The following is a 72,089-nucleotide window of genomic DNA, read 5'->3' as shown; positions in this document are numbered from 1 at the left end:
AGCAGTTGTCAGATGCTATGAGCTACAGTAAGCCAGAGCAGGGGTCAGTGAAGAGGGCGCTGCAGGAGGGTCTACCCAGGACAGGTGCAGGTGGTGACAAGGTGCATGGGCTCCCTAGCCAGGCTGCCTGCGGTTGGATCCTGGAGTTAGTGCTCTCCAGTCCCGGGCTTTGGGCTAATGCCTTACCTTCTCTCTTTCTCCACCCCATGGGGAGGTTACTGATCCTCTACCTCCATACTTGTCCTCAGCCTTCAGAATGGTTCATGGCACAGACTCAAGCACTTTTATTTATTATTATCATTTTTGCATATTTTCTTTGTATTTCAATAGATTGTAACTTTTTTTTTTTTTTGACAGGCAGAGTGGACAGTGAGAAAGAGAGAGACAGAGAGAAAGGTCTTCCTTTGCCATTGGTTCACCCTCCAATGGCTGCTCGCTGATCTGATGGCAGGAGCCAGGTACTTATCCTGGTCTCCCATGGGGTGCAGGGCCCAAGGACTTGGGCCATCCTCCACTGCACTCCCTGGCCACAGCAGAGAGCTGGCCTGGAAGAGGGGCAACCGGGACAGAATCCGGTACCCCGACCAGGACTAGAACCCGGTGTGCCGGCACCGCAAGGCGGAGGATTAGCCTAGTGAGCCGCTGCGCTGGCCATCGATAGATTGTGACTTTTAAAAAATGTTATTTTTTTAATGAATTGTAAAGGTGCAGAGACAGAGACAGAGGCGGGTCGCCCTTTCCTGGGTTTAATTCCTAAATGCCAACAATGGTGAGGGCTGGCTGGGCAAGGCTGAATCCAGGAGCCAGGAACTCAATCCAAGTCTTCCATGAGGGCTGCAGGGGCTCAAGTACTTGAGCCACCATCTGTTGCCTGTGCATCAGCAGGAAGCTAGAATGGGGAGCAGAGCCAGGACCCAGACCAAGCACTCTGATATGAGATGTGGGCACCCCATGTGGGACCCTAATCACTACACCAAATGCCTGCCCCTCAACTACTTTTAAAATGCCAGCTGTTACCAGGAGGCAGAATTACTAGGGCTCGGTGGCCGTTCGAAGTGGGGGAGGGGGGGCTCCTCGGTGCTTCCAGTGCTACTGTTACCGCCCATCATCTCCCTCTAGTGACTGGCGCACGGTGAGTGTTCACTAGGGCTATTAAATCTTATTCGTATTATTACTCGATTAAAGTTGCAACTACACGGGGAGAAGCAATATTAGATGATAATGGAGGGAAATACAGTTTGGTCCAGGATACGCAGGAGGCAGGTGGATGGAGGGCGGAGACCTCAGCAGAGGCAGAGGGGGAGCCCCTGTAGGAGGAGGCCCCAGTGAAGGTCTGATCAACCTCTCGTTAAAGTTTCACTGAAGCCCACTTAGGAGAAAGGAAACGAACAAGGAAGGGAAGTTCCTGAAAGCGCTTTGTCCTGGATGAATATAAATTACAATATTGATATCTGAAAATGTAAATCCCAGCTGGGTCAAGCGTAAGTGTCAAACATTTCTGGCGGAAATGGTTCTAAGACGTGTGGCACACGTGCCTGCTGTTTGACAGTTGGTGCATGGATTGGCTTATTCTTCCGCCGTGTGCTGAGGCTGGGTTCCATCCCAGGCTCTGGGCTAGCCCTGCGGGGATGCAGGTGGGCTCCTGCCTTCAGGGGCTCACTTCTCACTCTTCAGTCTCCTCAGTGCTGGACTAGAAACTCGCTTGTGTTTAGCCTTTGGGTTACTTACTGCACCATCTTCTTCCATCCACCTTCTAAAAAGGGATTCCTCCCTGAAAGAGGATGTACTTTACAAGTTTCTGTTGCATGTTACCAAGTAGAAAGGGGGAGAATTCAATTTTTTAACTGTGTAAAACACACAGCAAATGACCAAGAATTCCCACGGGTCTGCCACCCAAGTTTGAACAAATCTGAATGTTTAGCTATGTTTTCTTGAGATTTTCTTTTAAGTAAAAAAAGTTGATACAATTGGAACTTCTTTTGCTAGCCTATATATTAAACTATACGAGAGTACCTCAAAAACTTCATGGACAATGACATTTCACGATGAGTTCATTTTTCCATGAACTTTTAAAAATGCGGTTGTATTTTTTTAATAGAATCTATAACTGAGGACAGCACAGTCGCTGAGGACTTCAGTGGCTTTCCCAGTATCGGGTAGATCCTAGGTGTTGGGATCAGGATGGAGCCAAGGCTGTCTGATCACACAGCCTCCTTCCACGGAAGAAGTGAATCTCTGGCCTGCAGCGAGACCCAAGTGAGTTCTCAACCTCCTGCCTCAGTTTCCTCTTGACTGAGCCAAACATATTTACCTCCCATTCTGAGCACCGGGATGTTTGCACAAGGTGGGAAATACGAGTGTACTTCAAAAGGTCTGTGAAAAATGGAGTTAACAGATACATTTATTTTTGGTGGGAAAAAATGGAAATCTATGCATATGCAGGTCCAAAAGTTCATGGAAAATATGTATTATAAGAAAAACTGCACAGATTTCAAAAATTTTCTGCACCAAAATAAACTTATCCTTTAATTCCAATTTCCACAAACTTTTTGAAGTCCCCTCCTATGCCCTCCTCCCTCCGTGTACAGTATAATTGGGAAATTGAGGACGGCAAGCACCAGCTATACACCAGGGGCTCCCACGGGGCGCACAAAAGGAGTCTTGCACATTGTGGGAATGTTGATGGGCCACACTCACATGGCTGTGGAATGAAAGTCCTGAGAAGCCCCTGAGATTTGCTGCCTTCCAGACTCACGAGAGCTCTATGTCCCCACCACCAGGGAACTACCACAGAGCAGTCCAAGGGCAAAACACCAGCTGGTGAACAGTAAGAGCCAGCAGGTAGCTGAAGAGGCTCCACCTGCCCTGATTCTGGAACAGTGACAGAGACAAGGGATGGGATTGGAGAGATGCATGGGTGTGAGTACAGAATGGTTTGGGATTTGAATAGTCACACGATCCAGATCCATCCTATTGTGGAACCCTCCCAGTAACTCCATTAGAAAGACAATACTTAGATGCTACAACTGTGGCTCACAGCTGGGAGTGTTTTGCTTCTCAGGAGACATTTTAGATTGTCCCAAATGGGGGCGAGGGCATAAGGAGGGCTCCTGCCATCCAGGGGTTATGAGCCAGGAAGTCTACAAAGCAGCCTGCATGCTCAGTGTAGTGTGGTCTCTCAACAAAGAATTATCCTGCCCAAAATGCCAATGGTCCAAGGTTGAGAAATCTGCTTCTACAATATGAAAACTAGGTTTCGAGACATTAAGGAATTTGTTCAAGGTCACACATCGCTAGTAAACTAAGGGGCAAGAACCTGAACTTCTGTCTCTATGCTCAGTGCGTTTTCTCCTTACTTCCAAACAACTCTTTTTGGAATGAAATAGGAAGTCTAAGTTCTGGGGAAGAGGAAATGTTTGAAATGGGGATTGAACAAATTATTTCCTATTTATTTTAGAAAGGCAGAGCGACAGAGAGGAAGAGAGATAAATTAGATAGATAGATAGACACCTTCCATCTACTGATTCACTCCCTACATGAGCCAGGCCAAAGCCAGGAGCCAGGAACTCCTTCCAGGTCTCCTACATAGGTAGAAGGGGCCCAAACACTTGGGCCATCTTCTGCTGCCTTCCTGGGCTCATTAGCAAGAAGTCAGGACTCAATATGACATTCTGATATAGGATGCAGGCATTGCAAGTGGTGGCTTAACCCAATGCACACAAAGGTTGCCCTGTGGTGGTAGTGGGGGTGAGATAAATATGTCTAGCCATTGTATAGAAGCCAATGAGTGAAAAGACATAGGAGAATGTAAATGAATATTCTCCTCTCTCCAAAATGCCTGGCTGTAGTGGGTGCTGGAGTGCCCTGTCCAGGTTCCCCTTTCCACAGGGAGGCAAACATTCCACCCATGAGTTGCCCTTAGTTAGAGGCACCCTGCCTAATGCCATGGCCCCTGTTGGATGCTGGGGTCAAAAGCCTCAGGGTGAGACGAGGCTAAAAGACCACCCCAGCTGAGAGCACCTGTGGCATTAGCTGAGACCTCTGTTGCTCTTTTTGTTGTTGTTTATTTTTGAGAGGCAGAGAAGGAGAGAGACAGACAGAATTCCCATCTACTGGTTCACTCCACAAATGCCTGTGATGGCCAAGACTGGGCCAGGCCGGAGTCAGGAGCCCAGACCTTAATACAGGACTCTCATGTAGGGGACAGGGACCCAAGTACTTAAGCCATCACCTGTTGCCTCCCAGGGTGTACCTTAGCAGGAAGCTGGATTCGGGAGAGGAATTGGACGCGAACTCAGGTGTTCCAATATGGGATGTGGGCATTGCAAGCAGCATTTTAACTGCTGAGCCAGATGCCTGCCCTCGTCACGGTTTTTAAACTTCTGCTTCCATTACCCACTCAAAAGTGTTGCTCCCCCAACAAACTTCCTGCATGCAAATATCCATCTCCAGTCCTCCATCCCAGAAAGCCAGATCCCAGGCACTGAATGAGCACTCAAGGACCAAAACAGCTCCCGGTGCAACATAAGTGGGAGAAGGCATCACACAATGCCAAATACATGCTGGAACAGCCATTCTATGTAAAGGAGGACAGTACAGTGATTAAGAGCTTGAGTTCAATAGATAAATCTGAGTTCAAACACATTCGTCAACAATTACTGGCTGTCTAACCTTGAACAAATAATGTAACTCCTTGGAGCCTCAGATCTTGCACCTGTAAAATGAACTCATGACTTTCTGTGCAAAGTACTTGAGGCCGAAAATGTTGCTGTCTTCAAAATATTTAAAGAACATTTCAAAGGCCTGCATTGTGGTGCAGCTGGTTAAGTTGCTGCTTGCAATCTGGCATCCACGTATCAGAGGGCTGCTCCTCTTCTGATCGAGCTCCCAGCTAATGCGCCTGGGAAGGCAGTGGATGGTGGCTCAATTCCCTGGGCCTGTGCCACTCATGTGGGAGACTGGGATGGAATTCCTGGCTCCTGGCTTCAGCCTCACCAGACTTGGCTGTTTGTGAACATTTGGGAGGTAACCCAGTGGTTGGAAGATTCTCTCTCTCTGTCTCTGTCACTAAAAGGATGGCATGAAGAACCCTTGTGATGTAACTATTCACTATTTTGACTGTGTTGGAAATGACCCCGTGATATCACTTTGTAGAACGGAATATGCACACACACACACACAGTTGACAACAAGGAAAACGGGGATCAGAATGAGATGGTGGATGGTATACTGAGTATGAGATTTGTCTACAGTTTTGAAAAATTTGGGAACTTCTTGAGTTGCTGTGTTAAGAGTAAATGACACAGTTTATGTAACGCATTTAACTTAGCGTTAACTCAGAAAATACTGGAAGGAAATCTGCTTAAGTGTTAATCTCTTCATACTGGGGCTATAGGAGATTTCTAATTTTTTTTCCACTCTCTGGGTGTCCTCATTTTCTCTCATTACCATGTCACAGAGGACGCTTTTGATGGCCATTGCAGCAAGCTCTGCCTCCATCCTAGCTGTGCTTAATTTCCGTGTGGGGACGCATGTGCTCCCATGTTCCCTCCCACTATTGCCACTACTAAGGCACAGTTTGTAGTGGGACTGATCTCCTTAGCTTTTTTTTAAATAAATAAATACTTATTTATTTATTTATTTGAAAGTCAGAATTACACACAGAGAAGGAGAGGCAGAGAGAGAAAAAGAGAGAGAGTGAGTGAGAGAGAGGTCTTCCATCCACTGGTTCACTCCCCAGATGGCGACAATGGCCAGAGCTGTGCCAATCTGGAGCCAGGAGCCAGGAGCTTCCTCCAGTTCTTCCTAGCAGGTACAGGGGCCCAAGGATGTGGGCTATCTTCTGCTGCTTTCCCAGGCCAGAGCAGAGAGCTGGATTGGAAGTGGAGCAGCCGGTACTTGAACTGGCGCCCATATGGGATGCCAGGACTTCAGGCGGCAGTTTTTACCTGCTACGCCACAGTGCTGGCTCCTCATTAGCTTATTTCCTGGCGACCACATAGACTACAGCAGAGTTGGGCCCGTGACCTAAGCCTTTCCAATCAGAGCAAGTCTCTGGACTAGTGCTCGCATGCTGGGACTAAAGGAAGCAGGAAACACTTCTCTTAGCAGCTGTTGACAGCTGTTGACCCGTGACCATGAGGTGGGCTTGCCTCAGGATGAAGCAGATTCCTTGGAAAGCAAAGAAAACAAGAAATCCTGTCCCTGCTGATGTCATTATGACTCTCTGGACCCAATGTGTCCTATCTCTGAGCGTTCCACAAGAGGAAATAAAATCTCTGTATTGTTTAAGCAAATTTAACTTGGGTTTGTCATTACCGCAACATAAAGACTTTAGAGGCCCTTGGGTTATTTTTATAACCAGAAATTGAGATGAAAAAATATGCTAAAAATCCCGCTCCTGCCATGCGACTCTGGTCAAGCCCTGCCTTGTGCAACAGTAGTGCCATACTCCACTGGTCCAGATCAATCTCCACTTCAGCAAAAGAGAAAGCTATCTGAGAGTAGGGAAGGGCTCATGTCTTCTCAGTCTCAGAACCCCACAGCACTATTTCATAAATCCCACTGGGCTATTTTTCACATTTATGAAAGGCTTCAACTTAGACTTTAGCATTATCTTCCAAAGAGGTTAAGCAAATAATTATGCCTTATGTATTAGACTTCTTAAGTTGCCAATAAGCATGTTAGAAAACTGATTGAAATATATGATTTATTTAAAATACCCAGAAACCTCCAGAGATTGAAGATGTCCTCTGAGCAGTGCTTGATGCGACACATACACAAGCAGGGGACAGCAGGTGCAAAGTCATTGCTTCCTCAGAGCTTGAAGGACCCTTGGCGCTCTCTAGTGCAATCCCTTCACTTTCTACTTGAGGAAACTGGGGCTCACACAGGCAGCGGGACATGCCTAGGGGGCCCTGGCCATTGGTGGCAGAGCCAGGCCTTGAACCCAGGTCTTCCAGTTAACCAACAGACACTCATTAAGCCAAATAAAACCAGACCAGAGGAATTACCTACAAAGTGCTGTGCAAATTCACCTTGCAAGGTGCTCTGTAGACGCTTGGGTAAGAGTTTTACAGCAGGTTCAAAGTTGCTCACTCATTTTTCAACTTGTCTGTAGCCCCATATGATATAGAGCACTAGGCTGATGTAGGAAGGGATTTTTCGCCACCAGTCCGTCAGGTGGCTTGTTTCAGCCCCCAGAGTAGCTGTTAATCAGGTTTCAATAGACTTCAGCGTTTCACTCAGAACCTGTTGGCAATCCTAAAACTCTACCAGTGCTGTCAGCTCTGTGAAATGAGCTCCGGCTATGGCCCCATCCGTTTTCAGTTTTATTGAGGGATCCCTTCAGTGCAGTTCCTGCCGCAGCATTAATACAGGCCTCAGCAGGGACCCCCGTCCTCACCCCCAGCCGCGCTCTCAGGGTACAAAGTGATGTGCTCCAGCTCCGGGAGATTTAATAGCATCCAGGCGAGATTTTAATGTGCTCTTTGTCCCGGCGCCAGTCTAGCTGTTCCCTGCACAGAGTGGTGGCTATTTGAAGCTAGCAAGACTTCTCCGGGGCTGACGGATCCTGTCCATTTTTCCCCCTGTACAATTTTCAAGAGGATTCTCTTGCCCCGCTTCCTGACTTTCTTCAGAACTAACTGTTCAATCCCTCTTGTAACTCTTCTTACATCCTTCTGTCCCAACCTCTTTCCCCAAGCAGATCTAACACAAATATTATCCAACAACTACCAAGTGCTGAATTCTGATTGAAGCAGATTATCTCATTCAAACTCCCGATCATCTTATGAGAGGTAGTATTACTGGTCTCACTCAGTTAAGGAAACCACAATTTCAAGGAGCTTAGTAACAGGAACAAAGTCACACTATTAAGCAATACCAGTGTTGGGATAGATAGAGAGAGATCTTCTGTCCTCTGGGTCACACCCCAAATGCCTGCCACAGCCAGGGCTGGGCCACGAGGAAGATAGGAGCCCAAAAACCGGGAGCCTGGAGCCTGTGTCTCCCATGTGGGCGACAGGAACCCAAGTACTTAAGCCATCACCTGCTGCCTCCCAGAACATGCATTTGAAGGATATGGAGTTGGAAGTAGAGGAGCTGTGACTCAGACCAGGGGCTGTGATACTAGGTACAAGTATGCAAGAGCAGTGCTGACCACTGCACCAAATGCACGTCCCTGGGGGGTGGGATTTTTTAACCCCAGCAGTTCAGTTCCAGTCTTAGAACCATTTATGACTGCTCTTACATCTCTAACTTTAAGAAATGGATTCTCTTGGAACCTGCTCACTTCAGTTCCATCCATATGCAAATGACCCCAACCCTACCTTGACAGCAGAGTGGTTTTATTTATTAGGCACTGGAGTCACAGTGCTGGTCTTTCTGTGGAAAGTATTAGAGATCTAAAAAAAAAAAAATACTCTCCTTAAAATATTATGTAAGCATTACAAAAGACAACATGAAAAATCATTTTTTTTAAAAAAAGGATTTAATTCTTTGAAAGAATTACAGAGAGATACAGAGGGAGAGAGAGAGAGAGAGAGAGAGAGAGATCTTCTATCCACTGGTTTATTCCCCACATGGCCACAATGACCAGTGCTGGGCTAGGCTAAAACCAGGAGTTTGGAGCTTCATTTGGTCTTCCATGTGGGTGGCAGGGCCCAAGTACCTGAGCTGCTGCTTTTCTCGGGCCATTAATAGGGAGTTGGATGGAGCAGCTGAGACTCAAACCAGCACCCAAATGTGATGTTGGCTTTGTAGGCAGCAGTTTTAGCCGCTATGCCACAATGCCATCCCAAGAATTCTTGTGACATTATAACTGCTCAGAATCTTGATTGTGTTTGAATCTACATAGGTGATAAAATTGTACAGCTCTTACACACAACACACACCCATGCAGAATGAGAACAAATAAGGTAGGGAATCTGAATATAATGATAATCTGAATATAATGATAATATAATGGTATCAACTTCAAAATCCTGTTTGTGATATGGTGTTAGAGGTTTGCTGGGTAAAGCATATGAGAGCTCTCCTTGTATTCTATGTTAAAATTGCAGGTATATTTACAAGTTTTTTAAATGGGGGAAAGAATGAATATCGAGAAATAAAGATCAGTAGATGTTTAATTAAATATTTATAAAAGGTAGTGCTATGTCATTTGTTCAGTGAAGAAGTCAATTATTATATCATTTTATGCACACACAAACACATGTATAAGTTTACAAAAAAGGAATACTAAACAATCTTTAACAAACTTACCACATTCAAGTTCCTTTGATATTCTGTATGGTTGGGGCCAGGTATTGTGGCATAACAGGTAAAGCTGCCACCTTAGATGCCTACATCACATATGGGTACTTGTTCGAGTTCTGGCTGCTCCAATTCTGATCCAGCACCCTGATATGGCCTGGGAAAGGCAGTGGAAGATGGCCCAAGTGTTTGGGTCCCTGCAACCTATGTGGGAGACCTGGATAAATTAGCTCCTGGTTTCTGGCTTTGGTCTGGCCCAGCACTACTGTTGTGGCCATCTGGGGAGTGAACAAGGGGGTGGAAAATTTCTCTCTGTCTCTCCCTCTATCTCTGTAACTCTGGATTTCAAACAAATATATAAATAAATCTTTTTAAAAATTTGCTTGAAAGATAGAAATACAGAGAAAGGGAGAGAGAGAGAGAGAGAGAGAGGGAGAATGAGAGAGAAAGAGAGGGTACAGAGGCCCAAGCTCTTGGCTCATCTTCCACTGCTTTCCCAGGCCATTAACAGGGAGCTGGATCTGAAGAGGAACAGCCGGGTCTCAAACATTGGCCCATATGGAATGCCAGCACTGCAGGTGGAGGCTTAACCTTCTATGCTACAGCACTGCCCCCCCCCCCAAATATTTTTAACAAAGATTCTGTATGGCAGCCATGACTTTGGATACGAATGCACTGTAATGTATTGGATATTATGTGACAGAGCCTTCAACAGTAAGAATGTCTGGGGCCCTGCTTGCCAATCAGCCCTCTTCTGCTGCCTCCAATAAAGTGTGTACACTAGATAGAGCCTCAAACTTTTCATCTCTAAAGCCAGGCTTCTAGTGTCTATCAAAGCATTCTATCTTCCTACATTCTCCAAACTGCTAATGGTCCATAGGACTGAAGAAGGTTTCTAAAGGTAAAACTGGCAACATGGATCAAGCATCAACTTCTTGATGCAGGAAATGGTAGTTCTTAATGGGGGAGGGTTGGTTAGCTCAAAGTCATAGGATTGGGGTGATTAATACACTATTTTCTTTGTGTTTTTCTGTATTTTCCTAAGTTCCATTTATTGGAGGAAAAGGAACCTAGGAAAGATAGCTCAACTACTGCTACCCATGAGGGAATTCCTTAATTCTAATTTTTTTAATACAACACATAAAAATCATGGAAGATAAAACAGACTAATAATAAATATGAACTTAATGGAAGTAGGGCACTGGCATAAGCATAGATCTAGAGATATATGGAGTAGAGTTGAAGTCTAGACATAAATCTGTACAGCTATGGTCAATTGACTTTTGACAAGGGTGCCAAAACAATTCAATGAAGAACCATCCTTTGAACAAATAATACTGGGAAAACAGGATGTTCATATGAAAAAGAATGAATTTGGGTTCTTACGCCAAAAGAAAAAACTAACTCAAACTAGATTAAAGACCAAAATGGAAAAGCTAAAACCATAAAACTCTCAGAAGAAAACATAAGTGTAAATCTTTGTGACCTTAGGTGAAGCAACAGTTACTTAAATCGCACACCAAAAGCACAGATAACAAAAGAAAAAGGTAGATTATCAGACTTCATCAAACTAACAACCTTTGTGTATCAAAGGAGGATGTCAAGCAAATAAAAAGGCAATTCACAGAATGGGGTAGCATATTTACAAACCACATACCTGATAAGAGTCTAGTATTCAGAATATACAAAGAACTCTTACAACTCAACAATCACAAGGAAGAAAATTCTGTTAGAATTGGGCAGAAAATTTGGATAGATAATTTTCCAACTAAGATATGCAAAGGGCCAATGAGTACGTGAAATGGTGTTCAACACCATGAGTTATTAGGGAAATGCAGATCAAAACCACAGTGAGATCTCCCTTCACAGCCACAGGAACAACTACACATCAGACCCTCCCACGGTGCTGGTGAGAACATACAGTGGAGGAACCGCTGTAGCAAACAGCTTGAGGGTTCCTCAGCAAGTCATGTGTAGAGTCCCCATATGGCACAGCAACTCCACTGGTAGGTAAGTACCCAAGAATTTAACAACACATGCTCACACAAAGCCTTGCATGTGAATACTCAGGGTAGCGTCATTCATAATAGTGAACGAGTGGAAACAACCCAAAGAGATGACTCAGAGAAAGGTGATGTAGCCATGTGATGGAGCATCCTTCAGCCCTGAAGCACTGTGGTGAGCGAAAGAAGCCAGACACAGAGGGCTATACACCATATGACCCCATTTATGTAAAGTGACCTGCACAAACAAGGAAATCCATAGGGGTAGCATTTCTCTTTGGGAATGAAGGAAATGTTCTGAAATTAGATCAGGGAAATGGTTGCACAGCCTTGGAAACATACTAAAAGCCACTGAACAGTGCAATTTCTTTTTTTTAAAACTTTTTTTTAACTTTTATTTAATAAATGTAAATTTTGAAAGTACAACTTTTGGATTATAGCGGTTTCCCCCCCATAACTTCATTCCCACCCGTAACCATTCCATCTCCCACTCCCTCTCTCATCCCATTATGCATCAAGATACATTTTCAATTATTTTTATATACAGATGATCAACTTAGTATATACTAAGTAAAGATTTCAACAGTTTGCACCCACACAGATACACAAAGTATAAAGTATTGTTTGAGAGTAGTTTTACCGTTAATTCACATAGTACAACACATTAAGGACAGAGATCCTACATGGGGAGTAGGTGCACAGTGACTCTCGTTGTTGATTTAACAATTGACACTCTTATTTATGACATCAGTAATCACCAGAAGCTCTTGTCATGAACTACCAAGGCTATGGAAGCCTCTTGAGTTCACAAACTTTGACCTTATTTAGACAAGGCCATAATCAAAGTGGAAGTTCTCTCCTCCCTTCAGAGAAAGAACCTCCTTCTTTGATGGCCCATTCTTTCAGCTGGGATCTCACTCACAGAGACAGAGATCTTTCATTTAGGTTTTTTTTTTTTTTTTTTTTTTTTTTTTTTTTTTTTTTTTTTTTTTTTTTGCCACGGTGTCTTGGCTTTCCATGCCTGAGAAACTCTCATGGGCTTTTTAGCTGGATCTGAATGTCTTAAGGGCTGATTCTGAGGCCAGAGTGTTCTTTAGGACATCTGCCATTCTATGAGTCTGCTGTGTATCCCACTTCCCATGTTGGATCGTTCTCTCCTTTTTAATTCTATCAATTAGTATTAGCAGACACTAGTCTTGTTTATGTGATCCCTTTGACACTTAATCCTATCTTTATGATCAATTATGAACTTAAACTGATAACTTTGACTAGTAATATGGCTTTGGTACATGCCACCTTGATGGGATTGATTTGGAATCCCCTGGCATATTTCTAGATCTATCATTAGGAGTAAGTCCACGTGAGCATGTGCTGAACTATACATCTCCTCCCTCTCTTTTTCCCACTCTAATATTTAACAGGGATCACTTTTCAATTAAATTTAAACACCTAAGAATAATTGTGTGTTAATTAAAGAGTTCAACCAATGGTATTAAGTAGAACAAAAAATACTAAAAGGAATAAAGTAGTGAGTTGTTCCTTGACAGTCAGGACAAGGGCTGATCAAGTCACTGTTTCTCATAGTGTCCATTTCACTTCTACAGGTTTCCTTTTAGGTGCTCAGTTAGTTGTCACAGATCAGGGAGAACATGATATTTGTCCCTTTGGGACTGGCTTATTTCACTCAGTGTGATGTTTTCCAGATTCCTCCATTTTGTTGCAAATGACTGGATTTCATTTTTTTTTACTGCTGTATAGTATTCTATAGAGTACATATCCCATAATTTCTTTATCCAGTCTTCTGTTGATGGGCATTTAGGTTGATTTCATGTCTTAGCTATTGTGATTTGAGCTGCAATAAACATTGAGGTGCAGACATCTCTTTTATTTGCCAATTTAATTTCCTTTGGGTAAATTCCAAGGAATGGGATGGCTGGGTCATGTGGTAGGCTATAATCAGGTTTCTAAGGAATCTCCAAACTGTCTTCCATAGTGGCTTTACCAGTTTGCATTCCTACCAACAGTGGATTCATGTGCCTTTTTCCCCACATCCTCGCCAGCATCTGAATAGTACACTTTTACATGGTGGATTCAATTTTATGTAAATTCTCTCTCTACCCACCCAACACACAAAAAAATGACGGCATGAATCTGGGACAATATACCAATTCCAGCGGGACCAGAACACAATAGCATCAGCTGGGCTGATCCAATCAACTGGAGCCAAGAACAACTGACTGGAAGGACCAGCCCAGGATGCTGGGAAGGGGTAGGTATGGGTGGGCTTCAGGGAGGGCTGTCATGGACACACCCTCTGAGTTATTCCACACACAGCAACAGGTTTCCCCATGGGTCCCATCCTACAAGCCTATGTGACTTTTTGCAGGTGAAGCTCAGGACCTGGGTCTTCCTCATCATCAATACCAACCCACCATTGAAAATGACTTAGAAGATGTCTCTCTCCGAAATGACCTTTTCATACTCATAGAAACAGGGGTTTTAAAGATTTTAAAATGTAGCCAATGAAGTTAAGTGTTTTCTCAGGAAGATCAGCACTGGAGGGTTGTCACGCCACCCTGGGATTCTATCTTCATGAAGGAGGCTTAAGATTTTGCCATTTCCCATGCTGAGCCTACCTGGTGGCACTGTCTCCCAAACCTCTGGACAGTGGGTCCCACTTGGTTCTTTTCCGGTGAACTCCGGGCCTGGGGATGCAAGGGCAGGAACAGCCTTCCCTGCAGAGGGCTAAGGATCACCTGTGTTGCTAATAATTGTTGTCTTTGGTAACTTCGACTTGAACAGTAACAAAAGGTATAAATCACCCCCAAGGCTCTTAATTACTCCCATTAACAGTTGCTTTGTTATCTGGGAAGCAGAGCAGTTTCTCAGCTGTGTGAGTACACACAGTGAGTTCAGAGGTACCGGCCTGGCTTCAAGCCAGGAGTTAAAATAAGTTATGCTAAATGCATGGCTCAATTGTTCCCCTGGACTCTCTCTAGGTTTGGGGGATATGGGCCTAAGCCGGCACATTAGGAGTTGGGGGTCTGTGTGCGCATCTTCCAGGGGTTCCTTGGGGGGTGAACATTCACTGCCTCTTGCCACAGTTATTTTATTTTTCCAGCCTTTTTTAGTTTTGCCTCTAAGTGCCAGTGTGTTCTCCCTCTCTCCCTCCTGATCCTACCCCGGGCTGCAACAGATCTGTCTCCCTTTTCTTCCAAGCACCTTGTAACTGGCAAAAACTAAAGTTGGAACATTCAGGAGGAAAATCCCAAGAAGAAAGTCGGCCCCTGGGCTGGGCCTTTGGGGCTGGGAGTTTGAGTTTTTCAGCCCCCGTCTTCAAGAGCCGGTCACTGGGCCCAGGCCAGCTGTCAAACCTCCTTTCCTCACTGGTCCTCTCCTCCCTGCCCTCCGCCTCCTCCGGGCCCTGCCTGGTTCCCGTTGTGAGCTCAGCTTTGGCGAGCAGAAGGCGGGGGTGTCTGATCAAGGCTCTTCACCTGCTCCTGTGTGACATGGGACAGATGACTGATGCACTGAGCTGTGGACACACCCCAGGCAGCCACCTCTTCCATCAGGAGGGTTAAATGAGATGAGATGGGACAGTGCTCAACACAGGGCATGGGCCAAAGTCAACCTCACTGAGTGATGCTGGTGACGATCTGAAAATCACGCCCTCTGCTTTCAGACCCCTCACCGCTCTCCAAGCCATTTCCTCAGCCGGGGACCCCCTCCTTGCCTACTGGAATCCTAATGATGAAGACTGCATGCAAAGCCCCAACGGCTCCTTCCAGCACCCTAGCCCCTTGCTCTGGAATCCTCTGTCCTCCTCCACCAGACCCTCGGGACTTCCTTCTGCCTTGAGTTCTGTCTCCCCTGCTGGGTTTCAACTTTCTGAGGACAGGGATTGTGTCCTGCATGTTGTGGGGGAGTAAATAATAAAGACATACATGGAGAAATGGGCAAGTCAAGGGCACATGGGCCATGTAGGACCAATGAGGCTGTTCTAGATGTCCTGGAGAACCAAGAGTCTTGAAATGCTACTAATCAGAAGTGTCTGTGAGGCCTTTAAGAATTCATCTGGGGGACTGGTACTGTGGTGTAGCGGGTAAAGCCACTGCCCACAGTGCTGGCATCCCCTATGAGCACCAGTTTGAGACCCAGTTGCTCCACTTCAATCCAGCTCTCTGCTATGGCCTGGGAAGGCAATGGAAGATTGTCCAAGTACTTGGGTCCCTGCACCCATGTGAGAGACCCAGAAGAATCTCCTGGCTCCTAGTTTCAGATCAACCCAGCCATCTGGGGAGTGAACCAGTGGATGACAGACCTCTCTCTCTCTCTCTCTCTCTCTCTCTCCCCCTCTGCCTCTGTAATTCCACTTTTCAAATACATAAATTTAAAAAATTCATTTGGTGACACAAAATTTGCCCCTTCTTTTCTTCCCTTTTAGAGGGAATCCAACCCTTGTAATTCCCTTTTCACTAAGTCAATCTCAATTGGATCCCATGGCCACCTCTCTGCCAGCAGCCAGCCCCACCTTTCCCTGAGATCAAATCATCTCTTGGGACAGATGGAAAAGAACCCAAGTTTATGAGTGGCCTCACAGAACTGAAAAGGGATAATCTCTCAGGCATGCTCTCTCTCTTCCCTAATATATACACATATACATATAGAAAAATTTTTAAAAATGTGGAAAATAGAAGACCGCTTGTATGCATGGCCTCCAACTTTGTGTTTGCACCAAAAGGAACTTCGTTTAATTCCATTTGTCTTCACGAACTTTCTGAAGTGTGCTTGTCACCACTGACGTTACCAGCATCTTAGCATCATGTGTTCCTGGGTAGTAACAGCTTGGATGGTGTTCATTGTCTCTTCTCCCTTCCTGCATTTCCTCAGGTCCCTGCAATGGGTATGTGGTTCCACTGCGATCAGAACAAACGTTACCAAGAGTCTTATGGGAGCAGAGTGAGGCCTCCCTAGATTGCTGAAGCCCCAAGCCCTGACTCTCTAGGACAGTTCTAATTTCAAATGCTTGATTCTGCTGACCCCAAAGTACACGCTTGTCATCTGTGTTGCCACAAACTAAGTGAGAAGTTGCCTTGTCAAGTTGAGTCACCTAGAAAAGCATCCACAGGACTGTGCCACGTCCCAGCTTGTAGAAGTCCTTTCCGCATTGGTAGCCATATATGCCTGCTGCAGTTCCACGGGCACTGGGGAATGCTGAATTAAGCCCTATCACGGGCACCTGTTCAATGTGCATTTGAACAAACAGAACTCTGGATCTTGTCTTCATCATCATCTTCACCATCATCATGACCATCATGTTTGGAACTCTTGCTGCTTGCCAGGACTAACACTAAATGCCTATATTATCTCACCCAATGCATGTCAACCTTGAGATAGATACTAGCATTTTTTTCCCATTTAACGCAAAAGGAAATGGAAAGCTTAGAAAGTTTATCACCAAAGAAAATTCCCACTTTACCAGATTCTACTTTGAGGCAGTTCCTACAAGAAAGATCCAGGCAATTAGATTAAGAATCTAGTCCGGTAATTAAATGTTCCATGAACTTTGTGAAGTACTTTCATTTGTTTTCAGTATATGTGTGTGCATCTTCTGCTGTCTTCCCAGGCAGATTAGCAGGGAGCTGGATTGGAAGTGGTGCAGCTGGGTCTTGAACTGGCACCCATATGGGATGCTGGCGTCACAGGTAGAGGCTTAACCTGCTATGCCACCAAAACAAAAAGTAGGCTAAAATACTTGCCCTGAACTGAAATAAGCAAAGCAATGTTTTGCATATGATTTCACAACTGCTCAATCCTGAGACAAAAATGTTTTAAATGCATTCTTCTTAAACTCTTGTTTATATTGGCTTATTCAAGTAATAGTTTTCATTTATTGATTTAAACTCCAAATCAAAGCAAGACACAAAAACATTTCCTACTAAAATCATCCAAAAGACTTTCCCAAGAGTTAATTCTTATCCTTACAAACTCACCTTCTAATTAATTCCAAAACATAATAGAGGTGCAAAATATGTAGGCAATGTCTTTTTAAAAATCTATTGATTTTTTAATTTATTTTTTATTTTTGACAGGCAGAGTGGACAGTGAGAGAGAGAGAAAGAGAGAAAGATCTTCCTTTTCCTTTGGTTCACCCTCCAATGGCCGCTGCAGCCGGCGCATCGCGCTGATCCGAAGCCAGGAGCCAGGTGCTTCTCCTGGTCTCCCATGCGGGTGCAGGGCCCACGGACTTGGGCCATCCTCCACTGCACTCCCGGGCCATAGCAGAGAGCTGGCCTGGAAGAGGGGCAACCGGGACAGAATCCGGCGCCCCGACCTGGACTAGAACCCGGGATGCGGGTGCCGCAGGCAGAGGATTAGCCTATTGAGTCGTGGCGCTGGTGTTTTTTGATGTTGTTTTATAGTACAGCTTAATCATTTTCATTTTAGGACATTAATATATTACAAGTCCAGGCTTTCTGATCTGATATTATACATGACGAACAGTGCTTATTCCTATACAAATACAAATGTCTTGGTCTTTTTATTATCTAAGGAGGGACAAATAGTATGCAAGGTAGGGAAGCTATGGAAGCTAAGGAATATGGTGGAGGATAATGTACCTCATCAAGCCTTAAAGTATAGACAAATGTGATTCTGGGTGACGATTCATATGGAGTTCAGTCTTAGATAGTTTTGTGAAAGATGTTTTAATAGCCATATGGAGTCAGTGCTATGGGAATGAAACGTCAGATAATTTTATGTTCTGTCTCCTTTCAGTAACGTGTAGGAGCAAAATTGGCATTATGAGATTTGATTATTGTTTACAGCCCTTGTCTATACTCTTGAGGAACAGTGATTTTTCAACTTCTTATTGACTTCTTTATTTGGTGATGGGTCAAGCTTGTGGTTATAAAATAAACTGAAAGTATGTCATTGTGAAAATTAAAAAATAGGAAAAGGAGGAGGAGAGAGGGTGAGTGTGTGGCTGGGAGGGCAGGTAGGGTGAGATGTATCACTATACTCTTCGATCTGTATATATGAAATACATGAAATTAGTTCACCTTATATAAATACACACATTTTTAAAAAAGGAAAAAAGAGAACCTAATTTGTGAAGATATACATCAGAAAAATGACATCAAGGTTTAAAAAGCGCACACGTGCGCGCACACACACACACACACATACACACACACAGGGTAGCCAATCTCAGGGAAGCCCAAAGCAGTCAAACTATTTATGGGCATTTATAGCCCAGAAATGGGAGCCCAGTCAGACTCACAGGGAATGAAGACCACGAGAAAAAAGGGCTTGAACTTGGAGGTCAATATTTCCAAAATGCATAACCTGATGGGAACTTGCAAGTGATTCAGCACACACTGTATCCAGAGGCTGATCCCTGGCTGGGGAGTGAGGACGCTGAGTTAGCAAGGCGTCCTAGTTATTCAGTGGTTATTTTCCTAACCATTCAATTCTCAATTTTTAAATTAACAGCATGTGTGAGAGTTCCTGTGCCCTTTTAGTAGACTTTATTTTTGTTGTTGAACAGTTTTATTTCATTGCTAAGGCTAAGGTGAAACCGTAATTCAGTTTAAATGCTGTATGTTACAGGCAAGCTGCTTACAATATATGGTCTCAGGAATTTTTGGAAACTTGTCTTTAGGTGTTATTGGCACAGAGTAACAGCCTGGAGTTTGGTCCTCTGGGTATAAAAGACAAATAAAGCTTCCTGTGGCTTGACAACTTACAAAAGTTAACTCTGCCATAATACGTGCAGAAAAAAAAAAGGCCCTGAAATTTCCCAGCTCTCGAATTAGGGAAACCAGAAAAACCTCTAAGAATACAGAGAATATAAGACTAGGACCAGGGCAAGTCCAAGCTCTCTAATTTATAAGGAAAGTGACAAACTGCAGGCTGGGAGAAAATATTGGCAAAAGAAACTCTGGTAGAGGGCTCTTATTCAAAATATTCAATGAATTCTTAAAACTCAACAATGGGGAGTAGCTGTCGTGGCACAGCAGGTTAAGCCAATGCTTGGACCCCTCTCTCCCCATCCCGTATCAGAGTTTCTCAACCAGCCACCAGCTCATGCACACCCTGGGAGCCAGCAGATCAGCTCAAGTACTTGGGTTTCCTGCTGTCCCCAGGGGAGACCCAGAGGGAGTTCCTGGCTCCTGACTTTGCTCTGGTCCAGCTTCAGCTGCTGCAGGCATTTGGAAATAGAACCGTGGTAGGAACATCACTCTCTCTCTTCCTCCCCCCTCCCCAGGATTCTGCTTTTCAAATAAAAATAAATACACTTAAAAAAACTTTATAATTTTAACTATTGGATGTTTTGGAAAAGGCAACACTATGGAGATAGATGGAGATAGAAAGATCAGTGGTTGCTAAAAGGTAGGGGAGCGGGATGAATCGGCACAGCACAGAGATTTTTAGGCAGTAAAAGTAGTCTGTATGATACTGAAATGGTGGGTATGTGTTATCAGTTATCTGTAAAAACTCATAGGATGTGTAACACCCAGAGTGAACCCTACTGTGTCATCAGAGTTCATCAAAGGAAACAATGCCTCACCTGGGGCTGGATGTTGATTGGGGGGTAGGTGGGGAAGGAGGTTGGGTGTGTGGTCAGCAATGGAAATATGTGTTTGTAATCCTCAGCGTGGTAGTGCAGTCGGTGGCCCAGCTAAAGGCCAGTGCTGCCTGCGTGGTGTTTATCATTCAGGGCAGAAGTGAGGCACTGAATGAGTGAGCCCAGAAACTAAGCCGCTGATGGGACTGTGATGAGTGCCCAGAAAGCGCATGACAAGGAGATCAAAGCAAGCCGGTGGGGCAGAGCAGACACGGCCCTGGAGAAGGTTGAATCAGGCAGGGCCGGGTGTATTTGCAGGTTGCAGGGCCGCATGTGGCAGAAGGAAGTGGGGCAGAGGACACACCGCGTGTGAAGGATCCGGGGGAGGTGGGACACGGGGCCTGTGGGGGGAACTGAAGGGCCCGGGTGACTGCAGCACCAAGAGGGGGATGCAGCTGGGCAGGGGGCCCTGTCCTACCCTAAAAGCCAGAGCCAGCCGCTGAAGGATTCTAAGCAGAAGAATGAGGTTGACTTAGCCCTCCTCTGATTTCTAGAGCCTATTTCAATGCTGAGCACCATCGGCGGCCTAGTGAACATTTGAGACAGGAAAGACAGAGGGAAAAATCGAAGAGGTGGGCACACTCATTCACTCAGTCCTGTATTGTGTGAAGGACAGGATTCCAGTTGTCTGAAATTGGCATTGCATCCTTTCAAATAATTCATTTTCTGGATGAAATCATCATTGGGATCATCATCACCCCATCTTAGTCAAAGGACTAGTTTCTCCTAAAAATGTAAAATAGGCCTATTGCTAGAAGATACTATTATAATTTCAAATCGGCACATTCTCAACTTTCTATGTCCAAGATGTGAGAGTCACTTTACGCTCCCCGTTGGCCTCAGCTGAAGACTGATGTGTATCTCCTGATGAGAGACATAAAACTCTACAGCAACTTTACCACGGATGATGGCAGATACTGGTTTTTATTTGTGGCCATTGCTCTTTAACGACCTAAACAGCTTTCGCACTTTCCCTAGCCCAGACAAAGGAATATTGATTTTCCTCTTTCTTTTTTTCTTGCTAGTGAAATCTTGCTAAAGGAGTGACTCAGCTTAACCTGGCTCTTTTGGCAACTCCCCCGTCTCATCCCACCCCCACCCCTCCCCCCGCCCCAGGTTCAGCTGGGATTCTAGTAAGTGTGTAGAAACTCTTAAGAATGAAGTGTCCTCCTTGCTGGCAAGGCTAAACCAAAGGCAAGTCAATGCTGTTCAGAGTCTAAGAGAAGTGTTTTCTCTTCTGTTTCTTTAGCATCCTCTTAGATGGCGGTAAATACCACTCATCGAAGGAAGAAATACCTCCTCAAATTACAAGAACCAAGAGGAAGGTAGAGGGGGTGACCGGCCCCACACATTGAATAAAGGGAGACAGTTAGGATGCAGGTGTTCCTCAGGACCCTTTCTGGGAAGGGAGAATGGAAACAGCCCGGCCAAAGGAGCTGGGCTTGGTCAGCTCTCACCAAAGGCATCTGGGCTCTCCAGAACAACTGCACTGTTCTCAGGGCCCACTGGATGTGGAAAGGTTTCTTTTGTAGTCCCAGAACCCAAGGGTGATGGCCCCCCGAGAGGAGGTTAGGAAATGCCTGTTGTATGGAACAAGTGGAAGAAAGGGTGGGTGGAGGGATGGCTGCCATTGGTACTGTCACTGGTAAGGGGATAGTCTTGACATTTCTTTTTTTTATTTTTTTTTAACTTTTATTTAATGAATATAAATTTCCAAAGTACAGCTTATGGATTACAATGGCTTCCCCCCCACAACGTCCCTCCCCTTTCCCACTCCCTCTCCCCTTCCATTCACATCAAGATTCATTTTCGATTCTCTTTATATACAGAAGATCAGTTTAGCATACATTAAGTAAAGATTTCAACAGTTTGCTCCCACACAGAAACATAAAGTGAAAAATACTTTTTGAGTACTAGTTATAGCATTAAATCTCAATGTACAGCACACTAAGGACAGAGATCCTACATGAGGAGTAAGTGCACAGTGACTCCTGTTGTGACTTAACAAATTGACACTCTTGTTTATGGCATCAGTAATCACCCTAGGCTCTTGTCATGAGCTGCCAAGGCTATGGAAGCCCCCTGAGCTCACCGACTCTGATCATATTTAGACAAGGCCATGGTCAAAGTGGAAGTTCTCTCCTCCCTTCAGAGAAAGGTACCTCCTTCTTTGATGACCCGTTCTTTCCACTGGGATCTCACTCACGGAGATCTTTCATTTAGTTTTTTTTTTTTTCCCCAGAGTGTCTTGGCTTTCCATGCCTGAGAAACTCTCATGGGCTTTTCAGCCGGATCCGCATGCCTTAAGGGCTGATTCTGAGGCCAGAGTGCTGTTTAGGACATCTGCCATTCTATGGGTCCGCTGTGTATCTCACTTCCCATGTTGGATCGTTCTCTCCCTTTTTTATTCTATCAGCTAGTATTTGCAGACACTATTCTTGTTTATGTGATCCCTTTGGTTCTTAGTCCTTTCATTATGATCAATTGTGAACAGAAATTGATCACTGGGACTAGTGAGATGGCATTGGTACATGCCACCTTGATGGGATAGTCTTGACATTTCTTGATCATTATGCTAGGGAGCGGTCAGCAGGGCTGGCCAGAATGCACCACAGCCTGAATGTCTACAGGGGCAGGGAGAGGGAGGTGTAGAGGGAGATCAGAGGTTGGCAAACTACAGCCAGTGGCTAGTCCCACATCAAATATGTGAGGGGCCAGGCCCCCCAACTCACAGTGAGCTTTGCCAGAAACTTGTTGGCGGGGAAAGGCTGAGAAGCAACTGGCAGAGGGGTGGCATTTTTGTTAGCCTATGCAAGAAGCTCTGAGGGCTAGCACTCCCTTCTGAGTGCTCTAGCCATTGGCAATGCCCCCTCCCAAGGCCATTTCCAAACATAACATTCAGGGGAAATTATCAAAGTCAAGTGCCTACTGGGTCCTGGAGCCCTTCCAACACAGCACACGTTGAAGAAAAACAACAGTTTCTCAAACTCCACAGAGGCTCGAGGTTCTGAAAGGTTAAATAAATCCCCAAAGCATGGAGCAAGGCTTCACTAGTCACAGTGTAGAAAAACACTCCTCTCTGGTTTGCAGCTCCCACCACCACTGGCTAAGCACACAGCCTCTCGTTCACCACACCAATAGGGCAGAGTTCACTGAAGAGTTGAATGGCTTTTCCAAGGCCATGGACTTGGCCCAGCCTCTGTCCTTGGGAACATGGTGGCCAAGGAAGGGAAGGCAGCGCTGACACAGGTCAGGTTCTGGTTTTGTGGGGAAGGAGACTGAAGTCCAGAGAGGTCCACCAATTGCTGTAGGGCGTGGAGCAGGGATGGTTTGGGAACCCTGGCGTCTTCCGAACCTACCACACGTGCGACAGCCTACCACAATGCCTAATGCATAGAAAGCTCTCAATAAACGTTTGCAGAAAGACTGAGTGACTGACTAGATAAATTCCACAACCGCACTCTGAATGCCCATGTGCTCCTAGCACAGTTCTAGGCTCCAAGGGATAATGTTGAACAAGACTTGAAGAGACCTTTGTTCTCAGAGAGCTTACATTCTGTGTGTGTGTGTGTGTGCATGTGCGTGTGTGTGTGTTAGGGGCTTGGGGAGTAGAGAAATAACTCAATAGTATTTAATGAACATTCATGTTCTAAACCCTTTATATTGACCAGGAGTCAAACCCAGGCAGACTGGATCCAGAACCTAACTTCTCTTATCCAAAATCAAAGGACACAAAGGAGGGAGTACGCAGATGACTGACTGCACCTGATTCTCCAGTTTTGAATATTTCACAGAAAGGGAAATTCATTTTATATTTGTCTGTTTTCTGCTCTTATAACAAAATACCCACGCCTGGGCAACTTTAAAGGAAACAAGTTTATGTTGAAAGTTTGGGAGTCTGAAAGTGCAAAGAGCAGGTGCAGGCTCTTGTGAGTGCCCCCTGCTGCCTTCACCTGTGGCAGCTGGCATCATGGTGGGCATGTGTGCAAGAGGGAGAGATGGCATGGTGAGACAGGGAGCCAGAGTGCCGAGAAGGGCCAGGCTCCATCTTCTACAACAACCATCTCACGGAAACCAACCAGGGCCCCTCAAAAATGGCATCCATTTTGAGGGCTGCACCCTCAATGGCCTAAGGACTTCCCACTAGGTCCCACTTGCTAAAGGTTCCACCACCTCTCAACATCAGCATCCTGAGAACCCAAGATTCCAATACATCAACCCCTGGAAGATACACTCAAACTGTAGCCAAACCATAGCACTTTTCATAAAGTTGGCAGTTACTTCTTGATAAGTAACTGATAAGAAATTCTGGCCATAGAGCTCTTTTGAATCATATTGAAAAGATTTTGACACATACTTAAGATTTCTGTGGGGCCAGTGCTGCAGCGTAGTGGGTAAAGCCACTGCCTGCAGTGCCGGCATCCCATATGGGCATCAATTCCAGTCCCGGCTGCTCCACTTCTAGCCCAGCTCTCTGCTATGGCCTGGGAAAGCAGTGGAAGGTGGCTCAAGTTCTTGGGTCCCTGCCCCACGTGGGAGACCCGGAAGAAGCTCCTGGCTCCTGGCTTCAGATCGGTGCAACTCCAGCCCTTGTGGCCAATTGGGGAGTGAACCAGCGGGTAGAAGACCTTTCTCTCTCCCTCTCTCTCTCTCTCTCTGCCTCTCCTTCTCTCTGTGTGTAACTCTGATTTTCAAGTAAATAAATCTTTAAAAAAAAGGATTTCTGAAGTTAAGGTGTACAAACGACTTCCCCCAGTCAAGAGTTTCATATTGTAGGTTTAAACACCATGAAGAGAGCCAACACTGAATGAGCCTTTGCACCTGTCAGGTACTAAGTGCTCTGTAAAGCTGAACACATTCCACCCTCATGTTCCCTCTAGGAAGGAGGTACTGTTCCCACCCTAATTTTACAGAGAAGAAATTGGGCCACATAAAGGTTAATCAGCTTTCCCAAGACTGTGGAGTTAATAAGCAGTAAAACTGAGCTCTGAACAAGGCAATCAAGTTCCAGAAGCTGGGCAACTCTCCCGCCAATGCTGTTTCATTTAGGACACTGGTTCTCAACCTGGCTGCTCACTGACTTCACTCTGGGAGCTTTCAAAAATGCGGATTCCCTCAACCTATCCCAGTTAAGTTAGGGCCTCTAGGAATGGAGCATTGCTGTTGGCATCTTGGAAATTCTTCCTTTGTAATTCTAATGTGGAGTGAGAGTTCAAACACATTGATTTAGGCAATTGGCTGTAACTGACTCAGACCCGCTCTCAGTTTTGAGCTTTCTACCCAGAGTCAACCTCACAGCCATCTCCACCCTGCCAACGTGCATTTCCGGTGGCCCTCAGTGACAGTCCCCAGGGCGTAATAACATTGCTGGCTCCCTTCCAAAAATGCCCATGGTGTCCTAGAGCTTCTAGCTTTTCTGAGGCACTGGGTCTACTGAGCACCACCTTTAGGAGAGAACAAGTGGAAACACATGTGTTACATCCCAAACCAGCTCTCTTTTATCATGCCAGTAACCACACCAAGTGCTGGCCACACATCTGAGGTCTATGGGTGACCCAATGAATAGTGTCCTTCTTGTCCCCAAGTTCTAAACCAGTTGAGATAGGCAAAAGAGTCAGGTAGACGGAGATAAGAATGTTATTTATTACAGATAAAAGCTACTGGAAAATACAGGGTAGATGTGAGGTATCAATAACCTTCTACACACCACACCCCAGACTTAGATACCAGGCAGAAGTTTAGTGGACAGATGTACATGAACCTGGAAGAGAGGAGGCACTGGTGGTATCATGCATGTTCACAAAGCACTGTACAATTGTAAGGCATTATTGCCAAATGGAAACTACACAAGGGCAGCTTTATTTGGGATAGGCACTATGCTTGATCATTACTGAGTCTACTACACTCCAACAAACTATAGGCAAAGTCACTTACAAATTTCTCTCAATTTACATGTAGCCACACCAATCCCCCAGAAAAGTGAAAGAGAAGACATTTTATTGTATTTCCATCTTTTATACTGTACTTGTGGGCGCCATATGCAAGACACATGTGCAAGGCACAGCCACTGCACGCCCTACATGGGCATTGCAAGCCATTTACATTAGGTTTTCCCGTTCCAGTAGCTGCAGGCACGGAAAATGTTTATTACCGCGTTACTGCTGTGGCGTTCACTCTACACATACCTGCCGCTGAGCATCCGCTCTTGTGTTGCACGTCAATGTTTCTCTGGAATTCTAGTTTCTTTTTTGGACTCTGATAGTCTCTGGCCTTCTTCTTCCTTGGCCAGCCTGAGTCTAGACAGAGTAACCTTGGCATTAGCTGAACAAAAAGAAGTCATGACACAGACTGCCTTGGCCTTCGAAACAATCAAAAAATCAGAAGCAGGCCATTCCAATATTCAGGCAGTCACCTTTCAAAGAGAAGTCCACTAAGTTTTTCCCAAGTTTGATAAGGAGATTTGTATTTTCCCAAGTTTGATAAGGTGATTGTATCTCATATCAGCCTGTTGCCTCCCACCCCAAGTCCCTTACACACATCACGAGCCCCATCGGAAGCACCTTACCTGCTAGTGATTTGTCTCGTGCCCCACCCCTCAGTCACCCAATGATTGTCCTCAGAGATCTTAAACTGCAGGTTAAATGCAGGAGAAAAACGGCAATAAAGGATCCTACATGTGATATGTTGGAAAGTGGTCTGGACTTAGAGCTCTGAGGGAGGACTGGCTGTCACCTACCAGCTTTGGGCTCATCGAAGTACAGCATTCTTTGGCGCAGCAGTTAAGCCACCTCTTGAGAGGCCTGCGTTCCATAACCCAGTTTAGTTTGATCCCTAGCTCCATTCCTGACTCCAGTTTTCCACCTGTGCAGACCCCGGGAGGCAGCAGGTGATGGCTCAAGTATTGCCTTCCAAGGGGAAGATTCAGATTTAGAGGTCAGCGCTGTAGTGCCGCGGGTCAAGACCCTGGCCTGCAGTGCAGGGCATCCCATATGGGTGCCAGTTTGAGCCCCGGCTGCTCCAGTTCCAATCCAGCTCCCTGATGATGCACCTGGGAAATCAGTGGCAGATGACCCAAGTCCTTGGGCCCCTGCACCCACGTGGGAGCCCCAGGAGAAGCTCCTGGCTCTTGGCTTTGGACCAGCTCTGGCCATTGTGGCCATTTGAGGAGTAAACCAGCAGATGGAAGACCTCTGTCTCTCTCTCTCTCTCTTCCTCTCTCTGTAACTCTTTCAATTAAATAAAATAAATCTTTTTAAAAATTCAGATTTAGTTTCTGGCTCCTGATTTCAGCTTGACCCAGCCCCAGCTGTTGTAAGAATTTGGGGAGATAACCAGTAGGTGAAAGATCTCTCTCTCTCTCTCCCCCTTTCTCTCTATCTCTCTATCTCTCTCTACCTTTCAAATCAATAATAAACTAATAAATAAAATTTATAAAGAGTGGCACTCTTGGTGTTATACTATCAAATGCAGGCAGTATGTGTAGTGGTTAAGAGGTTGGGCCATGGAGTCACCCAGCCATGGGTGTGAACCTCAGCTCTGCCATTTGTCAGCTCTGTGACCTTGGAAAACTTACACAGTGGTTCTGTGCCTCCACATCTGCAGAAGGAGGGTCTCCTACATGGTATGGGTGTGAGGATCAAGCACAGCATTCCGAAACCACTCAGCAGAGTGCCTGGCCCACACAAGTGCCCATAAGAAGCACCCGTCATTGTTATTGAGGAGAAAGCCTGGTAGGGAAGCCATTGCCAAAGTGTTATGCTCTCGCATCCATTGCCCAAGGAGTGGCGCTGAAGATTTGAAACCTCAGAGTGGAGAAACAAGAGCATTCTCAAAGTGTCCTTTGAACTTGGTGTAGAAAAGGGCCTAGAGATGGACAGTGGTGGGAAAGGAGGGGCTCAGCCACTGGTGAGGGAGCAGGACTCTCCGTGGAGTTGTTTACACACAGTGCTGAGTGCAGCAGTTTTTGGATCAAAAGGTTCATATGGGGAGGCAGGAAGCGAAGAGGAATGGGTAGCAGGAAACAGGGTTGGGAAGGAGTACTGGGAAACTTGTGAAAGTCTGTCCAGAACAACACATCTGGATAATCCCAAGGCAATGGAGTACACGTGAACGCTTTGGAGAAGCAAGGAGAAATGATGAAATAACGATTATTCTGGTAGTGATGGCAAGACGGAGTGCATATCTTGAGTTTCCTTTTTTCCTATTTTATGTGTGAGCAAGACTAAACTTCAACGGAGCCCAAGGGATTTAACAATGATTTGTAAAAAAAAATTAACTTTCCCAGTTTTTGTTCATAACTTAGTAAATCATTAAACACTACTATAACTAACATTTGTATAGCTCTTTACAATTAATGTAATATTGAGTGGTCCATTAATAGTGGTCATAAAAGAATAAAATCTTAGGATGTTCTTCCAATGATGTGTTGTTTTAAAAGGTCGCACACACACACACAGACACACACACACACACATGAAACAAAACTTAGAGCCATAATTTCAGGGTAGTAGGTTGGATTGTTTTGGAATAGTGTTTAATCTAGAAGTTGTCCTTACTATATCAGGCAATAGTAACTTGGGAACTTCAAGAATTAGAATTACAGGACACTGCTGCTGCTGATTTAAACCCTGAACCTGGAGAAACTGTTGACAGATTAAAACGTCTGTAAAATAAATTAAAGATCCAGCATTCTGGAGAGGACGTTTTCAAATCTGACCAGGGCAGGACAGAAAAGAGAATTGCAAGGGAATATGTAACCACAATGACGAAAGAGAGGATCTGAACTGGGTGGTTTTCCACTGGGAAGAGATCAGAGTCAATACCAGACTGATTAGGCCATTTTCCTTTGATCCACACAATAACCCCAGGAGCTCAGCACTGAGGTTTTAATGTTCTCATTCTGCTTGGAAGACACTGAGTCCTAGGGAGGCCAAGTGGCTTCGCTAAGGCCATACAGGTAGCCCAAGGCTGGGTTGGGATTCACATTAGATCTTTGAACTCCAGATCGCAACTTTTCCCAAAGCAACACAGCTGCTTGTAAAAGGAGCATCCAGCTGGCACTTAAGACGTGTGACCTGGGTTCTGAAATCACGCACTACTGTGGCAGAGCTATCAAATTCCATGACCTTCAGTTTTCCTATAAGTAAAAACACAGATAATAGATTGCTGTGAAGATTAGATAAAAGGAGAATAGAATTCAATATCACTTTAGTCGCATGTACTAGATCCTGGGCTTTCTGCAGATAATTTATTTATGCAAAAGGATTTGGTAGGCACTCTCGATGTGCCAGGTATTGTGCAAAGTGCTGAAGACACAAAGATAACTGTGTCTCATTCATCTTTGGATTTTTAGTGCTGAGCACAGTGGCAGGCAATTGTAGGGATCCAATAAATTTGATATGAATAGAATGGATAAAAGCAGCTGGATGAATGAACAAATTATACATACATGAGATAAAGGAAATTTTAAATCTCGTATCTCAGAATTCATTCATTCAACAAACATTGAGTTCCTCTACTGGCATTATTATGGCTGCCATGCTTCCACAAAATACATTTTCTGTCTCAAAAAACAACAGAGGTTGGAACATGGGATTTGGAATCAGTAGAGTCGCATCTTTAATATTGCTCCTACTACTTTCTAGCTTATTAATTTTGAACAAATTTCTGAGCCTGAGTTTTCCCCATCTGGATTAGTCTGTTTTCACTACTAGAATGAAGTACCTGAGGCTGGGTGACTTTGTGAAGGAAAGAGGTTTGTCTAACTCACAGTGCTGACAATTCAAGGGCATGTGCTGGCATCAGCTCTGCTCTGGTGAGGCCCTCATGGCGAATGGCAGCATGTATGGGAGGAAGGCAGGAGGAGATCACCCAGAAGCCACTGAGGCTGGGATATGGCCAGCCTTGTTCTGTAATAACCTTCTCCTGAAGGCAACCAAGAGATGCTGCAAGAACTAAGCTAATCCCTTCTGAGGGCAAGATCCCAGTCACCCAAGGATCTCCCTCCAGGTGCCACCTAAGGTCCCACCACTCAGCACTGCCGCACTTAGGACCAAGCTTCCAGCACATACACCCCTGGGGGACAAACCACACCCACACCATAGCACTGCTCTAAAGTGAGGCCAATACTGGCTTTTGCTTCTTGTTGAAAGGATCCAGATTCACAAAAATGCTTTGAAAATCACTGTATGAGGCTCTCAGTATTATATAAATATTCCATAAAACTTTTTGCTACTATTGAAATAAAATCAAGGTCTACTTGAGGTACCTGAAGAATTGCTTTAATTCCCTATTTTGCTTCGGCAGTGGGGACTTGGCTGAAGGTCAGCAGAGGGAGAGAATGTGGGTGTCATCATCATCTGTTGCTTTCTTCTTCCCTGGGATCCACTCAAGACGATCACAGAAGTAATTGCTCCAAATGGCTTATCAGTAAAACTAGATATATTCACTCATCAAAGACAGGGACCAGTGATGCCTGAGTCCTTTGTGTCTAATGGTAACTGGTAGATCATCAGTTTGTTGTTGATTTATTTTAAAGATTTATTTATTTATTTGAAAGTCAGAGTTACAGAGAAAAAGTTATATATATATATATATATAGAGAGAGAGAGAGAGAGATTTCATCTGCTGATTTTTTTTTTTTTTTTTTGACAGGCAGAGCTAGACAGTGAGAGAGAGAGACAGAGAGAAAGGTCTTCCTTCGGTTGGTTCACCCCCCAAATGGCCGCTACAGCTGGCGCACTGCGCCGATCTGAAGCCAGGAGCCAGGTGCTTCTCCTGGTCTCCCATGTGGGTGCAGGGCACAAGGACTTGGGCCATCCTCCACTGCCTCCCTGGGCCACAGCAGAGAGCTGGACTGGAAGAGGAGCAACCAGGACAGAATCTAGCGCCCCAACCGGGACTAGAACCTGGGGTGCCAGAGCCGCAGGCAGAGGATTAGCCTATTGAGCCGCAGCGCCGGCCTCATCTGCTGATTTGTTCCCCAGACAGCTCCAACAGCTAGGGCTGAGTCAGGCTGATGCCAGGAGGCAGGAACTTCTTCCGGATCTCCCACATAGGTAGCAGTGGCCCAAACACTTTGACCATCTTCTAGTGCTTTTCCTGGGCCATTAGCAGGGAGCTGTATCAGAAGTGAGCAGCTGGGACATGAACTTCCGCCCATATGAGATGCTGGCACTGCAGGTGGCTTTACTTGCTATGCCACAACGCTGGTCCCTGGTTCTGATTTTAAATAATACTGGGCTGCAAGATTTGTGTGCTTTTTTTGCCTGTCTGATTCCAGGTTGAGCTGGGAAAAGTCAATTAATGTTTATCAGTTATCCTTTATGTACTAGATGAAGGAATACTAAATTAGGGAAATTTAGATTTATGCATATGAACATATGCATAAATTTTGAATATGCATATTTACTTATTTTTATGAGACTTGGCTCACACGATGATGGAGGCCGAGAAGTCTCACAACCTGCCACCTGCAAGCTAGAGAGTGGGGTGTCTGTAATTCAGTCCACGGCCCAAAGTCAGAACCAGGGAACCAATGGTGCAGGCAGGGTCTGAGCCTGAAGGCCTGAGAGGCAGGAGGACTGACATCTGCAGTAAGGAGGAGACACAGGCCCCTGCTTAAAAACAGAGAGACTCCTCCCTTCCACTGCCTTTCTCTTTTATTCACGCCTCCCTACCCCCTCCCCTGGATTGGACACAGTTCATCTACATTGGGGTAGCCCATGTACTGACTCCATCAGTCCATATGCTAATCTCTTCCAGAAACTTCTTCACCAACACATTCAGAAATTATGTTTTGCCAGCCCTCCAGACATCCCTTTGCCCAGTTAAGTTAGCAGTCAGACATGAATAGAAATAATGACAGTACAACCTGAACCCTTTACAGCAGAAGTGTGAACTAATCATCATAGCAGGGAACAACATTGTGGTACAGTGGGTAAGACTGCTGCCTTCAGTACTGGCATCCTATATAGGCACCTGTTCCAGTCCTGGCTGCTCCACTTCTGATCCAGGTCCCTGTGAATGTGCCTGGGAAAGCAGTAGAAGATGGCTCAAGTCCTTGGGCCTCTGTAACCACCCGGGAGACCTGGAAGAAGCTCCTGGCTTCAAACAGGTCCAGCTCTGGCCATTGTAGCCCTGTGGGGGGCAAACCAGCAGATGGAAGAGCTCTCTCCCTCTCTCTGTAAAACTCTGCCTTTCAAACAAATAAATAAATCATTTTTAAAAATCATCATAGCAAAAAGAGGAGTGACTGATTAGCTTTGCCATGAAAAGCAGAGAAGGTTTTATAAAGGAGGTGACACATGCAAGGGCCTTAACATGAGATCAGGAATTTGCCTGACAGTGGAGGGAGATGGGTACAGAGAAAACCACACATACAATGACAAAGTGAAAAGAGACAGTGGAAGCATAAGACAGGCTCGGTGAGTGGAGATGATTTTAGCATGACTGAAGTGTGCATTGTATGACATGAACTGGCTCAAGAGAAAGCTGGAAGGGAAAGTTCAGACCAAATGCTGGGGTCTGGAGAGCCACACTGAGGGTGAGGGGCTCTAGCTTCCTGGCCATGCACCCCCAGCACCTGTACCATCTCTGGAACCCAGGGGATCTTCACTAGTTGGATGAGCAAACGAGGTTAGATACAGTGACTGGAGTGTCTTCCCACTGACCCAACTCTCCCAGCTCTCCAGCCCTTCAGGCTTGGAAAGAAGGAAAAATATATGGGGGAAAAATAAGTGTCATTGAGAGAGAGAAAAAAAAAAAGAGAGAAAAGCAAAGTGAGGAAAGAAGGGGTAGGTGACGATGTAGAGCAAAGCCACCAAGAACTAGTGATCCAGGATGGGTCGGTGATACCGAGCGGGAAACCTCCCCTGGCATTGAGCATCGCTGAAACCTTTGGCAAATCAAGCGACTACCTGAGCTTCAGGGTCCACCTTGGCAAATGGGAGCGATGGTAACCTTTGCTAGCTCTAACACTGCATGAAGGCCCATCCCCGAGTCCCATGAAAACTCTGTCGAGGTGGTAAATATTACACACATACAGGGCAAACCTGGAGCCACTCAAGTTGAAGACACGGATTTCTGGGGTGGAGGGGCTGGGCTGGGAAATTACCCACGGAGTGGAGACACGGAGCCTGACAGCCCGGGATGACTGATTCCAGTTTCCAAGTGCAGCAGGAGCCTTGTTCACACTGGCAAATGATTGCCATTTTCCTTGTCAGGCAGTGACAGGAGTTAGTTGACCTGAAAATTCACTAATAGTTCCATTAGAGAGGCCTTGGAAGTAGCCATCTTTTTACTCATCCTGGTCAATTAACAATGAATTAATGCCAGACATAGTTTCCATTGAGCGGAATGCTGATTTCCCCTCATTTTGCTAAAAATAACCCTTAAAGAGGGACAGCTAACCAGGAAATACCCTGCTTGTCTTCCCACGGCTGCTCTGAAGCGCTCCCGAGCCGCTGTCAGCTCCGCATTGAGGAGGTGGCAGTGGTGAACCCTGGCTTTCAGATGGGAGACGCATTCTAGTACCAGCGTCTGCACACACCCGCTGCGTGCTGTCGGACAAATGACTGAAGCTTTCTGAAGCTCGCAATTTTGCACAGAAATGGAAAAGGCTGAGATGAAGGTGCAAGTCCCATTCAGGGGTTGTGTTGGGAGACCACGGGAAGGTGGTTTCAAGCCTGCTGGGAGAAGGGTAGACTGGACCCGGGGCTGGGGAGAAGTACTGGGTTTCCTCTACGTTCTCTGACCCAGGAGGTAGGACACGGGGTCAAGCCCGGCCCTTGTTCCAGGTTAGTGGTTCCCAACCAGGGGAGGAGGGTGAAGGTTCTCCAGGGGGTGGTGTGGGGCCTTTGGCAATGCTTGGAGATACTCCGGGTTGTCACCACCGAGCGGTGCCATAGGCTTCTAGTGCATAGAGGCCAGAGACACTGCCCCAACACCCTATCGTGCACAGGACAGCCTCCGTAACAGAGAATCACCCGCCTTAAATGTCAACAGTGCCAAAGCTGAGAAAATCTGCTCTAGTCTATTGTTGGTTTTGGCCACGTGATAGCTTTTGTTGTCGTTCTCAGTGACCTTGTTTGTAGGATAGGGATAATAATAAAACCTGCCTCTTTGAACCTCACAGAGTCGACAGCCTAATCAGGTAACAGATCAAAAGTGCCTTGAAATGTGAAGTGCTTTACAAGGGAAGAAAAAGAAAGTTGCGTTCATTATCCACCTGCTCATTCTGCTTCCTGAGCCACTTCACTGGGGTCTCATTCCCCTCTGGGACAGTGGGGCCTAATGTGCCTCTTCCGCTGTGGCAAGGACTTCAATGTTTGGATTATCCAAGTTATGAATCTTCACCCCCAAATCAAAGAGGCAAGCAATGTCCTTTATGGTTGTGTTGCGTGTGTTTCTATTGCAAGCCTCTATCTGGCAGGAGTCAGACGGTTATTCTTGGACAGTGCAGGATTTTCTTTCAACTTTCCTTGAGGTTGCGTTCTTGTTCCAAGGGCTTAGATGGGACTGAGGCCCTGGGGTACGGTCGGCTCCTCAGGAGTCAAGTATGTGTTCTAGCATTCCCCGAAATGTCATTGCTCGTAGGGTCATTTATCCATCCAGGGCACTGCAGTGTCCTTGCTAGGACCACTGCATCTAACAAGCACAGAGAGAACATTCTGCTGCTTCCCATCGCTCTACTGCAGTACAGCCTATGCAGCCGTCTTCCAACTGTCTACCCAGACACCCCTTCGGCCATGGCTACTCTACTCCTCCAAGCCAGCTGAGTCTGACGATAACACAGATTATCTCTGCTCTTGAACCCACTCAAACCTATTTGGGGCTTCCTTCCTCTCTCTCTCCCTCCCTTCCTCCTTCCCTCCCTCCCACCAGACTTCCTGTTGAGAGAGGGTGGCAGGAAGAGGCTCCTTCCCTAGGACATGCATCCCTGTTGAATGCTCCTGCTTCTCCCTTGAATGTCTCTCCTCCCCTGGCCCACACAGTTTCTTCCACTTAGCTGTATTCTAATTCTCTTTATCGCATTCTCCCTACCACCACCCACCAAGGATTTTGCTACCTCAAAGATGAAACTTTTGAAATTCAAAAAAGTTTTTGCTCCCAAGAATATGTACAAATGGCCAATAAGCACCTGAAAAGATGCTCAATATCAATAGTTACTAAGAAAATGTGGATCGAAACCACCATGAGATCTCTCTCCACATCCATTAGCCTGGGTATTAGCAAAACAACAAGAGACAGAAACTATGAAGTGCTGATCATGGTGTGGCAGAATTGGAACATTTGTGCATTGCTGGTGGTAATGTAAAGTGGTGCAGCCTCAGGGGAAAATGGTATCATGATTCCTCAAAGAAATTAAAAACAGAATTACTGTATGGTCCAGCAATTCCAATTCTGGGCACATAGGCAAAAGAAGCGAGAGCAGGGATTTGGACAGATATATATGTATCCCCATGTTTGTAGCAGCATTATTCACGGTAGCCAAAAAAAAAAAAAAAAATAGAAGCAATGCAAATGTCTATTGATGAACGAGTAGACAAACAAAATGTGGAGCATACATGCAATGGATTTACACAGGCTTACAATGGAAGGACATTCTGACACAGGCCACAGCGTGGATGAACCTTTGAAACATCACGTCAAGTGAAATTAGCCAAACAGAAGGATAAACATGGTCTGACTGCATTTCTGTGTGGTACCTAGAGTGGTCAAACATCGAGAAATGGAAAATAGAGTGGGGGTTTCCCGGGGACTGGGATGCTGGGGAGAGGACTGGAGAATTCATCTTTAATGTTGACAGGGCTTCAGTTTGGAAAGATGACACAGTCCTGGAGAGAGATGGTGGTGCGGTTGCACACTAACATGAACGCACTTCCTGCACAGAAATGTGCACTTACCAACGGGTAAAATGGTCTGTCTTATGGATATTTTACCATAGTTAAAATTTAAAAAAAAACAACCGTGAATCCCAGATTTCCTGAGAGTTTTAAAACTTTATTTATTTATTTTTATTTGAAAGGCAGAGAGACTGAGAGATGGCGAGAGAGCTCTCATTTGCTGATTCATTCCCTAAAGGTCTGCAACAATCAGAGTTGACTTAGGTCAAAGTCAGGAGCTAGGAACTCAGCCTGGGTCTCCCACAAGGGTGACTGGAACCGACCACCTCAGTCCTCATCTGCTGCCTACCGGGGGGCACATGAGCAGGTAGTGGGGTTGGCAGTAGAGCCAAGACTGGAACCCTGGCTTCTGGCAACAGTGGAAGTATCCAAGCAGCATCTTAACTACTGCACCAAATGCCTGCCCCTTACCATAATTTTTTTTAAAGATTTATTTATTTATTTGAAAGAGTTACACAGAGAGAGAAAGAGAGGCAGAGAGAGAGAAGTCTTCCATCTGCTGATTCACTTCTCAATTGGCTGAACAGCCGGAGCTGAGCTGATCTGATCTGAAGCCAGGAGCCAGGAGCCTCTTCTAGGTCTCCCACACGGGTGCATAGTCCCAAGTACTTGGGCCATCTTCTATTGCTTTCCCAGGCCGTAGCAGAGGGCTAGATCAGAAGTAGAGCAGCCGGGATACAAGCCAGAGCCCATATAGGATGCCAGCACTGCAGGTGGTGGCTTTACCTGCTATGCCACAGCGCCAGCACCACCATAGTTTTTTTTTTTTTTAATATTTTTGTTTTCTTCTGCAGCCAATCTTAATTCATTATCTAGTTGAACGAAAAATGAGTATCACAGGAAATAACAGACTTGTTTAAACAACATAATGCAGTTAATATATGAAAAAAATCAGTTAGCACATGGAAATATTATCCCATCCCAGATCTACCAAATGCTTTATATTTTTATTCAAACAATCATGTAGGGGCCAGCGCTGTGGCGCAGTAGGTTAATCCTCCACCTGCGGCGCCGGCATCCCATGTGGGCACTGGTTCTAGTCCCAGCTGCTCCTCTTCCAATCCAGCTCTCTGCTGTGGCCTGGGAAAGCAGTAGGAGATGGTCCAAGCACCTGGGCCCCTGCACTCACGTGGGAGAACAGGAAGAAGCTCCTGGCTCCTGGCTTCAGATTGGCGCAGCTCCGACCGTTGTGGTCATTGGGGAGTGAACCAAGAGACGGAAGACCCTTCTCTCTGTTTATCCCTCTCACTGTAACTCTACCTCTCAAATAAATAAATAAAATCTTAAAAAAAATCATTTAGAATCTGAATGTCAAAGAGGAAGAGGCACTGTCCCATGCAGAGACAACCAGGATCAACTCACTGCACCCTGAGCTCTAACTTTGCAGCAGAAATTTGGATTCTTAGCCAAATTCTCTGTCTCTCACCCTCTCTCTCTTTCTGTGTTTGTGTGTGTGTGTGTGTCCTTCTCTGTCTACCCCACCTCCTTTTTACTCTTTTTTTAAGAATTGCCTAATTAGGAGCAACCAACAGTGGTCACCATTTTTCCAGCTTTTGAGTACATCATTAGTGTAGCAATATAGGTGGGTTCCAGATAGTTTAACAAATGGTGTTGGGACAATTGATTTTAAGAAACGAGTTTGATCCATTGCACATCTTGTAGTAACATAAATTCCAGACAGGTCAAAGACTGTTTTTAATGAATCACAGAAGCTGCAGAAGAAACATGAGAGACTTTGTATTATATAATTTTGCAATGAGTAGGACTCTCTAAGTAAGCCAGCTGTGTAAACAACAACAAAGAATTGATTAGTAATACAATTGCCTTGGCATACACTATGTCTCAAAGAACGTGTAAAATCCTGGTTGCTTCTGGGACTCAGGGGTAGAAGAAAGTTCTAGTGTTCATTGACTACTTTTGGCACCTTGTGCATCTTTCCCCTGTGTTTTCTATTATGCAGTAGTAGCAACATCAAGTCCCCGTGGGTGCTCCTCTGGGCCCCACATCTGCCAGCAGCCTCCTTAGCCTCTGCTTGTTTCCAAAGGGCATGGGGACATCCCTTTCTTTCTCGCAAGGCTGGTTTCTGTGTGTTTTCAACAAGAAGAGGCCAGCACGAGGCAGGAGCAGTGTCCAGCAGGGCGGCTCCAAGCCCTCGTGTGACCGCATGCTGGAGGAGCGGGACCTGCGGTGGAGGGCCATCTAGCTGCGGTGCTTTCCGCCACTCAGGCCTCCTCTCTGGACTCTTAGGGTTTATTTATTTATGTATTTGAGAGAGAGAGAGAGAGAGAGAGAGAGGGAGAGAATGAGAGAGCGAGAGAGTGGGGAGGGAGAGAGAGAGAGATCTTCCAATCATTGGTTTATCCCCCCAATGACTGCAACAGCCAGGGCTGGGCCAAGCCAGAGCCAGGTGTCAGAAACTCCATCTGGGTGTCCGAATACTTGGTCCATCATCTGCTGCCTTCCCAGACACAGTAGATGGAAACTGGATGAGAAATGGAGCAGCTGGGACTCGATCCAGTACTTCCATATGGGATGCTAGCATTGCAAGTGACAGCTTAATTTGCTATGCTACAAGGCCAGCCCCACTAGCCTCCCTTTTTTTTTTTTTCATTTGTAGAAGTAGTTTAGATTACACAGCATTCAAGGCGCTGAGACAGTTCTAGAGCACTAACTTACCTGTTCCTAGCAAAAGCAGGAACGGAGAGTGATTAAAGGGACAGACAGTGAACCCCAGAGTATCTGGGTTCAAATCCCAGCCCTGCTGCTCCTGCTTTGTCCTTAGGTGAATCTTTAAGCTTTTTATGCTTCAGTTTTCTCATCTGTAAAGTGGACATGATAATATAATCTGTCTTGTAAGCACATTGGGAGGATTAAATGAGTTACTATATTAAAAACACTAAGAAAGCACCATGTGTGAGGGTACTTCAAAAAGTTCATGGAAAATGGAATTAAAAGATAAGTATATTTTGATGCAAATAAATAAATGAATGAATCTAGAGGCTGGTGTGTGGCAGTGAGTTAAGCTACCACTTGGGACACTCGCATCCCATATTGGGGTACTGATTTGAATCCCAGCTACTCTGCTTCCCATCCAGCTCCCTGCTAATGCACCTGGGAAGCAGAGGATGATGGTCCAAGTACTTGAGCTCCTAATATCCATGTGGGAGACTCCGATGGAGTTCCTGGCTCCTGGCTTCAGCCTGGCCCAGGCCTGGCTGTTGTGGGCATTTGGGAAGTAAACCAGTGGTTAGGAGATCTCTCTCTCTCTCTCTCTCTCTCTCTCTTTTCTTTTTCTCTCTGTCACTCTGCCTTCCAAATAAAAGCAAATTTTTAAAAAAATTAAAATTCATGCATTGTTTATTTAAAATATTCACATTCTATTAACTTTTTAAGGATCCCTTGTGTTAAGCTGCTTATTAATTTTTCTACTGGTTTATTATTAGTCATAGATCATGGGAGGTCTAGCTTGAGTAAGCCAGAATCACTTGTTTGTGACACACCTCACCCTGGGTTCCACCTCCAGATGAGGCAAGCACAGAAAGGGAGGCTCAGATCTCAGGACACCCCCACCTCAACCGGCTTTGATCACGCAAGGCATTATTAAAACTCTAGTCCTTCAGGCCTGTGGAGGAAACATGCGCCTGGTCTTCACTCTTGAGCTGCTGACATTGCAGCTGAGAAAAGTTTCTGATAGACGAGGCCACTGGAAAAAAAGAAAAAGAAGGGTAGGAAATGTCATTTATGGAGATTCGCTGTGTGTTGAATCATTTGCAAAAATATCCTCATTTAACCAAGGTGTATATTAACGAATCCATTGATCCCCGACTGCATCAGGCAGCCTGCAAGTGCAGAAGGGGCTTTGAGAGGAAGCACCAGGAGGCAGTGATCAGAGTATTTGCCCCCATTGCCACTGAAGCCAAGGGGGCTCCTCGTTAACTGTACACATTCGTAGGCCCAGCCCAGACTCACAGGCTCTGGATCTCCAAGAGGGAGAGCCTTGGGAAGCTACATTTTTTTTCAATTTGACAGGTAGAGTTAGAGAGAGAGAGAGACAGAGAGAAAGGTCTTCCATTGGTTCACTCCCCAAATGGCCGCCATGGCTGGCACTGCACCGATCCGAAGCCAGGAGCCAGGTGCTTCCTCCCGGTCTCCCATGCGGGTGCAGGGGCCCAAGCACTTGGGCCATCCTCCGCTGCCCTCCCGAGCCACAGCAGAGAGCTGGACTGGAAGAGGAGCAGCCAGGACTAGAACCCGGCGCCCACACGGGATGCCGGCGCCACAAGGCGGAGGATCAACCAAGTGAGCCACGGCGCCGGCCCCCAGGAAGCTACATTTTTAACATGGCTTCAGGCAACGCTTCTCACCCGGGTCATTTGAGAATGCTGGACTGGAGAACATCTGGAAGGGGCGAGAGGAGGCAGCTCTGTTCCCCAGATCTGAGTGCTTTGTTTGCCGGTCACAAGGCAGAGTGAGGAGGAGCCAGCAGCAGGCTCTGTGCTCGGTTCTCTAGTTGCCCACTCGGGGGGACAGGGACCCTCGGCCTAGGAGGCTTACACTCCCAGGGGCTTTTCTCCTCTGAAAACGACCAGAGAGGACTGGTGTGTACTTCCTGATCCACTGGTTCCAAGCCTGAGTACAACTACCTGGTTTTTAGAAAAAAATCTCTTTGAGTTCTGTTCTCACGCACTGTGACGTCAGCAGAACCCGAAGACTGAATTATAGCTTTGCATTCAATCAGGAATCATGTATTATTCTCCATGTTATCCGTCACTGCTTCCCCGATGCTCAGAAGACAGAGTGACAGCAATACACACAATGGGCGAGCACCTGAGGTGCTTTAAACCTATCAATAATAAGCATTGTTCCCAAAAAGATTTTGCTCAGTGGAAAAAGCAGAATGGAACGGCCTTTCCAATGGCTGGCAGAGGCTTTGAAATTGTTTCCCATTAAATGTGCAAATTCTGAGGTCCACAGATTTCCACCACCGCCTCGTTTATGTCCTAGACATTTGGTTTGGACTGAATCAAAAAAATATATCTGTTCATACTAAATACAAAATGATTATTGGATGTCCTGCTTCTCACATTTAACTGCATAACAAACACTAAAATTCAATCTATGTAAAATTAATGAGTTGGTGGTGAGTCTCGTGTATGTGTTTAATCAGAAAATTACATTTACAGTACTTGAAAGCATATTAATTGAAGTTTATCAAGAAGGCAGTAGGTATTTAGACACAAACACAAATGTGAAATATATCAATACTCACGCTGTAATTATCTATTGCAGTTGCCTTGCCTTGCAATTCTAATGTCCTTAAATAAAAATGAAACATAACACATACATTGGTCCTTTTAGGCATTAGCAATGTTTGATATAGATATTTTAGCTGTCCTTTTAAACTTGATTGAGTTACACAGTTAGAGTATATGTGCTTGCTGTTTTATTGATGAGTGGGACTACTAGTAATTGGCACATAATAATTCCCCTGATATTATTAGCTGCACATTTCTGAGGTTGAAATGAATGTAAAACATTCACTCAGCTTGATTCTTTGTATAATTAGAGAAAACAAGATCTTGACACAATGGCCTCCATACACTCTATCATAATAGTGGAACACGCTTACAAATCAAATCTAGCAATCACCAGCTTTGCCCTTACACTGGTTCCTCCGATTTTATTCCCCAGGGAAACGCGAGCGTCTTGAATGGTGCTTGTGGCATCTTACTGCATCACTAAGTCCAATGAACCTACTAACTCACTGGATGGGCACACGTTGGCCTGGTTTTTTCAAATATGGGGATTGAGATTCTTTTATTGTATTACCGTAGCTATGTCTCTGCTATTTCTCTCTCTAATGATCTAGGTATCTTGCTTCCTTTCCTGTTTAAGAATTTCTGGGCCGGAGCCGCGCTCACTAGGCTAATCCTCCGCCTAGTGGCGCCAGCACACCGGGTTCTAGTCCCAGTTGGGGCGCCGGATTCTGTCCCGGTTGCCCCTCTTCCAGGCCAGCTCTCTGCTGTGGCCAGGGAGTGCAGTGGAGGATGGCCCAGGTGCTTGGGCCCTGCACCCCATGGGAGACCAGGAAAAGCACCTGGCTCCTGGCTCCTGCCATCGGATCAGCGCGGTGCGCCGGCCGCGGCAGCCATTGGAGGGTGAACCAACGGCAAAGGAAGACCTTTCTCTCTGTCTCTCTCTCTCACTGTCCACTCTGCCTGTTAAAAAAAAAAAAAAAGGCCTTGAAATACAGCAATGAAAAACCTGATAATCTGCAAATAGCTGATTGTTTATCTCTGTGGATGTCTCAACACCCAGAAGTTTAATTGCGCTTTTATGCCTCCACTGGGATTTGGGAGGGGCTTGGGCAAGGCCATAGTCCCTTCAGCACCTCCAAGATCAGCGGCTTCACGGAGGCCAGCACTTCCTGCGATGCTGCACAAGCTAAGGGTGGGGTATTATTTCAATCACCCTCGATTCTCCCATAGCCTGGGGCATGGCCGGCTGTCCTGTGTGCAGACTTTGTCAGTAACTCTGCCAAGCTCTTAACTGCCGTCATGCTATTAATCCTCATAACCACAGTTTTTCTTTGTCAACCAGTGAGGAAACTGAGGCACGGGGCAATTACATGACTTTCTCCTGGTTCAGATTTAGAAGACAATCAAGAGAAAGAGGAAACTTGGCTGTGGGCCAGAAATGACAGAGTTGGGATCTGAACATAGGCCCATAGGCTTCCTCACACACTCAACTTTTCTGTCCTACATTGCCTAAGCGTATTTGTGCTATAGATCTTCCTATAGCCTACACATTTTCTAAAAATCATGGGATTGGCCATCTAACCCATGCTATCCTACTTTTCAAGTCCTTGTTTATGGGAGAACCAGGATATTTTATTATTTCAGATACCTGGGCAATGAAACAGCAGGCTTTTCCCTTGGCATCCAAGTCCTCACCCCTTTTGTAAATATGTTCTCACATATATTTTCCTGACTACATTTTGATTTTTTTGCCCAAGATTTCCCACAAGAAATACAAGTCTTTGCCTAGCAATATGACACAGCAGTTCTGAGCATAAGCTCTCGCGGCAGGTGACTGGGGTCACAAAGAAGCTCTCCCATTTTTTGTTCAATCTTAGGCAAGTTGCTTAAGTTCTTTGAGTCTCAGTATCTTCAACGGTAAAAGGGAGATGCTGATGACAGTAGCTATTTGCGCATCAAATGAGAATGCACAGACAGTGCCAGGCACCTATGCGCAGGCATGAGCTAGTGCTGTGTGTAGAATGCAGGCCTATGCTAAGAAGGCTCACTTCCTGTGCGGCCCCATTCTCGCCTTTTGTCTTTAATAGTAACTGGAAAGTAACTAAGATCCTTAGATCCAGAGGCAGAACAAAGGCATCTCCTAGGTTTTGGGCAAACAGTAGAGTAACAATGTCTTAGAAGGGACAGACCCTTTCGGTTCTATCTTCGCCCTATGGTAGTGACTTGGGGCACAGCACTCTCTCCATTTGACACTCAATATCTCCTTCTCTTAAAAAAAGGGGAGCGCCACCCGCCTCCCAAATGCCTACCAGTGTGAACATGCTGTGAAGTGCCCAGGCAATCCCTCCGCAAAGCTTGCTATTTCCTGTCCCACCTGACCGCCATCACCCAGCCCTGGATGCCAGGAACCCAGGCCATTCCTGAAGTTTGCACTTGAATGCCCAGAGCAGCTGCTAACACCCCCAGCCGAGCCCCACACCTCCTTAATCTAAAATCCTCATTAGTTCCAACTGCGGGCCATCTATTACCTTATGCCCATAATGGGAGTTAATTTCTGTTGGGATCAGATGGTCTTCCCCCTGGAAATTTTTATTCATATTTCTTTCCTGTTTTGTGATTCTCAATCGGAGTTTTCTAATAACAGATCATTTCTTTTTGTCTAACTTTAATCTGGGCCTGCTTGACAAGCCCCATCCTTTTCATTGAAGGGTAAGACCACTTAAAGGAAGGCCAATAAGCCCTTGCGCTGTGCGGCGGGCCGGGGTGATTTGTCACCCGGTGCAGTGGTGGTCACACCAATGGATTTATCTCAAGGTAAATGGAGATGCTGAGACCCGGGACCTGGAGCTTTGATTAAGGCGCCCTTTTTGTAGTGTTGATAGATGTTGCTTGTGTTTATCTATTTGAAATGCCACTAAATCTGTGAATACAATGGAAAAAGAGAGTACTTTGCTGCTGCAAACATATTAGTGATTTATGTTTCAGTAAGAAGCACAATAAAGAGACAGAGGCTATTAAGAGCAGCTATTTTCATGAGAAATAGTTCTGCTTTAAAACATTATTAACCCCACCTTGATAAAGACCTACATGCATGCATAATCGTGTTTACTTACCCCTTTAGTTTGGTGCAGTATGCATTTGAAGCACACATGCTCCAAATATTAATAAGTTAGTCACAGAATACCCACAGCAAAAGGTACCTGCCCAGGACCGCCGGCATGTAAATTTCCTGCTCTCCAGGAAGGGACACATAATAAACTTATCTAGGAAGCTTTGGAGTTTATGTGGACTTCATATTGCTCAAAGCACTCTCAAACCCTTCTCACCATCATTTGCTGTATCTCCCTCAGCACCCCCGCCCCCTTTGCCTTGTAGTAGAAATAACCAGTAGGGTGACACATAAAGATTATAATGCATGGATATAACTTATAACATGAATCAATGTCATCAAGACGCACCCATTTAAATGAATAGGGTCAGATGAGAGTGCTGTATCACCCTGACTTGTGTGACAGTTACAAATGCATCACCTCGTATGCATAATAGGAGTGTACAAACCAGAAGAGATTTGTAAACTTGGTTCATTTCAAGCAGAACTGAGCCGCAGGAATGGAAACAAGAGAAAAGGCAACTTGGGTTGGAGCTGTCCGTGACTCCAGGGTTTCTTGCTGGGCTGTTTCACAAAATCCTAGCCAGGACGGCTCTGTGCAGCTCCTCGGGGAACTGGGTGCAGCCCAGAACGGGCATAGCTCGCGGGCTGCCTCTCTACCACGCTCACCTCTCACAGCGTGCGGCTCTTGCCCGGGATCGGAGAGGGAGTGATAACGTGGGATGGAGGGGAGCACACGCTGCATGGAGGAGGCGGTTGCAGTGTGCAGTTCTTACCGGGGCTGGAATAAAACCCTAAAGACAAACCCAGGCGAGGCGAGCTTGGGCCTGTCCTCGTTGGCTGCGTTCACAGAGCGCAGAAGTGTTTGCGAGGCTCTGTGCTCGCTTTGCCGCCTTACGGCTGCGTTCCGGGCTCGGGCTCGTCTCTTCTGCGGGGTGTGAACGCGGTAGGGGTCGGGACCGTGCGCGCCGGGAGCGGAGCGGGGCAGCGGGCGCCAGGCCCGGCCGCGGGCGCTCGGGGTCTGGAGCTCGGCACCGCGGCGCGCCGGGGGGCGAGCGCAGCGCTTGGCGGAGGCCACACCTGCACCTCATTTGCTTCCGAGCCGCGCCATGACCCGCCTGCTGCTGGGGCGCCTTCCCTTTCATCCTCGGGATTATGACAAGTTATTAATTGCCACCATTAGCCGCAGCAGCCTGCCCGAGATCTCTGCTGCTCTCTGGAGGTGAGAAACTGCGCATCTGAACGCCGAGGGAAGAGGCGCCGAGCAGTGCGGGCCAAACGGAGCCACAATCTGCCCAAAAGGGATTGTGAGATGGTGAATAATTTATTAGAAAACATTTTTCTTTGTCCTTTCCACAGACCCACAAATCCTCCCCAAGCGCTCTTTTCCCAGCCTTGCAGATAATGTACTCACACATCTCAGAGCCTACTAAATAGACTGAGGAGGCTGTGGGGTTCACCCTCCACGCGGCGGCTGCCAGCACCGCGCAGACCCGCGCGCTGCCTCTGCCAACGGCCTGGCGATGGAGGCCAGGTCATTAGGCGTCTTTGCCCAGCAGATAGGAAAGAACGCTGCCATGGCCGCCCTGCCTTCTTGCCCGGCTTCTGCCTCCCACAGACCACGCAGACACCTGCACACCTGCTTTGGATTTGCACAGAACTCCACGATTTCGTTCTGCATCACAAGTAGCCACTGAACTTCTGCTATCATAGGGAATTAGGTGCTCTGATCCTGTCTAGGCAGAGGTAAGACCTCACCGTGTGCACAGGCACACCCAGTGGCATCTGAGAGAGTCCTGAGCTTATTCTCTTCTGGGGGTGCTTGGGAGGAAAGATCCAGGCCTGGATCTCAAAGAGGTGGAGCTGCAGTAGGGGATCCATGCAGGTAGACAACTAATTGGGCTGCAGACCCCCAGAGAGTGGGTGGTGGTACAGAAGAGAAAGCGGTTAATTCAGGGACCAAGCAGAGGTTTAAGGCAACATTGGGATTAAACACATTGGGATTGCATTTGATTCTGTCCTCTCTAACAATAGAGCGTACATTTGGCCAACATTTTCACAAAGAAGGCATCGGCTGAAATGATATTCCCAGTACCGCCAGAATGCCAAGCCTTGTTGGTTTCTTCTGCTTCGGGACTGCAATCAGAATTTCCTTCAGGCCCTCTGTTGGTGGAGGTTGGCCCATTTTTGTGGCCAATTCAGAGACTGCTCAGTGGTTGGATGCTGGGTATTTCTTTGCTGTAACCCAAGAGGCTTCTGCCTTGGGCACCAGGAAGGTGGAGGGACAGAGAAGCTTCCCACAGGGACAAACACAGAGACCACGAGGAGAGGCGCAGCCCACAGGAACTAGAACTGTGCCGGGGTGTGGAGAGGTGGGGAGGCGCAGGGACACTGCTCTGCACTGCAGCCAGGGTCATCTACCCAAGGTTACAAGCAACCGGGGTCAGTCCCCTGTCCGAAAGCCCTCTGTGTCTCCCACTGCCCTCAGAACACATGCAAGGTTGCTCAGGATTGAGACTCTACCTGCCTCCCTGGTCTTCATGGCTTTCCCTCCTCCCTCTCTTTCTCCAAGACACGTGACCATTTGTGTATAGTCACCGACACATACACACCACAATACATGCTGTGGCCACACTCGCTGTGGCCAGACATGCCTATTCAGGTGAACCACATAATTTATGCCATTTTGTAGGTCAAAGTCAATCGAACAGCAGCAATTTCATATGAGTCAACTGAAAATAACACAGTTATCATCTCTGGATCCTTGTCATGCCCTTCTTCGTGCCCAGAGCACTTGTCTTTGCCTGCCAAGCCCATGCTCATCCTTCAAGGCTCTGTTTCGTATTTAGATGCACCTCCTTAGAGAAGACCTCCTCACCATGCTTGGATGGATGACCCTCTTCTGTATTCCCAATGTACCCTCTGCCTACCCTCTTTTTGATACGCAGTACATCCTACTGTAAGGGTCCCTCTCTCTCCCACTCCTTCCAGTCTGTGTGTCTCTTCAGTGCACACCTGTATCTGACTATATTCCTAGAACCTAACCTGGTGCTGGCAGAGTGTAGATTCTCAATAAAAGCCTGATGAATGGGTGAGCGAGATGATGGATGGGCAAAGTAACTGGGAATGGAAAAGGAGTCACGGAGGTGACTGAGTAAGAGCTGGGGTCAAGTGGAAGAGGATTTGCATGGTAACAAAGAAGCAAGAAGCTTGGTCAAGATGTTGGGAGTTATAGTGGGGATTCTTTAGGGTGCTACAGGGATGGGACACGCCCAGCCCGTGATAAGGCCTGTGAAATTATTTGGTCCAGCCCTGCCAAGGCTACTTCAGTCAGGGCTCAAAATTCAATAAATCTATAGCAGGCTAATTTTTAGGCTGATAATTTTGAATGGACTCTGAATGATGTTATCAATATCTAAATGGCCCTTGGCAGAAAGAAGTTCCCCACCCCATCAACTAGATGAATCAAAGAGGCTCTCAATCCCTACTATTTTAATTTTTTAAAGATTTATTCATTTGAAAGGAATGACACAGAGAGAGAAGGAGCGAGAGAGAGAGGGAAGAGAGTGTCAGCTTCCAACCTTTGGTTCACTCTCCAAATGCCACAGCAGCCAGGACTGGGCCAGGCCAAAGCCAGGAGTCAGGAATGCCATCGGTTTCCACGTGGTTCTGCTGCCTTCCCAGGCACATTAGCTGGAAGCTGGACTGGAAGCAAATAGCTGGGACTCAAAGCAGCAGTCTGATGTGGGATGCTGGTGTCATACGGCAGCTTAACCTGCTGGGCCATGATGGTGCCCTCTCCCTGCCATTTTTAAAAACAACTATTTTTCTCCAGAATATATTTGCCTGCATAGAGGAGGTGCTCAATAAATAGTTACTGAATTAAAAAAAACAAATAAAAGAATGATTATTTGATGCCAGTTTTAGCTAGAAAGCATAATGGCTCTTACTGAGTATTTAGTCTGAGTTTGCCATACTTCATTTAATTCTTACTCATGTTTTGAGTTTGAAAGTGCTTTCATGACAACCACAATGAGAGTTCCAATCCTCCTGCTGTTACTGACAGCAGGGGCTTTATGGATAAATTACAAATCAAATGTAGGTATACATGCTCCTGCATGCACACAGTAGAAGGGATATAGTTCATTCATTAATTTGGCCAGAGCATTTTGAGCACCCATATGAGTCAGGCCCCGTGGCTGGTACCAGCCACTCACTCCTACCAGCTCCTGCTCACAGACCGCTATGAGAGATGGTCTGGTATATAAAACATTCCAGCTGGGTGTGATCAGTGCACCAACCCAGGGAAGCCAGTGTTCCTGAAGAAGAGAAGAGGAAGAAGAAGGAGAAGAGAAGAAGACGCGAGTAGATCAGGCTTGGGAGGGTTCCTGAGATTTGAAGCAAGGTTTTCCTGGGGGCAGCTTGTGCCAGCTGTCTCTTCCAGGTTGCAGAAAGAGTACAGTCAGCCTCACCCATGGAGAAAGGAAGATGAAAACAGTGCAAGGGCTCAAGCACTAAAAGAAGACTCTTGGTGAACTGGAATCATTCATCCATCCATTCATTTATTCAAGACAGCGAAGCCTGCCAATAGTTCATAGACTAAATGATTGTGTCTCTGCCACTGCCTCCCTCTACCCACCACCAGGCTCCCAATTCATGTGCTGAAGCCCTGCCTCCCCATGTCTTCCTTTTGGGAGCAAGGGAATAATTAGAAGAGGTTGCAAGGTGGATCCTGATCTGATAGACTCTGTGCTTTTACGAAGCGACTTCAGCAGTTCCTCCTCCCTCTGTGCGCATGCTCCAAGGAAAAGCCGCATGAAGGCGGTCTGGTGAGGAGGTGAGCGTCTGCAAGTCAGGAAGACGTCCTCACCAGAAAGCCACCGTACTGGCGCCTTGATTTGGGGCCTGGAGCCTACAGAATGCAAGAAAATGAATTTCTGTTGTTGGAGCCGTTCCAACTACAGTATTTTGTTCTGGCAACCCAAGTAGACTAAGAAAATCATACAAAGGGTCTTCAAAAAATTCTTTGAAAATGTGCATTATGATGAAAACTATGCATAAATTTCAAATTTATTTGGTGCTAAAATAATCTTTTAATTCCTTTATTTCACCGACTTTTAGAACGACTTTTCATTCATGCTTCTAGCACTGTATGAGTGACCCAAGATAAATAAGACCACTCACTTCCCTGAACAGCTCATGGCTACATATGAGACAGACTGATCAATAAACACTGACCAAAGTAAACATCTGGTAGATTAGGCCATCACCTGCTTGAAATAATCAAGATTTATGAGTATTTTATTAGGTGAACTATTTTATCTGTTCTTCATTAAGCACACTGAGTATGATTGGAGGATTCGATGTGGGAGCCGTGCAAACTGTTTACCAATATTTCAATTTTTTCTCATCATTGACACATGCCTTATGTACCTGAAGTTAGCTGATAGGGGTATGTGTTTGCTTTAAAAAATGAAGTGTGAACAAAGTGACAGATGTCACTTGCAGGCAGGGACCTTTAAGAGCAGGTGAACAGTATGCCAAGTTCCCTTCCCCTATATACTAACCATAAACTTTCCAGGAGAGAGAGTCTCTATCAGCCTGCATCTCTGAGTGGGACAACCAGGAGCAGTGGACCTAGGACAAACAGGCAGTATAACAAAGGAGCTGTTAGTGCTTTATGCTGCTATTCTGGGGTTATTTGTTATTGCAGCAAATCTAATCTGACTAACGTGAACTAACCTAACCAACAAGACCTAACATGACTAATGTGAACTACATTAACCAACATGACCTAGCATGACTAACATGAACTACATTAACCAGCATGACCTAGCATGACTAACGTGAACTGCATTAACCAACATGACCTAGCATGACTAACGTGAACTACATTAACCAACATGACCTAGCATGACTAATGTGAACTAACCTAACCAACGTGAACAATGGGACAGGTATTTGGCAGAGCAGCTAAGTGGCCAGTAGGGACATCCACATTCCATACCAGAGGGCCTGAGTCTGAGTCCCAGCTCCACTCTCAATTCTAGCTTCCCCTTAATGTGCACCCTAGGAGGCAGCAGGTGATGGCTCAAGGACTTGGGTCTCTGCCACCCGCATGGGAGACCTGAATGGAGTTCTAGGCTCCTGGCTTTGGCCTGGTCCAGCCCTGGTTATTGTGGGTATTTGGTGAATGAACCAGTGAATGGGAGATCTCGGTCTCTCTCTTTTGCTGCTTTTCAGATAAATAAAATAAAAAACTTTTCAAGTGAAAAGAACAAGAATTTATTTGTGTTCTGATTCTGGTAGACATTTGGGGATATTGGTTTTGCGACTTGAAGCCCAATTATAAGGCTGAGGACTGGGTTACCAGGTTCTGCTCTGCTTGGGGGTTACATTTATCCACTTTCAGTTATAAAACACATTAATGGATTTCTTTACAAGCAATAAGCAGTTAGGGTTTTTCTTCCTCATCCACCTTTTCAGGGTTACCTCCTTCAACTTCCATATAAAATCTGTAAGCAAAGAGCTTCTTGTGAGAAGCTATGTCCTTTAGAGACTCAAATGACAAAGGGTATGGCTCTCTCTAATCTTCCAGAAGATTTTGTCCTTTGATGTCCTAGTCATGGGCCCAGAAGCAGAGGGCTCTAGCATCATCTGCCTTTAACCACTTGCTGTGCTATTTACTAGCCATGTAGTCCTGGACAAATTAATCAATGTGTTAAACTTTATTTCTTCTCCTGTACAAGGAAAATGATGATCATATCTACCTTGTGGGAGTGTTTCATAGAATTCAATAAGATCAAGCACATAGAGCTCAATAAATAGTAATTATTAGTAGTATTATCATTATTATTTTACTCTCAGGATAGGTGAAATACAAAACCTAAACTAAATGTCCAATGTCCATATCGCCAAAGCCATGAGTATTCTTGAAGAATGTACTTATGGATGAGCCGGGAGAAGGGGGTTTGTATTATGATCTTCAGGCTCCAGCCCAAGGTCTGTGATCTCCTGGCACCCAGAGCTTCCAGAGGGAGAGCAGATCCCAGAAAGGTTCCATTCTGATCGGCATGCAGCCAAGAGTGGACCTGAGTTGAAGCTGGTGTGGGCACACAGTGAGCTGGTTCCGCCAGATCTGGGAATGAGCCATCTAATATGGCTTCTCTTTTGGATATTTAGCAACTTGCTCTTTGGAGAAAGATTATCTCCTTTTTGAAAGTAACCTGACCACCTGTCAAAGCTGGACTCGTGAGAGGAATCGAGAGGCTAACACTGGGCAGTCTGGCCAGGCTCTCATTTGGGTAATTACACTGGCAGTGGCTGCTGCACTCCACATCAACTTGGCTTCCAGGCTCAACCACGTTCTGCGGCTGCTGGTGTGACTGAAGCAGGACCTGGGAACTGCCCAACATGGGTGAAGAAGTAGGAAGTGTGATTGACACGGGGCTCTGTGCTGAGCACTTGTGCTATGGAAATGATTTTCTCTTTGAGGAAAAGTGGCAACCAAGAAAAGAAGAAAAATGAAGAGGGTACCAAACATCCTGCCTCCTCTCACAAACACAGAACATTGTGAACCAGTGGACTGAAGATCTCTCTCTCTCTCTCTCTCTCTCTCTGAAAGGAATAGTCACAGGAATAGTCGCAGGAGTGAAAACATTGCAATGCATTGCCAAGGACCCCACCGCCTGCCTTGCCTCTATTTGAAAGGGAGAAGGAGAGGGAAAGGGAAAGGGAGAGGGAGAGAGAGAAAGTCGATCCACTGGTTCACTATCCAAATGGCTGCAACTAGTGGGGCTGGGCCAGGAGCCTGGAACTCCTAGGAGTCTGGATCTCCCATGTGGGTGGCAGGGCCCCAAGTACTTGGGTTATATTTTGCTGCTTTCCCAGGCACATTAGCAGGGACCTGGATTGGAGATGGAGCAGCCAGGACTCATATGGGATAAGGATGTTGGTGGTGGTGATTTAGCCTGCTGTGCCACAATGCCAGTCCCATACACACACAAAATTCTTGAACTCTGGGCTCTATTTGATACATTTCTAATGGTGTTTAGCAAGGGCCAAACCATGCACTATGGACCAGTGATGCAGCAATTCTTAAGGCCTTTGTTTTCTCTATAAGGAGCTGTAGTCTTGCAGTAATTCAATAACCCACTCATTCAACACATTTATCAGCACCCATTATATGTCGGGCGCTGTGTTGTATCAGGCATGTAATAATGAACAAAATGGAAAGACCCCTGCCCTGGTGGAGCTGAGAGTCTAGTGGCAGACCTGGATATAGTGAGGTCAAATAACTACACAAGAAAGAATTGATTCTATGTCAGCAAAGGAAAACAGTGGGACACGTAAGACAGGACATGTGAGAGGGGTTGGTAGCAACATTTAAGCAAATATTGATAGTGCACCAGGAAAGGTGCAGGCCAAGGGCTTCCGGAGTGCAAATGTCAGTGTGCTTACACAGCCTCCCTGCTGCAAGTACGGAGCTGCTCTGTGGGAACCCAGCTCAGGAATCAGACACCACACATACATCAAAGAAGTATTTCCTCGGAATGCGAACCACGAGGGATCTAAAATACTGGCCTACTGAAACTTTCATTTTATGATGTTTCTGTAACTGTATGGATATCTGAATTGCTTTATGGATCATTTATTTTCCAAATATTAAGCCATTTTATAGCATGATACTTATCACAGAAGCAATTAGCATATTTTGTGTCTCATTTCATTTTGTCGTTGCTGTAACAGAACACCTGAGACTAGGTAGTTCATAAAGCAAAGAGGACTATTTAGGCTCATGGCTCTAGAGGCTGGGAGGTTCAAGATCAAGGGACTGCCTCTGGTGAGGGCCTCATGCTGCTTCAGACCAGGACAAGAAGTTGAAAGAGGAGAGCGGACGCTCGCAAGTGTGGGAGTAGTCTTGTCATCAGCATTCACCAGTCCCTTCGTTCAGCACATTTGCTGACACCCTTGTGAGAGCAGAGAGGGCTGAACTGCCATAGCTGGCCCCTTCCCACCAGAAAGACTCAACCAGCTGCCGCTGGGCCCTGCCTCTTCACATTAAGGAATTAAGGTTCCAACACGTGAACTCTGGGGGCTCGCCCTCAACCCATAGCACCTAGCTTCCTCCTGCATGCTCTCTCTGACTGCTCCACACCACCCACCTACATCCTGCCATGGATCTTCAGGATTCTTTTCTATTGTCTGTAATTCCCTGTGCCCGCCCATATTACAGTGCTTTTCATGTTTTAATAATCGCTGACTTGCTTTGCATCCTTCACCTTCTTGGCCTCTTCCTTTGAACTTCAGAGAGAGGCCCTGCAGCCTTGACCTCCCTGGTGTTTTTGGAAGCCCCTCTGGCTGCCTTCCTGTTGTAAAGGGACAGTGATGATCCTAATTCATCTTAATCCTGAGCTGGTGCTCCCTTTGGCCAAATGTATATGAAAAACACCATTCAGGGGGTCTGACCCAATAAAACCTTATCCTCAGGGCAGTTAAGATGCCTGTTGGGATGGCCACATCCCACATCTGGGTGCCTGGGTTTGAGTCCTGGCTCTGGCCCCTGACTCCAGCTTCCTGCCAGTGAAGACCCTGGGAAGCAGCTGACGATGGCTCAAGTAGTTGAGTGTCTACAACATACATGGGAGACCTGGACTGTGTTCCCAGCTTCTGGCTTTGGCCTGGTGCGTGGGGCATGAATCCACAGATGGGAACTCTCTTGTTTCCTCTGTCAACTTGTCTGTCTCTGTCTCTCTTTCTCTCTGCCTTTCAAATACTTAAAATAAATAAATAAATAAAATGTTAAAATGTACAATATAGTCTATTCCTTCAAGGTAGGACTCGGGGGCTGGTGCTGTGGCGTAGTGGGAAAAGCTGCTGCCTGCAGTGCCAGCATCCCATATGAATGCTGCTTCGTGTCCTTCCTGCTCCACTTCTGATCCAGCTCCCTGCTAATGAGCCTGGGAAAGCAATGGAACATGGCCCAAATCCTTGGGCCCCTGCACCTGTGTGGGAGACCTGGAAGAAGCTTCTGGCTCCTGGCTTCAGATCAGCCCCGCTCAGGCCATTGCAGCCATGGGGAATGAACCAGTAGATGGAAGACCTCTCTTTCACTCTGTCTCTCCCTGTCTCTCTATTTCTGTAACTCTACCTTTCAAATGAAGAAATAAATCTTTAAAAAAAAAATGCTAGGACTCAGGCAAATGGCAGTCATTGCAATGTTTCCACTCCTGTGACTATTCCCGGAGCAATACAGTGTAGTGGATAAGAGCATAGTCTCCGGGTTCAGGCCACCTGGGTTCTGTGCCTCCATTTCCTCATCTGTAAATTGGGGATGGTGATGTTCCCATCTCAGAGTGTTGTGAGGAGTATTAAATGAGGATAACTCATTTAATACATGTGAAGCCTCTGAACAATGCCTCTCTATTTAGACAGTTCCCAGCACTGCACTAGGTACTGCGGGACCAAAGAGTGACACATTCATGCACTAAATATTCTTAATGCCATCTCCATGCCAGGCACTGTGCCAGGTGTGATAAGACAACAGGGAACAAATAAATCTCATCCCAGCCTTCAAGAGTTGACAGTACTCCTGGGGTACATTGTTCTGTGATGCCGGAAGTCCCCCGCTGACAGGTGGGGGTCAGGGGAGCCTGCCTGCCCTGGAGGACGGTGCTAGGACCTTGGAGGCCTGCAGGTGGGGACAGGCATGTTCTGGACACGGGAAATGGTAAAAGGGAGAGAGAGTGATTCCCTAGGCGGTGGTATGCAGGGAGAGGGGCCAGGAGAGCATGGAGGGGAAGACGAGGAGGGGCCCGTGGGGGGCTTCTTGGTGCTGAAAAGTGCTGTGCACACTGAGGAACAACTGGGCGGGTGGCAGAGAGTGAACAGCCAGGTCTGCTGCGCACCACCATCTTGACACTTCTCCCACATGGCCTTATAGTGGGTCCAAAGTACACTTGTACTTTCTCCAATCACACTGTGAACTCCTTGAGGTGGAGACCTGGGTCTTCTCTTTCTTTGAATCCTCCCTAGCCACTGGTGGCCTTCTGAGTGACTAGGCCCCCAGCTGGCCATCTCTAAGCACCTCTTACATACTCTCAATTCCAGCACTGTTCCCATCACCTGCCAAGGACCCCACTGCCTGCCTTGCACACCATGGCCCGGGCTTCTTCCTCCGCCCCTGCCCTGGAGTTATGACTCATGCTTCCGGTGCTTTACCCGGGACACCTGCTCCAAATCTCCCATCATTGTTCCCTGAAGCAATTTCATTCTCCCTCACCAGACCCTCTCTCTGGTCCCCATGCCATCAGTCCACTACGGTTATTTTACTCTCTAGACACAGTACAGGGGGATAGCAATGGCTTGGAATCACCCAGAGATCTAAGCCTGAATCCCATCTCCTAGCTGTGAGGCTGTAAGCAAGTTCCCTAAATCTCCCTGGGCTCTATGAGTCTCATCTGTAAAATGGAGCTGATCATGCCCACTGAAGGCTTGTTGTGGCAAGGACTAAATAATGGTTCTATAACCAAGATGCTGGTCAAACATAGTAGCAAGCTCCCTGCCAATAGGTACAGTATGTACTTTCCAAATCTTGAGCTCTCCATGTCTATATTTTCTTCTTGTGGTAACTGATTCAGTTCCCAGAAACCTTGTAAAACAGTCAATTAGGGTCAATGAAAGATAATTTCTTGGCACCAAGAACTCTGTTTTCAAGATCCATCCTGCATGCAAGTTATTCTCACCCGCTGCTGCTAACACGTTTCTGAACTCACCTGTTGATAGTGATGCCAGACCTGGGAGCTGTCAGTGGTGCTCATTCATAGAGAACACGTGATTCTGAAGTTGCTTTTCTCGAGACCAACTTGTGTATGGCATCCAGAACAATTAGACCCTGATTTCCAGGCCACATCTCCATCAAGACACTGATGAGTTCTAAACCCAGGAGCTTTGCTCAAGTCACTGATGGCAGTGGCAACAGCAGCATCCACGCCCTTGGATGGAATCATGACCTCATAATTAGTGAGTCCGTTCATTATCTTGGGACAGGGTGACGCACAGGAAAGAAAAAGAGTGAGGGAGATTTAAAAATGTGAACCAGGAAAGGAAGAAAGATGAAAACCACTTAAAACTCACGCATGTAATTTCAAGATCTCTGTACCCATATACTGAAGTTTGGGAGACATAACGGACACAGGTGCTGGCTGCAGCGCCACCTCAGGAAGAGCTGTGAAGTGCAGCGTGTCTGCCTTCCCCATGGTCCCATTGCCATGCTCTCAACTATCCGTGAGGACGAGAAGGAAGATGTGAGGAAGGAGGAGAGGAGAGAAGGAAGAGAGGAAGCCAGCAACTCACGGAGCACCGTCTACCACCATCTACAACGTGCCGGCCTCCTCCGATCCATTGACATGGTGTTGGGCACACACATACTGGTTCAGAGTCCACTCTTGGCTGACCTGGGCGATGGCCTCAGTTTCTTTACATGTAAAGTAACATCAAAGTGATCGGGGCGTGAAATAAGATCACATATATTAAGCCCTTAATATACAAAGGAAGTGCTCAATAAGCTCCTAACACTATTTCATTGTTTTCCCACCAAAGGGTGAAGAGGGGCCGCAGTCTCATCTTGTGAATGAAGCCATGGGTGACTGGGGACGTGATGTGGCCCATGAGATTTGTGAAGGTGAGGGCCATGTCCAACTCTGTCACTGCTGCTCATGCACGTCTCAGGGCCACGGGAGTCTCTGGTGGACGCCCACAGTTCAGGAAGACTCAGATTCCACCGGCCCTTATCCAAGGCCAGTGACCCTTCCAGCGCAAAGTGGCTGTCCCCAGACAATCCTCTGTCCCCATGGGCAGACACAGAGTCGTGGCTGAAAGTATAGGCTTGAGAGCAAACAGCCATGGCTCAGGTCCTACGTTACATCGCTGCTTTATAAGTCAACTATTTATATCTTACTCTCCATGCCTGTGCTTGTCCCGTCCCTTAGTCTTTTGGATATTCCAGAGCATCTCAAAGGGAAATGAAGGAAAACGAGGACTCTGGGGCAGAGTCTTAAGGAAGAGCCCCACCCTTGGAGGCCAGATGCTGGTGACAAGACAGGAAAACTGCAGGGATAAGCTAGGATGGTGCACCTGGAGGCTGTGCTGTAGATGGCAAGAGAAAGAATAAAAGAAGGCAGATTTGGGAAGGGAGCTAGTAGTTGCTGCGCACTGCTTGTGCTTGGTGTTTTGTACGAGGTGCCTCATTTTATTCCCATAAGAGCTCTGTAAGATTCCCATTCTACGGATAAGGCAACAAGGATGAGAGGGGTTAAATCCCATCAGCTACTTGAATCCATCTTGGTAAGTGGCCAAATGAGACTCTTTTTCCAGGCTGCTTTGGCCCCAAAGCTCAGTCTCTTTCCACAAGTACGGCTGCCTTTCCTTTAAGGTAAAAGAAAATAAAAACAGATTTGTTGGCTTTTAAGTTTACCAAGAAGTTTCATCTCCTACTGCGTCTCCACTGGGAAGTGATTTATCTTTGTTTGGAAACAACACCCACGTCCACATTCGGCTCTCAATGCACTTGACCTCTTTTTAATGCCCCACACCTATCAATGTAATGTGGAATCTGCAGCGCCCTGGTTCCTGGAATCTTATTCCATGGCCAGGTGACAAATCTGTGCCTCCTTTAAAAATAATGATTTGTGCTCAGCGGGAGTTTTTGTAGCAGAGAGATAAATAAGCATATTCTTTTCTATTTTAAGATATAATATTGATTCTGTTTCTTATAACACAAGAGAGAAGTAAGTGAGAAATCAGAGAGCTGGCTTAAAAATTGAACCCTGTAAAGTTTACAAGCAATCTACAGTGAAGCTAAATCTAACCTCCGTGAAACAAAAAATAGCACAATCACTTTACAGGAGCTTCTGGGCGGCTCTGAAATCCAAGTGCTCAGGTTCAGGCCTTGTAATAAAAGGAAGTTTATGATGGTTTTGTAGTAGAAGTAGAAGCGGGAGGAAAGACCACTTGTGTTACTGAGCACCCTAAAACCAAAAACCTCCTGAGGAAGGTTTACTGGGAGTGAAAGTTGGTTTTAAAGAGAAAGGAGGAGCTGGCATTGTGGCACAGTGGGTTAAGCTGCCCCTTGCAACATCAGCATCCCATATGGGAGCGCAGGTTCTTGTCCTGGCTGCTCCCTTTGCAGTCCAGCTCCCTGCTAACATGCCTGGGAAGGCAGCAGAAGATGGCCTAAGTACTTGGGCCCTTGCTCCCTCATGGGAGACCTGGATAGAGTTCTGGGCTCCTGTCTCCTTTATCATTCCTCCTTACAAATAAAAAAAGAAATCTTAAAAGGGAGGGGGATGGATATGGAACCATAAAGGAAGCAAAACCCCTCATTAATTCAGGCAGTGCTGGAAACATTCTGCATCTGTTCATTTGTTTAGGGGCCAGCGTTGTGCCAGCATCCCATATTGGTACCAGTTCTGGTTCCAGCTGCTCCTCTTACAATCCAGTTCTCTGCTCATGGCCTGGGAACGTAGTAGAAGATGGCCCAAGTGCTTGGACCCCTGTAGCCACGTGGGAGACCTGGAAGAAGCTCCTGGCTCCTGGTTTCAGATTGACCCAGCTCTGGTCATTGCAGATATTTGGGGAAAGAATCAGCGAATGGAAGACTTCTCTCTCTCTCTCTATCTCTCTCTCTCTATCTCTCTCTCTGCTTCTCTGTAACTCTGCCTTTCAAATAAATAAATAAATCTTAAAAAAGAATCTGTTTATTTTCACCTAAGAGTAGCACATATTTTAAAATGGTCTCATACAGCACTTGGTGCATATTAGATGCTCAAAATTACAGACACAGACACCCCAAAGCGGCCTAATAATTGGGGAGCCATGCTGAACCTCAAAACCAAGTCACTTATTTAATTGAGCACATTGTTCCAACTAATCTGTAAGGTAGCATCTTAATTTAGCTGTAGACTAAGAGTTGCTTGTGTTTAGGTTTAAGGAAAATGAGAGGAACTCTTTATCCACATAAATGCTGGGCTTCACACGCCCATCTTGTTTAATAAGTTATCTCTGCCATCCTCTTTCACTGATAGGTAAATTGAATCAGAGCCCCAAGTCACCTGCCCAAAGCCACACAACAAGATGATACAGAGAAAGTGGACTGTTTATTTGCTCATCGATGGGGTGAAAGCTTCCCCTTCCACATGAAGAGAAAGTTAGAAAATTGTACACAGGGAGGGAAAACAAATTCTGCATAAGAGAAAACATTTTCTAAAAATACAAATGTGGCCTAATTTAATTTCCAACATGTCTCCACCTTGGGCTTGGAACAAAAAGGTTAAAATGCAATTCTCCAAAACGAAGTTATCCGAGAGAGGAATATTAACCTCCTCGCCCCTTGTACTTTGCCCGTTTTATCTCCTTTTCATTTTTGTTTGTGGGTCTATTCATTTTGGTGAGGCCAGGCACGTTGCTAGGTAACGGGCCCAGGGCGGGCCAGCGCGTTCGTGCGGCTGGCTGGCCCCGGTGGCCGGCTTCCCTAGCGCTAGCTGCCGGCAATGCAGCCTCTCACGGAAGGCATTTATCACTGAGCAGGCCCCGTAATGGCCACTCAGTGGAGGGGAAATTGAGCTGACCCGAAGGCCAAAGCTGTTAGGGAGACTGGTGGGAAGGGTAAGAGGGTCACAACACCCTTTTCCCACCCACTTAGTGGGCAGTAAGCGGTGGAACAGCCCGGCCACTGTTTTCACTAACGTATCCTGAGGCTTTGCACCTGAAATAAATGTTTGCTTGACATTAACGATAAAAAAAGAGGCAAAAAATAAAAATCGGTTTGCTCCAAGAACAATGAGCTGGACAATGAGCAGTGTGATTTGAAGTCAGCCAAAGTTTCCTCCAGATCTGATGTCCATGGCTGTGCCGGAAGGCGGATTTGCAGAGAAAGAGGGTTCTAGATAATTAGTGTCTTCTGGTTGTGGTCTCTGGAACAATGATCTGCCTACCTCCTTGAACTTGAAAGTAGAGACATTAAATCTGTGTGCTTTTTAATCTTTTCCTTCTAAATGGCACCAGTTGTACAAGTATCAAATTGTGATCACCACCAAGTAGATATTATTTTGGTAACCATCCTTTTAAATTTTCTGCTTAACTGTAATGACATTTTCTTTTAATATTTGTGCCTAACATGCGATAAAGTTTAAAATGGAGACCAGGAATTCAAAAACAGTACTCAGGTGTATTTTGCAATGTGGAGTAATAAACATATCTAGTGTGATGCTTTCCTATACAATTAATAGATTTTTTCTGAAACATTATTCAAATCTTTGCCTTTTTTCCAAATTATTTTACATGAACAAATTTTAATACAAAATATAGAAAGTGTCATTACAAACATAAGAAATACACAAGTGACACATGCAAGGATGAAAATTGTTAGAAACAGTCTGAAGGTGATACACAAAACCCTTCATATGAATAGCGTAGGAATCTAGGCAAGCTTCAGTTATGGAAGAAAACACAAATTCCTTTCCCAGACTATTTATTTTTTTATTTTTTTTTTTTTTACAGGCAGAGTGGACAGTGAGAGAGAGAGACAGAGAGAAAGGTCTTCCTTTGCCGTTGGTTCACCCTCCAATGGCCGCCGCTGCAGCCGGCGCACCGCGCTGATCCTGGCAGGAGCCAGGAGACAAGTGCTTTTCCTGGTCTCCCATGGGGTGCAGGGCCCAAGCACCTGGGCCATCCTCCACTGCACTCCCTGGCCATAGCAGAGAGCTGGCCTGGAAGAGGGGCAACCGGGACAGAATCCGGCGCCCCAACCGGGACTAGAACCCGGTGTGCCGGCGCCGCAAGGTGGAGGATTAGCCTATTGAGCCACGGCGCCGGCCCAGACTATTTATTTTTTGAATTATTTTTGCATTAGAACTTGAACAAGGACACAAAGTAAGTATTAAGTAAGACTTTTTAAAATGTCCTTGCATGAAAAAATAAGCATTAAACACAGGCTGAATTTCATTTTTCATTATGTTTAATATTAAACATTTTGTAGCTCCAGTATTCTACTTTACATGGATGCAAACTCATCGCTTACTTTTCGAATGAGCAACGCAGAACCACCTATGGGAAATCGTCACTCTAGATCTTACTGGCTGTGTGACGGGGACCGGGTGCTTTGCTCTGGCTAAGTCCCAGTTTCTCTTAGTGAGGGGCAGGGTGACACCTGCCCCGGCTACCACCCTGGGCACTCGTGAGGAAGAGACGAGGTGTCAGCAGTGAAGCACCACGCTTGGGACTTGGGACTTGGGACCATTTTATTAGTGTGAGAAATACGAAGGCTTGGAGAAACAGAGGGGATGAGAGGTAAGTTCTCGGATGGAATATGGAACTGGGGTTCTCTTCTCCGTGGGGTGGTGAGATGCCAGCGTCACAAGCCCGTTAGGGCCAGGGTGGTTCTTTTGGACGATTTCTCCTCATTTCCGTGCAGGCGAGGGGAACCGCTGCAGCTCTACCTCAGGGGCGAAGGCAGCTGAGCGCACAGGACGGGCCGCCTTCTCCACCCTGGCTCCAGTGCTTTCAAACAACAATATTTAACCAACAGAAGAGGAGACCGAGTCAATCTCGGTTTTAGTGATTCCCCTGAAAGTCATCAAATAAAAATGTGAACTTTAAAATTGATCAGGATTAATTTCACTGACACTGTATCATAACAGATACCTCTTCAGAGACTCATTTGTGGGGCTGCAGATGCAAAGAAAGTAAGGAAAGAAATAAATCAGAATACAATCAGGCAATTAGACTTTTGCCATTGATAGAATACTAAAAATGTCTGATTTATCAAGGCATTAACAAACAGAAGTAAACACAAGACTTATATTTTCTTACAAAATACCTAGAGAGGAAGCTTAAAATAATAACCAAGACCATGTGTATCAATAAATTTAATTTATAAATATTGCTCCATTGCCAAAAGATGCTATTTCATTTGCTAATTTGCAGCGTTTAACAGCCAGGGATGATTTATCCATCCAAGTGCCACTCTGATGTGTAACTGCTGTTCTCATCTCCATGGACATTTTCCTACCCAGATGAGAGAGTTCTGGAGAACGTGAAGCAAGTTTAATAAGTAATGTCAGGTCGTCTTTACCTGCAGCCGTTATCTCTGATCTCCAATTAGATAAATATGTTAGAGTACATACTTTTCTCCATAGCGATATCAATCCCAGTGTGATAACAGTCAGAAAAATAGTTACCTGTGCCAAGCAGTGCCCTACAAACTTATGCATATTTTCTCATTTAATCCTGACAAGTATTCTATAAAGCAGATATTCTTACCCCTATGCACAGATGAGAAAAGTGAATCTGAGAGAGGTATGGCATTTTCTAAGTGTCAGAGTCAGGATTTGAACCCAGGCCTGTTCAACTCCAAAATACGTGCTCATAATCATTCCAGTATAATTATGTCGGAATATGTGCTTGAGGGAACAGGTGTTCAGTTTGGTAATTAACCTTCCATATCAGAGTGTCTGTATTTGATACCTGGTTCCAGCTCCTGCCAATGTGGATGCTCAGAGTCAGCAGTGGTGGCTCAAGTCACTGGGCTCCTGCCACCCCCGTGGGAGACCTGGGTAGCACTCCAGTCTCCAGCACAGGCAGTGCACGCTTCAGGGATGGGTATTTGGGGACTGAATCCGCGAATGGGCACTCTCTGTCCCTAGCTCTCTGCATCTCAAATAATCTTTTTTTTTTTTTTTTTTTTTTTTTTTTACAGGCAGAGTGGACAGTGAGAGAGAGAGAGAGAGAGAGAAAGGTCTTCCTTTTGCCGTTGGTTCACCCTCCAATGGCCGCCGCGGCCGGTGTGCTGTCGCTGGCGCACCGCGCTGATCCGATGGCAGGAGCCAGGTACTCATCCTGGTCTCCCATGGGGTGCAGGGCCCAAGCACTTGGGCCATCCTCCACTGCACTCCCGGGCCATAGCAGAGAGCTGGCCTGGAAGAGGGGCAACCAGGACAGAATCCGGCACCCTGACCGGGACTAGAACCCAGTGTGCTGGCGCCGCAAGGCGGAGGATTAGCCTAGTGAGCCGCGGCGCCAGCTTCAAATAATCTTGTTTAAGATTTTATTTATATACTTGAGAGGTGGAGTTACAGACAGAGAAAGGGAGACACAGAGAGAGAGAGGTCTTCCATCCACTGGTTCACTCCCCAAATGGCCACAATAGCCGGAGCTGGGCTGATCCAAAGCCAGGAGCCAGGAGCTTCTTCTGGGTCTCCCACATGGGTGCAGGGGCCCAAGCACTTGGGTCATCTTCTACTGCTTTCCTAGGCCATATGCAGGGAGCTGGATTGGAAGAGGAGCAGCCAGGACTAGAACCAGCGCCCATATGGGATGCTGTCACCTCAAGCAGAGACTTAGCCCACCGTGCCACAGCACTGGCCCCTCAAATAATTTTTTAATGTGCTTGAAAGTCTTGGGAATCAAATTTCTTTCAAAACAAACTGCAGTGTTTTTTTAAAAAAATTTTTTATGTATTTCCCCTCCCCTCAAAGAAACCTTTTATTTAAGGAATACAGACTTCATGCATTTCATAAGCACAACTTTAGGAATATAGCGATTCTTCCAAACTGTAGTGTAATTGCAGAAGCCGCATAATTTAACACAGGCCAATATGTATAAAGTTAAATTTTGGTCAAGGAATTTTAGCTGTGAAAGGACCTGAGGAGGCATCAAAATTAAACTTTCATTTCGCAGATAAAGCTGAGTTGAGATGATATGTGATTGACCAGAGGCAAATCTGCAGTTAGTAAATGGACATATCGTTGGATGACTGCCCCCCCCAATACATTGCTGTAAACTGGCCTCCAATCACCAGTATATTTAAAGTGTCATCCCATACACAACACTTCTATCTACATAAAAATGTTGGGGAAACAAGTCCGCTGCCAGATAAGGAAGAGATGACTTAGAATTCAGAGGCAATCCACCTTTTTTGTTCCATGGTGGCCTTCCACATGCCAGCCTTGTGTCAGGCTCAGGCTCTGGGACATGAGACAGGAGCTCTCGGTGTAGAGTTGCACAGTAAGAATCAAAAGACTATGAATTCTGATTAATTTTAAGTAACTTACTAGAAATGTAATTTTGAGCAACTACAAAAAGCCTGGGGTTAAGTGAAATAATCCAGGGGTGGGTATTTGGAACAGAAGTTTAGATGGTATCTGGGGCGCCCACATCCATATCAGGGTGCCTGCATGCACGTGCTGACTTTGCTTCTAATCCAGCCTCCTGCTAGCCTGGAAGGCAGCAGGTAATGGCTCAAGTAGCTGAATAGAGTTTCTGGAAGGCTTTGGAGGAATGAACCAGAAGGTAGAAGATTCTCTCTCTCTCTCCCTCCCTCCCTCCCTCCCTCTCTCCTTTGCCTTTCAAATAAAAAAAAAAAATGAAAATAAATAAAGCAGATGCAAATGTGAGTGTGGTATCACTTGACCCCAGAAGCAAAAGGGCCCTGAGCCATTTTCCTCTTAGAAATGAGAAGTGGGAGAGGCTGTGGCGCAGTAGGTTAATCCTCTGCTTCGCCGGCATCTCATATGGGTGCCAGTTCTAGTCCCGGCTGCTCCTCTTGCAGTCCAGCTCTCTGCTGTGGCCCAGGAGGGCAGTGGAGGATGGCCCAAGTGCTTGGACTCCTGCACCCACGTGGGAGACCCGGAAGAAGCTCCTGGCTCCTGGCTTTGGATCGGCAAAGCTCTAACCATTGCGGCCACTGGGGAGTGAACCAACGGAAGGAAGACCTTTCTCTCTGTTTCTCCCTCTCACTGTCTGTCTCACTCTACCTCTCGAATATATAAATAAAGTCTTTTAAAAAAAGTGAGAACAGAAGCAAAAACACTTGGCCAAAGTGCCATTTCCTAAACAGTCTACAGGAAAATATGGAGCTGCCATTCGTCAGAGTTCCTCAGCACACAGGCAGACATCAGAAAATTATGATGTCAATCATACTGGTAGAAAAAAGAAAATCCAAAGAATAGAAAGTAAAATAATTCTACAAATTTATAAGAGACAGAGAAAGAACTTCTTATTCTATGAATACCAATGTGTACAGACTCAACCAGTTTGCCCCTGGTGAGCAAATCCAGAGGTGGCACAGTTTGGTAGGGGCAGAGCCAGCACTGGGACCAAGCAATTGTGACTCAACTCTGTGCTTTTCCCACTGCATCATTACTTGGGCTAATATCAATGCTCAGAACACATATAAGACTACATTAAAATTAAAAGATGAGATGGCTGTAGTGTAAATTTTGAGATCCATGCTTGTTTTTTTTCATAATATACATTTCTCAAACTTTTTGAAGAGCCCTCATATAAGAAATATAGAACAGAGCAAAAAATTGGCACACTTTTATGTGTATCTCCCAAGATGGAATTAAAATTAAAATTTCAGGCCGATTTTTATCACAAATTTACAATGATTTGGCAAATTGATCAGGTACAATCTGTTAGCTAACTATGTATCAATTAGTATTAAGGAAATCCCAAGTACACAGGACAGAAACTGACACATAGTAATATTTGTTAAATGAACGAATGAATACTACTTGTTTTCCTCCATTTCTTCCCAAGTGATATCAGGCAAACGACATTTTAAGAAAATTATAGTATTGTTTTAAATCGATAAAACTTAGGACAGGCATTCGGTGCAGCAGTTAAGATGCCTTTTGGGACTCCAGCAACTCAAACCAGAGTGCCTATGTTCAAGTCCTGGCTCTACTTCCAAATCCAGCTCCCTGTGAATGTGTGTCCTGGGAAGCAGTAGGTGTCCACCATCATTCTTTGGTATACCATGGCCCTACTAATTCTTACAATATGTACTGTCATGTCCATTGCAGTCTCATTGGAACACTGCAGGGTTTATTTCCGAAGGCAGGTATTACGTTTGATTAAAGTTTAACTTTACCGTGGCACATAATAGTTACTCAAGGAATGTTCACTGAACTGAGCTGTTGAGCCAGGCTGCATAACAAAGGGTTCAACAAACTTTTTGATGGCTGCTTCTATGCCAGAATTATAAGAATTAAGGCCTTAAATATCTAGTTCATATCCATAGTGAAACTATTAAAGGTAATTGAAACCCTGATAGTTGGCATTTTAAGAAGGTGTTGGATAATCCTATTTCATCCTATGAAATGATTAGGCTCTTCTAAAAGGCACAACTATTTCTAACAGTTTTAAATTCTAGCTTGTGCTCCTTTAAGGGAAATTTAAAAAAAAAATTTATTTACTTGAGAGGAGGTGGGTGGAGAGAGAGAAAGCATTCTTATGCAACAGTTCATTCCTTACATGCACACAACATCTGGGGCTGGGCCAAGCCAGAGCTGGGAGCCAGGAACTCACTCCAGGTCTCCACATGGGTAGCAGAGACCCAGTGACTTGAGCCATCACCTCTGCCTGCCAGGGTCTGCATTAACAGGAAGCTGGAATCAGGAACTGTGATGGGTATTGAACCCAGGTACTGATAGGGGATGCAGGTACCAATAAGCCAAATGCCTGTCTCTAAGGAAAAATATTCTTAATCAAGTAGCATTTAAAATGGTATTCCATTGAAAGAAAAAAGTACACATCAGGAAAAGGCAAGGATTGCCAGCAACCAGCCAAAGCAGAAGAGAGGCAGAGAACAGACTCACTCTCAGGGCCTGCAGAAGGAACCACCCTGCCAACACCTTGACTTGTTCCTTCTAGAACTATGAGACTGTGAGTCTCTATTGTCTGTCCACCTGTACTTGGTTAATGGCAGCTCTAGGACATGAACACAATGACCATCTCAGCATCCTGCCTTCTTGGTACATCACTGATACTAGTAATACAACAATATGGTTATTATCGTGTGTATCATATCTTATAGCTAGTAGAGGGATGGTCTGGAAGGAGAGAGACACAGATATGCTCATGGTGCAGGGCAGTGTGGTAGTGCTGTGTTGACAATGTGCACAGGTATCTGTGGATCTCAGAGAAGGCAGGGACTCAGCAAGGCTTCTAGAACAGTGCGAGGATATGTCCAGGAGAAAGCAGATGAGCTCAATTGTCCAACATAGATCACCATGTCAAGAAGAAAGTAATTGAAAGAAGGGTAGGGCTCTGCTCGTCGAAGAACTTTTTTTTTTTTTTACTTATTTATGTTTATTATATTTGAAAGAAAGACAGACAGACTGAGAGATCTTCTACCCACTGGTTCATTCAAATGCTGGTAACAGCTGGGACTGGGCTATGCTAAAGCCAGGAGTGAGGAACTTAATCCAGGTCTCCCACATGAGTGGCAGGGACCCAAGCACTTGAGCCATCAGGGCTGGCTCCCAGAGTGCACATTAGCAGGAAGCTGAAATTGAAAGTGGAGCTGGGACTTGAACCCAAGCATTCCAAAATGATATGCACGCATCCTAAACAGCAACTTAACTGGTGTGCCAAAGGCCTGCCCCCAAAGGACATTAAAACTTGGACACTTACAAGGTGCTTTAAAACCCTCACTGGGCAAAGGTTGGTCTGCACAACAGTTGAATTGGCACAGCTGCCGGCTTGTTGGGCGTGAAGAAACCATTCAGGGCCCTCAGGACTCAGAGTGTGGTCTGAGGACCGTAGCAGCAGCAGCAGCACTGGGAAGCCTGTTAGAGCCCAGCTCCTCAGACCTGCTCCATCAGAATCTGCCTTCCGGCAGAAGGCCCCAATGATGGGCTTATGTGCAGAGGTTGAGAAGTGCTATTCCAGGGGATATGGTGCTTCTGCTGAGCCAGGAAGTCAGTGGGCAAAAAACTGGGTGAGGTGAGAGTGGGACAAGGAGGTAAGACACCAGGGCATTGTGAGGGAGCAAGCAAAGACCTGGTGGAACCAAACATCGAGGAATGAAAGCTGAATCAGGCCCCCAGGCCGTTTGTGCTTTATACACACTCGTCTTTGGGTCTCTGGTCGACCCGTGCTTTTATCATGACAGACACAAGGGGAGCGAAGGAGGCCATTGTCCCAGGGTCACACATCTAGTAAATGTCAGAGACAGGATTCTAAGATACCCTTCAAATACCCCAGGCCTCCGTGGGTAGCAAATTCATTTGACCCAGAACACCCTTCTTTCTTTGTGCCAGTCTTGCTCTTTCGTCCAGACCCAGCTCCAGATTTATAAAGATGGACTGGGCTTCACCTCTCCAGGTATGTAACCTCGGGCGCGTGCCCTGGCCCTTCTCACTTCAGTGACGTCATCCATAAAAGGGTGATAGTGAAATCCACTCAGAGTTTAGACTGAAGTTGAGAGGAGATGAGATGTGTGAAAACACCCTGCACAGGGTAGGAAATGATAAATGCATTGGCACTTCAAAAAGTCTGTGCCAAAGTGGAATTAAAAAAATAAGTTTGGGGCAGGCTTTGTGGCACAGCAGGTTACACATGGGATCTCCCATTTCATATGGGTGCACCTGACATAGAGCCCTGCCTCTGTTTCTGGTCCAACTTCCTGCTACTGCATCTGGGAGGCAGCAGAGGACAGCCCAAGTACTTGTTGGCTGCCACCCACATGGGAGATGCAGATGGAGTTCCTGGTTCCTGGCTGTGGCTTGGCCCAGCCTCAGCTGCTGTGAGCATTGGGAAGTAACCCAGCTGATGGAAGATTTCTCTCTGTGTCTCCTCCTAACTCTGCCACTCTGCATTTCATATAAATAAATAAATAAATAAATAAAGTTTTTTTTTGACAGGCAGAGTTAGACCATGAGAGAGAGAAAGAGACAGAGAGACAGGTCTTCCTTCAATTGGTTCACCCTCCAAATGGCCGCTACAGCTGGCGCACTACGCCAATCCGAAGCCAGGAGCCAGGTGTTTCCTCCTGGTCTCCCATGGGGTGCAGGGCCCAAGGACTTGGGCCATCCTCCACTGCATTCCTGGGCCACAGCAGAGAGCTGGACTGGAAGAGGAGCAATTGGGACAGAATCCGGCACCCCATCCGGGACTAGAACCCAGGGTACTGGCGCCGCAGGCGGAGGATTAGCCAAGTGAGCCACGGTGCCGGCATAAATAAAGTTTTTTTAAGAGATATATTTATTTTGCTGCAAAACAGACTTTGAAATTCATGCATAGTTTCTTGGTATGGTATATTTTCCCATGAACTTTTGAAAGCCCTGTGAATCTTTTTCTTTAAAAAAAACTTTATTTATTTACTTGAAAGGCAGAGTTACAGAGAGGGCAGGAGAGAGAGAGGGAGCTATCTTCCATCTGCTAATTCATTCCCCAAATGGCCGCAACGGCCAAAGCAGGGCTAGGCTGAAGCCAAGAGCCAGGTGCTTCGTCCAGGTCTCCAGCATGGGGTGCAGGGACCAAGGACTTGGGCCATCCTCCTCTACTTTTCCAGGCACATTAGTAGAGAGCTGGATTGGAAGTGAAGCAGCAGGACTCAAATCGGTACCCATATTGGGTGCTGATGTCACAGGTGGGGCCTTTACCCACTACACCACAACACCAGCTCCTCTTGTGAGTCTTAAAGGAATAAGAGAAACAAGTCAAGTGTCTGAGCATAAAAGCAAAATGACCACTTATTGAGAAAGTAGCAGGTACTCTTTTGGGCAGCTGAACATTTCCTCAACATTCCCCAAACATCACCTATTGTGATTATTATCATCTTTTTTTTAATGAGTAATTAAACTGTGGCCCATACAGGTTAAGAAGTTTGTTCACAGTCAAAAGAAGAGCCAGACTGGGATTTTAATCCAATTGAGGCCAAAGTCTAACCTTCCAGAAAAAAATGACAGGGCTCAGGGTTAAGAAGCTCCCTACTTGGGGCTGGAGCTGTGGCGTTCCTGGTAAAGCCACCGCCTGCAGTGCCAGTATCCCTATGGGCGCTAGTTCGAGTCCAGGCGGCTCCACTTCCAATCCAGCTCTCTGCTATGGCCTGGGAAAGCAGTACAGATGGCCTAAGTCCTTGGGCCCCTGCACCCATGTGGGAGACCTAGAAGAAGTTCCTGGCACCTGGCTTCAGATCAGCTCAGCTCTGACCTTTGTGGTCAATTTGGGAGTGAACCAGTGGATGGAAGACCTTTCTCTCTCTCTCTCGGCCTCTCCTTCTCTCTCTGTGTAACTGACTTTCAAATAAATAAATTAATTTTAAAAAAAGAAGAAGCAGCAGCTCCCTACAGGTATAGCAGTCCGCCCCAAGATCACACCTCTGTACTTTGTACCTACAGAGATAAAGCTATTTCATCAAACTTGCACCATTACCTCAAAAAGCCTGAGTACTTTTAAAATTACATCCCTTAATACTAGAAAAATACAGCTGTCAGTGGTGGCATGGGGTTTGGCTGCTCTCATGAAATACAAGCTGTGCTAAAGGGTGATATGCTAAAGCTGTTCCTTGCTGTACAGCACTGTGTGTATACCCGAAGCAGTCAGGAGCAAGCTTCCCACGTCCAGTGAAATGTTTACAGACTGGCAAGTTAATAGGAACAAGAGCTGTATCCAAAGTAGGAGTGACATTCTTTTGATGTTAGCTCCATGGAGTCCTTCCTGTTATAGTAGCTAGAATTTTTTAGGAGATTAGACTATAAATTGGAAAGTGCTTTTTCTAACCGTAGGCTGTTCCTGATTCTCAGTTATAACTGTTATAAGGGAAATGAATTTAGATGTCCAAAAATCAAATTATTTATCTTGGTGTTCCCCAAAGTTTGCAAAATGCTGAGCGATGTGATGCTCTGCCCTGCATTCTCCTCGTTGAGTCGATCTGGGTAAATTAATTACAAGACAATCCTTAGGAATCAAGTGTATTTTAAGTTCAGAGGCATCTGCTTAGAGACTTCTAATACCGCTAAATAGTCCCTTTGGAAATGCGCTCGTTAGTATGAGTGGTATAATTTTCATTTCCGCTGGCACCGTGGCATATGACTTCTTCAGTTTCAGCTACCCTCCGATTGACCTGTCAAGGGCACAAACCGCTCTGAAGATGTTCCAGCACCATTTGTGCTTCTCCAGTAGGTCTAAGGGACCAGATTGGTTTGCTCCATGAAAAGAAATAATTTAGAAGACAATTTTCCCTGGTTTTTAAGATGATACATACACTCAGTCCTTACTTATAATAAGCTTACTGGGCAATAGAACAAAACAAATAAACATTTTCTTAGATAACAGATATTCCATATGTCTGAGGCTATGAATTAAGAAAAAAAATCTATGGTGTGATTAATCCATTGCATAAACTGGAAATGCATTTTTAAGTTGAATGCCAATAAGATGCTGGCAGAAGATTGGGGGGCAGGGAAGGTGTTATGGGAAACACAGAGAACTGAAAATTACATTGTGGATTTTTTTTGCCTCCTCGCTAAAGTGAGAATATGGTGAGTTCTATCGCTTGGTGTCTCTGAAGCCACTGCGCTCTCATTTGGAAGAACTCTGAAGCAGGGTGACATTAACAGAGCTGCTCTTTTCCAGGTTCAAAACCAGCAGGAGCAGAGCGCGCCATCTGCCCGGTGCTCCACTGCGTGTAAGCAGCACAGCACTGCGTGGGCATCCTCCACAAGGACCCAGCAGAGCCCTCACCCTCCTTCCAAGTCGTCTGCAGATCTAGTTTTGGAAAGATCAGGTGTAGAGGAAAACAAATAGAAGCAAAAATTTTCTTTAGGTCATTAGAATTTTCAGATGCACGTAAAGCTGGCGTGCAGCTGCCCCAGAAGTATAGTTCACCTGGTGAAATGCCACCAATTCAGCCGCTCTGGGAGGCTGATAACGAAGCATCTGCTCTTCCTCTGCCTGGTGTGCTCTCTCCCCAGTTTCCCAGAGGCCAGTTCCAACCCACGGAACCCAGTCTCCAGCAGTCTGCCTCATCCTTATTATGGGATGGAGCTCCACTCCCACTGCACCGGTCCCCACCTGCTGTAGCACAATCCCCTTTGCTTCCTAGGCTTCATCAGTGCCTGATGATTTGCTTACTTTGTGTTT

At 45.9% G+C, this 72,089-nt stretch overlaps 1 long non-coding RNA gene across 2 annotated transcripts; it reads right to left on the bottom strand.

The window, feature by feature from the left end:
- Positions 1-37,065: 37,065 nt before the first annotated feature.
- LOC127493447 (uncharacterized) lies at positions 37,066-56,141 on the bottom strand. Of its 2 annotated transcripts, none has more exons than XR_007923612.2 (3): positions 55,934-56,141; positions 49,727-49,796; positions 37,066-39,495 (listed from the first exon to the last, which is right to left on the bottom strand). It is a non-coding gene; the product is annotated as an uncharacterized lncRNA (long non-coding RNA). The 2 variants fall into 2 exon arrangements; XR_007923611.2 differs by lacking the exon at positions 37,066-39,495 and adding an exon at positions 48,171-49,071 and having other exon boundaries at positions 55,934-56,140.
- Positions 56,142-72,089: the final 15,948 nt, after the last annotated feature.

This window comes from Oryctolagus cuniculus, chromosome 7 (assembly GCF_964237555.1).
Source record: "Oryctolagus cuniculus chromosome 7, mOryCun1.1, whole genome shotgun sequence".
Classification (NCBI taxonomy): Eukaryota; Metazoa; Chordata; class Mammalia; order Lagomorpha; family Leporidae; genus Oryctolagus; species Oryctolagus cuniculus.
Note: the sequence above shows the minus strand (reverse complement) of the source record. Positions and strands in the feature narration are given on the sequence as shown.